This window comes from Coptis chinensis, chromosome 3 (genome assembly GCF_015680905.1).
Source record: "Coptis chinensis isolate HL-2020 chromosome 3, ASM1568090v1, whole genome shotgun sequence".
NCBI lineage: Eukaryota > Viridiplantae > Streptophyta > Magnoliopsida > Ranunculales > Ranunculaceae > Coptis > Coptis chinensis.
This window is the reverse complement of record NC_141458.1, coordinates 41,236,960-41,309,048: the sequence shown is the minus strand read 5'-3', so window position 1 is coordinate 41,309,048 and position 72,089 is coordinate 41,236,960. Positions and strand designations below refer to the sequence as shown.

The window sequence follows — 72,089 nt, the reverse complement described above, 5'->3', positions numbered from 1 at the left end:
AAATTGTGAGGACCTACTTAAGGACGATATTCCAAAAGTTCTAGAAATGGACTTGCCATTGCATTTTATAACATAGTTCATAGCATGCATATATATTTTTAGATGATTTGATTATTATGCGTGTATTAGCTTAGGTTTCAAAAGTATTGTTCTTGTTATATTGTTATTGAGAAGTATAGATATATGAGATTAATTAGGAAATTTTATTTTTTCTATTAGTCGTTTGTGAGTACCTTCTCTGGAAAACTCTCACGAGGCTATAACTTGTCTATTAGGAAATTCCTAGTGGTTTAAGGCCTTATTGCATATGGTCAATGCAATCGCACTCTACAAAATGAGATTAGTTAGGACCACATTTTTGGCCACTTATCTATTTTTATTTCTCATCTTTGCTTGAGGACAAGTAAAATGTTGTTTGGGGGTGGTGTGATAAGCACCCAAAAGTGTAGTTTAAACCCCTTAATAGTACTCTATTTAGGCCAATTATGTTTATAATAAAAAAAAGTTAGTACTGTTATCATATTTTTGTATATTACAAGACTTGAAGTTGATTAGGTGACTAAAAGCACCACTTTTGCATGAAAAATGAGTCAAGATGATTGCCGAGGAAGTTCTACGTTTAAAGCCCAAAAATCATAGAGAAAAGCATTTTTCAAGCCCAGTCAAAGTCAATCCGGGTAGAAAAAACAGAAAAGTAAACATAATTCAACAGGTCGTATCTTTGGACTTAGACCTTAGAATTTAGCCTACTTTATGTCAAAACGACCGACTCGGAATAAGCTTTCCAATGGACCTAGCCTTGCTTCAATCAGAGCTGTAAACGTAGATGAAAAAGGCATTGAAATAATTTCCAACAAAATTGGCCCTTTTAGACTTAACCTAATGGACTTTAGGCTCACTTTAGAGGCCCAAAGTCCCCCTTTTTAGCCCATGCATGAAAATGTAACCCTAACCCTCTCCTATATAAAGAGGGTTAAAGGCTAAACAATCCTCTCCTTCCCCTTCTTATTTAATAATTAGTTTAGTTTAGTTTTAATTAGTTTTATTTCTTTAGGGTTAGAATAATTTAGTTTGTAGCCACCATTAGAAACCTTTCAATAAAAGCTTGTTTATTCAATTCTTCTTTACTTTATAATGTCTCTTTATTATTGCTTTAGTATAATAATTCGAATGACACTAGGCTAAATCTACATTAGAGGTGGTTTATGAAGTCAAGTGAGGATGATTCACCAATAGTATTTATTGTTTTGCATAAAAGAATTTGAAGTTATTCATTATGAGTAACTAGAGATAGAGCTCATAATGGAGAACTAGAGTATAGAGCCACCACCAAAGAGATTTATGGTGGAGCTACACTCTCATGGTAGTGAAACCTCGATCCGAGAGGACTTGGTCTTCACTAGGGATGAATACAAGCGATTCGACAATAACTAATAGTCAATCGAATCGCATGGCAGATTAAACCCCTTCTAATACCTTTATTCATCATTTAAATTCAATGTTTTCACCTCATATCTACTATTTTGACTCTCATTAGTGAAGCATATTTGCAATATAAATTCGTATCTAAGTAGTGTACAACTAGAGTTTGGTGAACACGACTACTCTCACCTATCTCACATGATTTAGAGAGTATTTATCTACTATTTTTCCACCATAATTTACTGTTCACGCATCTCATAAATCTATTGTTCATTAATATATTAAAAATCCATTCTCATTAATAAGTGGCCAAAAATGTGTAGTCTTAAGCTAGTTCTCGTTTCGCAGAGTGCGGTTGCATTGACTGTATGCAACAAGGCCTTAAACCACTAGGAATTCCCTAGTGGAGGAGTTATAGCCTCGTGGGAGTTTTTCAGAGAAGCTACTCACAAACTTCATCTATACTACAACGACTCAGTAACAAAAGTTTGTTCCCTAAATTAATCTCAGGTATATATACATCTCATTAGCGGGGAACGAGGATGAATCCCTTTGGAACTCAAGTTAATATGTATATAATAATTAAAACATCTACATATGAATAAGCATAAAATGAACTTTACATTAAAATGTACAAGCAAGGCCATTTTTGGATCCTTTGGAGAGCGTCCCTAAGTAGGTTCTCACAGGTATGTGTCAAACACACAAATTCACTCATAATTTTTCCACTCAGGTTTCGCTAACTCCAGTGTGCAGTGGCACACGTTTCCTCACATCTCAATGACAGTCAGAGAAGCCAAGGTCGATCAATCACATATACTACTTATTATCACACCATCCTACTCCTAAATGAGCTAGATATATTTATTTGGTATTATGGGGCTTAGGTGGTGATGTAGAAGAAAATGGAACAAAAAATCAAAAATGACAAGTATGAGATAATAAGGTCTTCAAGATATTTACACTAGATAAATCCTTGTTTTCTTTTCCTGCTTCTACATGAGTTTCCATACTTTGCTCTTAAGCTTTTGGAGTTCTAATTATTATTATTTTTTTCAAAAGCTTAAGAAAGAATAATTCTATCTTTCTTTTCTTTTTCTTCCCCGAGGCAAGTAACTGATTTAGGACAAGTCTTTCTATTTATTTTTCTACATTTCATCATATTTCTCATACTCATTATTTAGGTAGATTTATTTTATTTGGAGTTAATAGATGGGTAATGAATTTTTGGTGAAAGTGAAAGGTTTGGTGAATGGTTCAGTGGGGTACTAGCGGTAAAATTTGTAACAAGTATGAATTTTTTGCTATGTCGATCCAAAGACGACCTAAATTCTCGCCTAGGGTTTGGATGGTGATCAAGTAAGTAGACGCGTGATTTTCTCTATTCGGAAAAACTACTCCTCTGTGTCATTACTCACATATCACACATATCGAGGCTTTTTGGTTAGATTCTCACAGAATTGATAATTTAAGTAGACTAACCGTGAGTTCCAAAACTTACTGCTATGTACAATCGATGATACTCAGTGCATGAATACTTATGAAAAGATGTAAAAACTATTGTGTATGTATTATCTTAAGTCTCTTAAGAACAAATCCTAATTCGAATTCTAATGCAAGATTTCTAGATAATTTTCATCATAGAAAAGGAAACAAAACTTTGTCACTATGTACATTCACTAAAAGGAAACTAGAAACTACATACAACGTACAAGTTGCCTAATTTTTGCTACATATCTAAAGCACCCCCAAACCGAATGATGCTTAGTCTTCGAAGTATCAATAGATAAAGAAAGAAATTACCTGAGAACTATGAGCAAAATTAGGGATGGATCGCTATAACAAAATTTATTCTAACATAATGTATTATACAAAAATAAACAAAGAAAAATAATAACACACTAAACACAACTATATACAGTTAGATGTATATACACAGTGGCCTACTCAAATTTACCATCCAGTAGGTCTTGATGTTCTCGCATCATCTCGAGTGAAATGCATTTCCTTAGCATCGCACCAATAGATAATGGTTTTCCAAATGGTGCTCCATTGTTGTTCCCCCGACTCGGTCAAATGTGTCAACATATCACCGTCGTCAGGGTAGCAACAAATGTACCTCAGGTACCATGAAGAACGATCATGCCATTGCTGAAACCTTAATGAACAAATAATTTTGTTCGCAGGGCACATAGAATCTACTTTAACCCAGTCGTGAAAAGTAACCAAAAACTATGGGAAATGTATCCTCATAATTCGGCAAGCGGTTATAGGTAAAAGTAGATACTGATGCCGAATAGTGCGAACTCTTTTTAGATTGGTGATAACACAGTTAATGATATCAAACAATGTATGACCTTGAGCAAGCGCATTGAAAACTACACAGGTAGCATCATTGGCAGTCGAAAAATGCCAATTAATCTCCCATGATGTTGAGAAGGATAAACAACATCGCATTCCACACGTTCATGGTCATACTTGCTAAGGGAATGGTGGTGTCTAGCCATCTGCCAGGTGTAGCTCCTTCTTCTTTAATTGCAAGACCATCACCGTATGTTATACAAAAAATAGGCCATGAAAAAGAACCGGTAGAGTTCTGGCTGATATATGGCCATGTTGTCGCCGACTCGTGATAGGGAAGATCCAAAGTTAGGGCAAGTGTTGACTCCGAAAAGATATGTTGTGTGCCACCAACTTGGATTATGAACCCGTTTAAGAAGAAGCCTAAGGCATGATTAAATTCTTGGGTGTCTCCCATAATGGCATAAAAGTATGCAACCAAACTTGGAGAATAAGTCTGGTCAGGTCAAAGAACTAGGGAAGACCACCCGATGTTGGGATGTAGTTATGGAAATGAAGGCCATAAGCATTGGAATCTATCATAACCTTGAAGGATTGCTCAGGGATGATTCTTGGTGTAGCCATGCTTGATGAAGATAGTTCAAGATGAGCAAAGAGAGTGGTAAGGCAGGGAGTCCTAACAGACTATCAATCAGTGCGAGGAAACATTAAGCCTAAGTTTGATATTATCTTAAACCTTATCTTTAAACAAGTTGATATTATCCTAACTTTTTGAATTAACCATAATTAATAATAATAAAAGCAAAATATGATATTATCCAAAAATTAAAACCTAACATTTATCTAATAATGATAATAAACTAAGCTGTTTTTTTTTTTCTTTTGTTTCTTTCTATTTTTTTAAATATATATTTTAGATTTTGAAGAACACTAAATATTGAAAATCTAACTAGTTTCAAAACACTAACAGTTGAATAAAAATGGGCTAAGGAGAGAGATCTACTAAACAAGGACTACTATCTGAGACAAGGGTTTTCCAAGTGGTGCAACTCGAGGGGGCAGGTCGCGGGTCAAACTAGGTGGGCACGAGTCGAGCAAGGGCGGTCGCCCATCTTGTTCTGATTACTTTTGATCAGCTTCCTTCTGTGGCTTCACGAAGTTGTCTTTAACCCAGAGTGATACTTGAAATCATGAAAAACTGGATCAATAAGATTCAAACAGTAAATAAAACTTGAAAATAAGAAATACAAGTTGAAAAGTATGAAGAAAAGAGAAAGTTACTCCCCTTTTGATTCACTATTCTTCTCATTTCATCAGATCCTTGACGGCGGCACCATTTGATGTATTATTAGTGGTTGGGTATTAGGTTTTGAAGTTGTTCATTTTAGATCTTTGAAAAATAGAAGTATATATGATTGAGAAAAACTAAATATTTTCTTAACTTTTCATTTGTTCTTACTAAGCTTTTAGTGTATGAAGATGTAGACAACAACTAGTTATTAAGGTTTTGAAGATTAAAACATGAATAATTGAGTTGTGTATGCAAAACATGTAGATCTTGATATGATAAGGTAGTTTGGTTAGCATGTTATACTCATTTGATTTATTCAAATGAGTATAACTAACTTTGGTGTGTTGAATGAATGAATAAGATGTTTTGAAGAACTATTTTGGTGAAAGACAAGATTAAACACTTTGAATGGAAGAAAACTAACTTGATTTAATAAATCTTGAAGCTTTAAAACAATGAAAATAGAAAACAATAATAATAAAACTAAATAAAAACAATTATCTATTTTACCCTACTCCTAATTAATTTGCACTGCTCCTAGAGCATATGGCTTGGTGGGAAATCTCTACACTTATATATGTGTAGATATATACAAGTTTGCCCCTCTTATATCTTATCCATCAAGCAACCTAATCTAGAACCTTCTTGTGTGTTCTAGATTTGAGCGGATAGGACCAAACGTTTTGGGCCCAAGCCCATGTCTTTGGGAATTTTAGCCTTTGGTCTTTTGAAGCTTTAGGTGCTTAGCCATTGTCTTGCAAAGGGTTGAGCCATTGGTCTTTGAAGCCTTGGTGTTTCTTGAACTTTTGAGTTTTTGGACCCTTGAGTTGACTTTGACCATTGACTTTGACCTTGACCGTTGACTTTTTGGCACTTTTTCTCAGTTGTTCCATGAGGTTCCTTTTAGGCTTCTTTTGGCTCTTAAACACATCTTTTGAGATATTTGGTTCAGAATAGGCTTGTATACTAAAAAAGCAATAAGAACATTAGTTTTCTACATTATTGATCATATAATTTAACTAAATTGAAGCATTATAAGAGGATAAAAATGCATAATTGAGGTCTGATCACTTTTCAATCATGCAATTCTCGCAGAAGTCAAAGTCCGTCGACTCTAACGGGAGTTTACTAATGGAGTAAAAGATTTGCATTCATTTCTCACTCCTGTGACCAAGTTTCCGGTGCCAAACATTTGGATCCGGCCTCTTTGCCATTTTCCACAACAATTGACCTACACCCATGTGCGGTCATATAGACAGTATCATCATTGTGGCCTTTAGCGACTATTAGAGAACCTTTAGAGACCTTCCAAGTATCACTCGTGAAGATTGTAACAAATCCCTCACTAGCCAATTGCCCCACCGAGATTAACTTCTTCCTCAAATCTGGAACATGTCGAGCGTCCCTCAATAACCATGTCCTATCTTTAAACTTGAGATGGACATCACCTTTGCTAACAATGGCACAATATTGGTCATCACCAAGAAAAACCTTTCCAAGGTCATATTCGGTGTAGTTCTTAAAGAACTTTCAATTTAAAGTCATGTGGAATGATGCGCCAGAATCTAAAACCCAAGACTCCTTATTGTTCTCCATTGAACATATCAAAGCTTCATCTTCCACTTCAACTACATTAGCTTCTTGATTCTTCTTGTAGTTGTCATTTCTTGGTATTTGGCATCAATTACTATAGTAGCCACGCAAACCACAATTGTAACATACAATGATACTATCATCTCTAGGCTCATCTTTAGGTGCATAAGATTTCGATTTCTCCCATCTATTTCTCGGTCTACCACGACCCTTGTGCAAGTGCATCCCTTCGCTCTCGGTACTCAAAGCCAAACCCGATGTCGAGGCTCCATCCAAACTCTTTCAAATTTCCTCCGCTAGTATCCTACTAACCACATCATTGGATTTTAACTTATTCATTCCCGCCGAGCCACTAATAGCCGCAATCGTAGCCTTCCAACTTGGAGGCATTTGTCCTATTATTGCTAATGCTCTCACTTTATCAATAAATATAATCTCAACCGACTCCAATTGGTTTTTCATTTGGTTGAGTTCATTTAAGTGGTTCTTGAAGGATTCATTCTCCAACATTCTCATGAAGAAGAGTTTGGTAATCAAATAGACTTTGTTTGCAGCCGATGGTTGCTCATACATGCACGTGAGTGCCTTCAAGAGAGACACCACCGTCTTCTCATTCTTAATATTAAAGGCCACTAACTTTGAGAGACTAAATCGAATTGTGGCCAATGCTTTTCTATCTAGCAAATCCCAAATCATTTTGCTTGTAACTCGTTGGCTTCTCTGTCATCAAAAGTTCATACAAATCATTTTAGTAGAGGTAGTCCTCAACTTGCATCTTCCAATAGCCAAAGTTTATACCATCAAACTTCTCTATCTTGTAGATTTATCTATCGTTCGTCATGACTTCCACTTGAACCAAACAACAGTGGAGAATCTCTATAAGGAATTTCTACAAACATCTAGCTTGCAACATAACTTTCGTTCAACACTAAATGTGTAGTCTTTTCCTCAAACACCTTATATTCTATGATTCAAATAACATTTTTTTGAAACCACTTGTTAGGAGAATTCACTAGGAAGTATCATCTCAACCTAGTTACTCTCTATCCCAAATGACTTCTCTTGGAGATCACACCAAGGAAGTCACCCACCTAAGACTTTGGTAGTTATCACAACAAACTCAATAGAGCAATAAATATTACTACTTAATCTACAAGCAATCAATAGCAAGCAATAAGTAAGAAAGTAAATGCAAAGAGACACAAGATTTAAGGTGGTTCTGTAAATGTTGCATACGTCAATACAAGAGTCAAATTTCCTTTATAATAAAGATTGGAGAGTTTACAAGAGTTAACTAGAATCAAGAACAAACAACCTCACTCAAACCCTAACTCAAGTTTACTCATGAAAATGAATCTCTCAAAGTTTACTCAACCTTAGCCCTAATTTCTTTATATAAGTAGGGAGAAAAGTTCGTGAAAAAAATGAGCTTGGGTCAAAATTTCAACAAACTATCAAAATTTCAATACATTTCATCAAGGCAGTCTTGATCAGTAACCAAGTACCGAATGTGCTTCTCAAATTCTATATCTCTCTACCGTTCAGAATCAAGTTTAAGGTTTGTAAATGTCTATTTTTATCTCAAAGGATTAACAGGACATTACACCAAAGGTTTATGACTTTGCTTTAATTTAGATGAAGAAAATGGGATGGTTTTGGTGAATGATAATGGCTACTCTTCATGAGTAAGAAGATGCCTATGTATCCAGCACCTTGGAATTAGATTGGAATCAAGTGTGCTGGAATCAAGCCAACGTAGTTCTGGGGGTGGCTTTTATAGGTGTTAAGAGAAAGTAGTTAGTAGGACACGTGTGGTGGTATGGACATGTGTGCTACTTGAATGAGCCACACATCCTCACAAGCTACACGTACGTGTATTATGTTGTTTGAGTTATCATAGAAAGAGTGTGGTTGAGGATGTAATGATGATGAGACTGTGGTTAAGGGTATGATGATGGTAATGACTTAAGTGTTGCAGTGGGTAAAGGCTTGATGCTAATGATAGCAATAATGATGATGGAAGGTGATGACGTCACGAGATGAAGTCGAGTGACGAATCATTGATGTTGAAGTAATCTTGACGAGTGAGCGAGTGTTAGTATTCTTGGAGTCGAGTCAAGCTGACAGAGTCATCGTGTGTGGATTGTGTGCACATCACGTGCGTGGTAGGATGTCCCTTACATAGCCCTCTCTCGTTAGTACATTGTCGAAAAAAGGCGTGCTGACGAGAAATCCAGAAAACGAAATCACATGATGGGATGGTTACGTGGAGCAGTGGTGAATGACTGGAACAATAATTGTTGCGGTTGATAAGCACTCAAAAGTGTAGTTTAAACCCTTTAATAGTATTCTACTTAGGCTAATTATGTTTATAATAAATAAGAATTAGTATTGTTTATTTGTTTTTGTGTATTTCATGTCTTGAAGCTGATTAGGTGACTAAAGACACCATTTTTGCATGGAAAATGAGTCAAGATGATTGCTATAAGAGTTCTATATTTAAAGCCCAAGAATCAAAAATAAAAATCTTTTCAAGTCCAATCAAAGCTGGGAAATCAAAGTCAATTGGGGTAGAAAAATGATAAAAAGCCATCAAAACTTTAAAAGGGTATACCTTTGAAATTGGGCCTACATTATGTCGAAACTACCGTCTCGGAATAAGCTTTCGAATGGATCCAGCCTTGCCCCAATCAGAGTTGTAAAAGTGTACAAAAAGGTTACTGAAGTAATTTACAACAGCTGTGACATCTTTAGACTTAACCTAATGGACTTTGGGCTTACATTAGAGGCCCAAAGTCCCCCTTCCAGGCCTAAGCACGAAAATGTAACCTTAATTCTCTCATATATAAAGAGGATTAAGGCGAAACATTCACATCCCCTTAATCCCTAATTAGTTTAGTGATAATTTAGTTATCTCTCTTTCTCTCCAGCTCATTTATTAGTTTAGTTTAGGGTTAAAATTAGTTTATAATTGTAGCCTCCATTAGAACCTATCAATAAAAAGTTTGAGTTATTTTAATTCTCTTCTTATTATTATGTCTTCTATTATTAATTTAGTTAATTTCAATTCAGATGACACAAGACTAAACCTCCATTAGAGGGGGTTTATGAAGTCACATGAGGATGATTACTCATTAGTATAGTTATTGTTTTAAATAGCGTTTCAAGTTTGATTCTTATAATTGTTTAGAGATAAAAGTCATAAGAGTTGAACTAGAGTTTAGAGCCACCATCAAAGAGATTTGTGGTGGACTTAAACTCTCATGCTAGTGAAACCATGATCAAAGATGACTTGGTATTCACTAGGGATCAACAAACAATTTGATAACTAACCTAATGGTCAATCGAATTGCGTGGTGGAACTTCCCCTCTCTAATATCTTTATCATTCATCAAATCACTGTTTAGTAATCTTAAATCTACTATTTTCTGAATATTACTTTCTCAATAGTGAATTAGTTTAGTTTAATCTAGATAAGCATTCAAATACGTATAAGCAAGAGTTGATCGAACACGACTACTCCTTTGTATCTTGTGATATTTGAGAGAATCAATCTTCTATTTTCCTATCTTTATCTACTGTTTAAACATCATAATTCTACTGTCTTTCAATCTAATTTAAATCAACTTAGCAGTGGTTATGATTTTTTTTTTTTTAAAAGACGGTTGTGGAGCTCAAGGTGGATACGTGGTGGTAAACGCGCTGGGTGAGCTTCGCATGGGCGGTATTAATGTTTGACCATTGGATGGATTCACTCAGGGTTGTTGATATGGATATTTTATATTGAAACTTGGAGCTCAAAACGGTTATGCGGAAGGTCGTGGTTGTGGACCGTAAATGAGGGAAATGATGGTTTTACATCTAACGGTTGTGGTTCGTTTGGTAGGAGTATATAACTTGAAGATGTTAGCAGAAAAAGGTTTTATTTCATAATTGCAAAGAGTTTTGGAGTGTTGTAAGAGGGATTACGCTATCAACTGTTATCTATCATCGGTAGTGAAGCTTGCAAGGAGTGGATTCTACATCTGTAAGAAAGATGCATTTTTTTTATCTCTATCATTGGCTTTTGTTTTGAATTCTGTATGTTTTGTTTTTTGGCTGGGGGAAGGTTTGTTTTAGGTTTGTATTAGAACAAAAGTCTTTTTGGTTATGAGGTATGGTTGGATGTTTGGTTGTGATTTAAATAGTAATAGTGATAGCTCTGATGACACTTATGTAGGAAAGGAAGAGCTTGTTAGTGAAGAGAGAAGTGTTTATTCGGAGGAGGTAGTATTTGCGGTGAACTTTGGTGGTAGAGGTCTTGTTTGTAAAGAGATTCTTGACATGGACGAATCATCATTGAATCGGGAGGAAGGTAGTGGTAGTAGTAATCATGGGGTGGGTGATAAGGCAAATGAAGGTAAGGGCCGATCGAGTGGAAATAGTGGGCCAGTAGGCAATCTTGTGGCTAGGAGGGTGCACCACGGTTTGGAAAGTGTTGAATCACTTGAGAAAGTGTTTAGGGAGATCTTAGGGGTGAAAAAGTTGAAATTTAAAGTGATTGCTGACTTGTGGATGGACATGCATGTGGTGAGGACTCCTAAATATGAGTTGTCACTGCAAACCATTATTATAAGTACTGGTCAAGTGCTTGCCGGTTTGAGGATTCCCTTTTCAAAGTTGACTGTGAAATTTCTGAATCATTATAAGAAGAGTCTTTACCAATTGATCAGCTCCCAAATGTGTGTTTTATTACCCTTACATTACTGCATTATAGCCCTTCTTATGTTTAATTAAAAGGCAACTCGTAGTTTTTATTATCTTTTTCAGGTTACAGAGAAATTTAGACTACTTATCATAAAAGTTGCGGCTTATCACCAAAAGGAGCTTTAATTACGCTTATTATGAAGACTCGAAGCTGCTATGAAAAAGTGCTGAAAAAGTCAAAGTCAAAGGTCAAAGTCAATGACTCAAAACCAAAGAGCTGAAAGTCAAGTCCTCAACTCAAAAAACCAGAGATAGATGTCCTTAACTCAAAAGAAGGCTTTCTCCAAAACCTATCTTGATCAAGAACAAATAAAAAAGCAAAAGCATAAAGCAAAGGGAGAGGTGTCTCAAATGTAATGGAGAAGGGTAAATCAATTATTTGCATAAAGTAAGGGTATAGAAACTAAAAGTTAGGGAGAGAGAATGCACCTAGACTTATTCTAGTGTCATGTAGGATTTAATTTCTAGTTTTTTTTTCATTCAAGTCATTTACTTTATTGTTCTTCATTTTCAATCTTGTTATTTGTTTTTGTTATTCAATCAATCAATCATCGATCTTTCTTTGTTGTTATTGTTTCAATCTTTTCTTTTCATTTCATTTCTTCAAGTTTGTGTTCTTTCAATCATTAATAACTTAAGATTTTCAATGTTCTTCATAAACTAGTTTACCAATACAAGTCCTAAACTAAAGATTTTACCTTCATTCCTTCTAAAACTCCCAACCATTAAAACTCTAAACAATCTATGGTGAACCTCACTTCAAAACACTTTAAAGACTCAACATAATCTACAACTTCACCAATTTTGTGGAAATAGCTAGCTGGAAGTATCTTAGGGTGTTTGATATGTTGAATGAGAAACAAGGGTACGATATCGGTGTGAAGGATGTTTTGAAATACATGTTTGTGAAATTGACTTGGTCAAAGTGTAGGAATATCATGACGTGTGATTTGAGTTTTAGGACCCGTATGGATGATATTTTGAAGTTAAACAATTGGGAGTCATGGTGGAAACATCCTGTGCTAATTATAGGGTTATATTGTGAATCAGGTTGTGCTTTGAACTTTAGGCGGTGTAATAATGAAGGTAAGAAATGGTTTGTTTCTTGGTTGTATATTGTTGTTTGGGTTCGAAGTTGCTGATGTTTCTTGGTTTTGGTTTTGCAGAGGTTCTGAAGTATACGGTGTCGTTTGCCGAGCTGCGTGGGAAGATTCAAGGGTTTGCTGCTTTAGGGAGGGAACATAAGAAGTCGTTGTTGAGTTAGGTTTCTCATTACTTTGAAGAACGTGAATCGATTGTGGCTCATGAAAGGAGAGAGTTGCAAAAGGATCGAGCTACAACTCATCAAGGGGTGTCATCAGGCTTGTTGAGATATTCATCTAACGATATGGAAAAAGGAGATTTGAAGAAAAAAATGTGGTAATCGGGAGATGGTGGAAGGGGTGGCCGAACATTGAAGGGTGGCAAGGTGATTAGCCATCGGGCTACGATGTCGAAAATGGAGAAGGTGAGGGAGGACAGCTATGCAAGGAAGGTTATGTATTTGGACTGCCAAACTGAGTGTCGGGTTTGTCATGCCGATGAAGCATATAACCATGCTTCGATGGCGAAGGGTTTACTGGATATTGGATGCTGATCGGAAGTGAGTCGAGTCGATGACTATTAGAGAGTTGCTAGAACAAACTGTTGTGAATAGCTATTGTGTAAGTAAGTATTGAGTAAGTTGTTGTGTTTATTGTTTGGCTTGTGTTCATTGTAATGAGTTGGCATCTCTTTGTTTTGGCAAAATATATTTTTTATGAAGCAGTTGAAGGTTCTTATTTCAGTATCTGCAGCATCTGATACTGAGATGCAGTCGAAGCAGGTGGAGATTAGTGATCTGAGGAATCAAATTCAGGAGCTGGAGGCCACAAATATTACAGTTCATTCCGATCTTCATGCTGCTGAAATGGCGAAAGTGCAAGTGAAGAAGGAAGTAGATGAAGTGCGGTTCCTGCATGAAACCGACAAACTCTTGCATGAGGAGCTGAAGAAGATGCATAACCAGTGAGTGCTTGAATTGAAGCGTGTGGAGCAGGAGTTAGAGCTCGTCAGGGGTCACATGAACAAGTATGTTCAATTGGCTGAAAGACACACCTCGAGATAGAATCCCCTTACGGGTTATCTCGCAGTAGGGAAACTAGTACTGGCTCCTGGTGCTGAGATCGAGGAAATTTCACAGAGTAATGAGGATGATAGTTTGGATGATGATGAAGAATTAGAGCTCGATAAGGGTGGTGAAGTGTCATCTCATATTGTTGGTGGAGTCGCTTTATCAAGTGGGCAAGATGTGGTTTATTCTGAATTACATGATGAAAGTGCGTGATGAAGTTGTTGGTGGGGACGATGTTCATGTTGCTGATGAAGTTGTGACAAAAAGGTGGTTGATGAGGGTCGTGTGCCGGGTGCTGAGTCGTTTGCTACTGCTCCATAAACGATAACGATAATGAAGACATGTTGCTTTGTGTGGTTGTTTTCTCTAATTGGTTTGAAACAATAGACTATGCCTTGTGTTGCTCATTTTCCTTTTGTTGAAATATACTGATGTAGAAATACCGAGTCATTTTCCATTGGGGAGTCCTGGCGGGGCTCGTTGTAGGATTCGTTGTGGCTTGATCTTTTATTATCTATTTGAATGTGATTGTCTTTGCTTCGTATGATCTGTGTATCACTATGTTATGGAAATGTGTAGCATATTCCTTTGCACTGGGACTTGTGTTTTTGCTTGATTTGAATTGATCGTAGCTAAACTTTTTTGGAAAAAGTAGTTGTCTCTTGAAACTTGTAGGTTTTTAAGGCGCAGATCACGCATGATTTGACTTGCCATATAATGGTGACAGATGGTGGGCATGCGGTGGTAGGATGCGCACAGAGCGTCGAACCGTAGATGGTATGTAGAGATATGTAGATCAAGACAGCTGGACTTGACATATGTGGCTTTGATTCTACACGTATTTTGTGGAAATCTTGACTGTAGAGGTACTTGTTGATCAAATGGTCTAGAGGCGGTGAACTTGCCTATATTTTAAATTGGCACTTGAGTCTTAGTCATTTGCGCGCTTTATTGTTTTTTCCATTTCTTGCTATTATTTTTGCTTCTAGTTCTTCTTTCAGATTATCTCATTGCCATTTGTAGGTTGTTGGTGAAGAGGAAGTAAAAGCTTTGAGAAGAATTGTTTGTAGTAAGCTTATTAGACAAAAATGAGGAGAAAGAAAAAATGGTGGCATGGCTATAGTGGTGGAAAGTTGTTTCAGGTGGTGGGCTATAGTTTAAGTTCTTTGGAAGTGGTAGTCTATTATTGGAGAAGATGTCTGTCATGAGGCAGTTCCTTGGTGGGAAGACTGAGTTGTTAGTCTGTATGGAATGTGGACTAGTGGAGGTCGTTTTTCCAAACCAATGTCAAAAGTTGATGTATAGATTGGGCTATGTGGGGAAATGGTGCACCATGGATGTGAATGTTATGGTTGCACCGACTGGGGAAGTCGTGCTTGTGGGGGGCCATGCGGATGTCATGTTGTATGGTTCTCCAGAGCGAGCTTGGTTATCATGACACATGAGGAGGCGTGGATCCAACGGGAAGAGATATCATTCCAGACTCGATCACGAGGAGGTGTTTTTTAGCAAAGCATCCTTGGATCGAGTGTCTTAGATGTCTAATTGTTTGTTATCGGGTGTTGTTCCTTGTGCGGGAATCGGTCTTGCGCCCATAGTAAATAGACCTTCTGGCGTGGAGGATCTCGTGTTCGTTGAGTGTGATGGTTGCTTCGATGGGGATGATGTCCACTGCACCAGCTTATCGAGTTGGGTGTGGGTTGTGTGGTTGTCCCCATCAGCTCTGGTATTTCCTTTCAAGGTAGATCAAGTGGACCTGTTGGTAGCGGCTTAGTAGCTGGTGGTGGTGAAGCTCTGAGCTATGCTGCTTTCCAGGTCACTCAACTGCTTTGGAAGTTGTGCGGTGCTGCATGCAGTCATCAATAGGATGAAGAAGGGGCAATCTTTTGCATTGAGCTTTCTCTTATTCTAACGCACATTCATCACCAAATGCTATTAGATTCTTCTTTGGAGGCAATGGTGTTGTGCGGATGGCTGGAGAGAGAGGATATCAATCTCTGGTACACCTTGGTAAACTTCATGCAGCCGAGCGCAGGAGTTGTCTTTGCTAGTGAAGCTTTCAAACATTTTTCTATTAAGTTTGAGAGCGGAGCCAGCTGATTGTAATCTTGAGAGATAAAAGATTGTATGATTGTAATCTATAATACGAGAATGTATCATTTTCAGAAAATATAATAAGAATTTTTTGTCTTTTTCCTCGTATGATGTTGCTTGCATATGTATTGTTGTCGTAGCCCTCAGTAGGACTTGTAAAATAATGTTTGACCTATATGAATGTCGAGTGCTTGACTCGAGTCGATTTAGAGATTGCAGTCGTTATGGCATAGATGTGACCAGGTATAACAGGAGTACGCATACGAATAGATGGTCATTTTGATGAAGTGTATGTTCGTATATGTTCTAACATATGTGGATAGAATGGCTGATACATGTGAGAAATAGAGAATGTAGCCCTCGGTGTAACAACGTGTATGTGGGAGCTGAGTCACATTTGTAGATAGAGTGAGATGATCGATCGGCATATATAAATGTGTTGTGGTCATTGTAAAGACTGTGGTATGGCCTTTAGACTTTGTCGAAGGGTGGAAAGATATAAGTATATAAATTGTTGTCGGTTTGAAGAGGTTTTCGTTAGACTTATTGTATATATCGAGTTACAACGAATGTAGATATAATGTGATATGTAGAACTTGTTTGTTGAGTGGTCAACTCTTAGTATAATATGAGTATACGTGGTAGTGGGTTCGATCCCCACAGACGGTGCCAAATGTAAATGTCTATTTTTATCTCGGAGGATTACCAGGACATTTACACCAAAGGTTTATGGTTTAGCTCTAATTTAGATGAAGAAAAGGGGATGGTTTTGGTGAATGATAATGATTGTTCTTCATGAGTAAAAAGATGCCTACGTATCTAGCACCTTGGAGTGAGACTGGAATCAAGTATGGTGTAATCAAGTGTGCTGGAATCAAGCCAACGTAGTAATGGGGGTGGCTTTTATAGGTGTTGTGAGAAAGTAGTTGGTAGGACACATGTGGTAGTATGGATAGGTGTGCTACTTGGATGAGCGTCCTCACAAGCTTCACATGTGTGGTAGCTCTAGGTATTGTGTTGTTTGAGCTGTCATAGAAAGAGTGCATGTGGTTGAGGATGTAATAATGATGAGAGTGTGGTTAAGGGTATGATGATGGTAATTACTTGAGTGTTGCAGTGGGTAAAGGCCTGATGCTAATGATAGCAATGATGAGGATGGCAGGTGATGACGTCACGAGATGAAGTCAAGTGACAAGTCTTTTGTCACACCCCAAATTTCCAGACAATATTTAAAACAATTATATTCGCCATTCTCTCATTTTTCCACTCTATGTAAAACTCTCTCTATCTCCCTGTTTTAAAACTCTCCGTATAAACACCATATTTTCCAAAAACCCATTTAAATAGGGAATGGGTCGGGTTTATCCTCTTTACCTTATCTATTTCTAATCTTTATCCTTTTATTTTATTTTATCTCTTTTTATTATTTTTATTATTTATTGTACTAGGAATATATTAAATAAAAACACGGGGTGTAATAATATACACACCTTAAAGGAATCTCGTCCCGAGATTTTAGGAAAGAGAGTAGATTAATCAAACAAACATATGCCAAGCAATAATTCTTCTAAGTAAATTGATCATATCTCAACGAATGAAATTTATGTGATAATCTAAAACAGGCCAGTAAGATTAATTACACTTTATTTACAGCTTGCACCAAAAGGTCATGATAAACAAATATCATAAATTAGATATAAGTGTATACCTAAGTATACACACCTTAAAAGGAATACACATATACAATAATGTATAACCTTACATGTGGACATACGTAAATTAAAACCATGTCATGAGAAACACCACTTTATACGAAAATGGAGAAGACCGAAATCCAAAATGGGAACAAATCAACTTGAAAACAACAAGAAATCTGAACACCACAAAAACACTCATACTACCCATTACCACAATCCGAAGATCACCTAGACCTTCTCATTCTAGGCTAACCTAAGCTCTGATACCAAACTGTCACACCCCAAATTTTCAGACAATATTTAAAACAATTATATTCGCCATTCTCTCATTTTTCCACTTTGTGTAAAACTCTCTCTCTCTCTCCCTATTTTAAAACTCTCCATGTAAACTCCTGTGTAAACACCATTTTTTCCAAAAACAAATTCACATAGGGAATCCCCTTTACCTTATCTATTTCTAATCTTTATCCTTTTATTTTATTTTATCTCTTATTATTATTTTTATTATTTTTATTATTTATTGTACTAAGAAAATATTAAATAAAAACACGGGGTGTTATATCTTTGATGTTGAAGTAATCTTGACGAGTGAACGAGTGCTTGTACTCTTGGAGTCGAGTCGAGCTGACGGAGTCGTGTATGGACTGCATACATAGCACGTGCTTGGTAGGAAAGTCGGAATCTAGATACCGAAAGTGTGTAGAAGACTCAATACTTGGATGTTGACCAAAGTGAGAGATCCAATAACTCATTGCCAATCATGCTTCTCCAACTTGGTACTTCACTGCCGTCCAAACTTGAGCCTCGGTATAGTTGTACCGTCCACTATTAGAGGGTCACTCTCCCAAATTAAACTCGATGGTTCCACAAACCTAACACCAACATGGTTTGGCACAAATATAATGATAATGCTTTAATTTCTGTTTTTTTCTGGCAAGGACGTGGAGATCATCCTACCAAGTCACTGCTTCATTTCAAAATATCTAATCTCTTGATTCTGAGTTGAAATTTTATGCAAAACTAATGGACCAGTAAAGCCTGAAAATGCAATAATAAACTTCATAGGGCATGCTTCGATCAAGCTGGTCTTTGTTATATGATGCTCTTCACAACTAACATCCATATCATCCTTCCAAATGACGAATTCGGTTCCGAGTATAGTAACATTCGGTGCGACTGCGAGTTCTTGAGTCTGTAAATTCTGTACAAACATTGAATGTGTAGGGTCAGTTACGCATTCTTCAGCTTTCCTGGTGCATTGGACGAGTTGTGAATTGCGATAGATACTGAGGTCGACTGGCTGCTGAGGTCGTTGCTGAGATGATCCTGCTGGATGCCACATGTTGTCTTGTAATTGACAGTGATTGTTATATCCTTGCAGGTGTGTGTTTGACACTTTTGTGCTTCAAAGTATTTAGTATGGAAAGGGAGAGTTAGAGTTCGCCACAAAATCCTCAATTCAGATTCGTGTCCATGATCTTGATATGTGAAAAAATCAGCTTGCCAACCTCATGATGCAAGTATGCAACTAATAACAACTAGCTATTTTGGCAGACTTTTATCAGACTCTCCATATATTTTGTCCATTTCATTTTTCAAGGTCGATGAAACGTCATTGTTCTCTGATATACATTTTCGTTATACATATATACCTTGGCAACTGGCAAACAGTGACCCGCAATTACTCAAGCACGATTTGAAGTTTATGAAGGTTGAACTAACTCGGGCCATATTTTTTGTTGTACCTGTTTGACATTTAAATTTAATCCTAAAAGTGTTTGTTGGGAACCTCAGGTCACCGATCATCTAGACTAATTAAATTTGGGCAGATGTTTTGTTTTTTAACCAAATAAGTTAGGGTTAGAAGTGTGATATGGGATTTCCGTTTTTAATAGTAGAATGGTTCCCGTTTTAATTAAAAATACTAGATTTTTCTTTTTCAATAGAAGAGGAATTTCCATTGTAATAGGATAATGATTCCCGTTTTAATTAGAAGTACTACAATTTCTCTTTTCATTAAGAGAAGAATTTCCGTTTTAATAGGAGTTGGTGATGTGGAATTTTAAGAGAGCTAGAAAAATACCCCTTGTGGGAGTTTTAATATTAATACTAGCTTGTAGGCCCGTACATACACACCGGCTCTTTTGAAAATATTTAGAATTTTTTTAGAAAATTAGGGCTACCATTTTAGTTGTTAGCCCGTTTTAATTTTCTAACAAATTGTTTTAAATGAAGTTTTAATTAAATTTTAAAAACCCATTTTTTCAATTGGGAGAGAGATCCTGTTTTAATAGGAGAATAATTCCCGTTTTAATTAGATATACTAGATTTTCTCTTTTCAATAGAGGAGGAATTTCCATTTTAATAGGAGAATGATTCTCACTTTAATTAGAAGTGTTAGAATTTGTTTAAATAGGAGATAAATTCCTGTTATGATAGGAGATGAATTCCCGTTGTAAAAAAAAAATCTTGTTTTTCCAATAGGAGAGAAATTCCCGTTTTAATAGGAGATGACGTGGAATTTTAATAGAGCTCGAAAAATACCCCTTGTGGGAGCTTTAATATTAAGATTAGCTTGTAGGCCCGTACATACGCACCGGCTCTTTTGAAAATATTTATATTTTTTTAGAAAATTGGGACTACCGTTTTAGTCACTATCCCGTTTTAATTTTCTAATAAATTGTTTTAAATTAAGTTTTAAAAACCCATTTTTTCAATTGGGAGAGAGATTCTATTTTAATAGGAGAATGATTCCCGCTTTAATTAAAAGTGTTAAAATTTGTTTTAATAGGAGAAGAATTCCCATTATAATAGAAGAGAAATTCTTGTTTTTCAAATAGGAGAAAAATTCTCGTTTTAATAGGAGATGACATGGAATTTTAATAGAGCTCGAAAAATACCCCTTGTGGGAGCTTTAATATTAAGACTAGCTTGTAGGCCCGTGTATACGCACCAGCTCTTTTGAAAACATTTAGATTTTTTTTAGAAAATTGGGACTACCGTTTTAGTCGTTAACCTGTTTTAATTTTCTAACAAATTATTTTAAATTAAGTTTTAATTAAATTTTAAAAACCCGTTTTTTCAATTGGGAGAGAGATCCTGTTTTAATAGGAGAATAATTCCCGTTTTAATTAGATATGCTAGATTTTCTCTTTTTAATAGGGGAGGAATTCCCATTTTAATAGGAGAATGATAACCACTTTAATTAGAAGTGTTAGAATTATAATAAAAAAAAAATCTAGTTTTTCAAATTTGAGAGAAATTCCCATTTTAATAGGAGATAACGTGGAATTTTAATAGAGTTCGAAAAATACCCCCTTGTGGAAGCTTTAATATTAAGACTAGAAAGTAAGCCCGTGCGTACGCACCGGCTCTTTTGAAAACATGTTCAACAATCATAATTATATACATATATAAATTTTCTAACAAATCGTGATTTCCGTTTTAGTCACTAACATATTGTAATTTCATAACAAATCGTTTTACTTAAGTTTTAAAAACCCGTTTTAATTTTCTAACAAATTGGCGCTATCTTTGGGTAGAATGCGATTCTACTTTAGTTGTCCAGGCTTTCTAGAACAACACAACACATTGGAGAGTCAAAGAAACCTGGCAATCTTTGAAAGATAAAGCGGCATGGATTAACCTCACTTCATCTTGGCGAGAGACCAATCTGGGAGCGGACAGCTGACAGGGAGCTGCGTTAACACAGGGGGACAGTATATGGTGGATTTCTCGACCTTCATTCATGATTCATCTGGAGAACCATCATACGACTTATTATCGTTTTGTTCACTAGATCTTCTTTTCTAGTGCAGGCTTGTATCTTTTTGTTTTCTTTTTCTGCTACATTTGCTATCATGTAATCCTTATTCTTTATAATTAATCAATTACCTTTAACAAAAAAATAAGTTTTATAAACCCATATTTTAACCCTGTTTTAATAGTTGACTTAATTTAGAAATATGATTTCCGTTTTAATAGGAGAATGATTTTCGTTTTAATTAGATATGCTATATTTTTCCTTTTCAATAGGGAAGGAATTTTCGTTTTAATAGGAAAAAGATTCCCATTTTAATTAGAAGTGTTAGAATTTCTTTTTTCTAATAGAGGAGGAATTTCTGTTTTAATAGGAAATTGATTCCCATTTTAATTAGAAGTGTCTAATAAATAGGAAAGGAATTTCCGTTTTAATATGAGATGACATGGAATTTTAATAGAGCTCGAAAAATGCCCCTTGTGGGAGCTTTAATATTAATACTATAAAGTAGGCTCGTGCATACACACCAGCTCTTTTGAAAATATGTTCAACAATCATAACTATATACATATAGAAATTTTCTAACAAATCGTGACTCCCGTTTTAGTCACTAACCTATTGTAATTTCATAACAAATCGTTTTAATTAAGTTTTAAAAACCCATTTTAATTTTCTAACAAATTATTTTAATTAAGTTTTAAAAACCCATTTTTTAATCCCGTTTTAATAGTTGACTTAATTTAGAAATATGATTTCCATTTTAATAGGAGAATGATTTTCATTTTAATTAGATATGCTATATTTTTCCTTTTCAATAGAAAAGGAATTCTTGTTTTAATAGGAAAAATATTCGGTTTTAATTAGAAGTGTTAGGATTTTTTTTTTTTTTTTTTTTTTTTTTTTCTTTCTAATAGAGGAGAAATTTATGTTTTAATAGGAAATTGATTCCCGTTTTAATTAGAAGTGTCTAATAAATAGGAAAGGAATTCCCATTTTAATAGGAGATGATGATGTGAAATTTTAATAGAGCTCGAAAAATACCCTTTGTGGGAGCTTTAATATTAAGTTATAGATATAGATTTAGTATATGTTATTTTTTAAACCATATAAGCTAGGGTTAGGCAAATCCTCGTCTGCATATATAATTAAATTTGGCAGATGTTGTGATATGATAAGTTAGGCCGAGTCCAATAGCTCCCTATCTAGACTAATTAAATTTGGAAGATGTTGTGATATGATAAGTTAGACAGTGTGAGATTCATGATATATCTTGGGAACAAGGAATTGGGCTAAAGATCCATTTTCAGGTTAAAGGGACGACCCGGTTTTAAAATCACCGATTAGCATAACACATGTTCCAAATGAAAATAAATAAAAAATTGAAGCGAAAATAACCCACAAGGACAATTCATATTGACCAAGCCATTTTTCTAATATTTTCATTCCAAGTATATCCCACTGATTGTGCATACAAATATTGACATGCAAACCTTAAAATAAAGAATAAACATAACATATACGTTATGTAAATGTGCACACTTCAATATGCATACACACGTATTGTGTTAGTTGCATACCCCACTAGTCTGTGCATACCCAAATAGGTAATAGGTATGCACACCTATTTTATACATGAAAACTGAATGTGCATTCCCTGTTAGGTGTGCATATTGTGATATGTATGCACTGCATACTTATTTTTGGTATTCAAATTTATGGTTGTACATACCGCAATAGGTACGCACACTAAATGTGCATACCTCATAAGGTAATGCTCACCGATTTGTAGGTATGCACACCGATTGCACTTACCTATTGTTAGGTATGGAATGAAAATGGATGTTGTGCATACTACAATAGGTATGCACACCGATTGTGCACACTACTTACGCTGGGTCGTTTTGGTTGGCCTAAGCCATTTTTTATTTCGCATTAGTGGTAAACTTGATGTATAAGTGGTCATGGCGGGTCATTTAAATCGGACTTTTTTCATCTTCACTTAGTCTCCAGTATTTGGAATCCTTTTTAGTTTTATAAAACCGTTCTATTAATGACTTAAAACATATAGTATTAAATTTAGTGTATTCACAAAATAGTCCAATGGCCCATACTTTGCTACCCATTTAGCTTAATTAATTGTTTGGCCATAAGGCTACCAGTCCCATGCCAAGTACATTAGCTGAAATAATTCAACCATTTTCAGGCCCAGCATTAAGTTTTTGTTAGGGCTATGTTTTGGTCTTGGAATTTGTTTCTTTGGAAAAAATAAATTTGTAAAAATTTATTTGCCTATAAATGCATATGGCATGATTTTACCAACAAAATAGGGATAATTTGAGATATCCCGTGTTTTCTCTCTCTCTCTCTCTCTTTTTGAAAATAACAAAGGAAATTACTTATTAATAACATTAATTCTAAAAAAAAAAAAAAAAACGTACCAACTTACATAGCAATATTGTCACCTTCCACTTTAAAGGCATATACGAAGTAGTACAAATTATTATTTATTCCCGAATATACAAATAAGAATTGAAGAGTAAATCAAATGCTCAACGAGCGTACTTTATAATAGTTTTAATATATGTAACCATGCCCAAGGGCGCCCATGATAGAATGGTTCTCTTCCCCGCCACTTTGAGCTAGCATCGATGATAATGCACAGTTTTATTTGTCAACTACAAATTCTTGTGGAGTCAATAATGTTGGAGTGTCTCAAATGTCGCAAGGAAATGCCACTTCTTAAGCATGGTTGGGACCTGGGACTCAACGAGAATCTCATATATATGAGGGATCCGTTTACCATGGTTTTTTATACCATAGTAGAACATTTCCAAGGATCCGTTTTTATACCACAAACCAAGAGTGATTTTCGTTTAGGGAAAATGGGGACACCAAGGGGGCGAATAGGAGTAACTTAAGACTAACTTGAATCACGATCTGCTGTACCACAAAATTACTATGAGTGGTAATTTTTGGTAGGTAAGAGTTTCTTATCGCTTTCTTCCCTCCTTTTCTTTCCTATTTAAGCAATTTCTTTTCTCCGTTTCCAAGCAATTGCTCTGCGCTCCTTCTCTTTTACTGGTTCGATGGCAAACTTACATCTACTAGCTAGTAATACTACATCTACTACTCCTACTTCTTGGAGTGATCTTTTCCATGGTTCTGGGGCGGTTTCTACACTCACAGCTCTTAAGAGTTCACTCTGATTCTCAATAATGGGATTGCCATGGTTCCTGATGAATTGGTTGATCAAGGGATCCAACAATAGGATGAGTACTTAGTGGGTTACTTTCTAGAGAAGAGAATGTCTTTTCCCTTTGTTAAAGATTTTCTTACTAAAACATGGAAGCTTAAAGCAAGCTTTGAGATAACTACTGATAAAGAGTTATTCGATATAAGTTTTACGAGCAATGAAGATAGACAAATGGTACTGGAAGCTGGGGCAATGTTTATTGCAGGAAGAATATTTGTTAAGAGCCTTATAGTGTTGAGATTGATTGTCAGAGAAGCAAACTCACAACGGTTCTAATATGGGTGAAACTGCATGACCTCCCAAAATAAATGTGGACATTGGATGGTTTATCCTATGTTGCCAGCTTAATTAATAGCAGGGCCAATGTTCATGGATGATGCAACGGCTAAAAGGAAGAGGATGTCTATTGCAAGGGTCTGTGTTGAGATCCCTGTGAACCATAAATATGAGCCCACAATTCAACTTAAGGTGAAAGGGAGAGAAGTAGTAGTGGGAGTGGAATATACATGGAAACCGTTATCATGTGAGAAGTGTAACAAGTTTAGGCACTCTACAAATAGATGTGGGGCTAGAACTGTGAGGAGATGGAATGTCCAGAATATAAAGAGGGGTGAAACCAGTAACTCCACAAACATAGATGTTAATGATGGTGAGTATGGGAATCAGCGAAACAACAATAGCTTGGGGGATAACTCACAAGATATAATGACCCAGCCATAAAACAAGGGGTTTTACTTAACCCCCCACGGATGTACCCTTTTTTTGAGATAACCCCCCATTTTGAGAATCATTACTGATTGCCCCCCATTTCAAAGTTAATTTTCCATATTGACAATTTTACCCCTTATGTCAAATTTGTAAAAAGCCCCCATTTTTAACATACGTCTTTGAAAAATTCGAAAATTCAAAAATAAATAAATAAATAAAAATATGAAAACTCAAAAAATCTGGAAAATTGATAAAAAAAATTGACAAAAATAACAAAAACTTGAAAACAAATTAAAAAATATTCAATAAAAGGAAAATTCAAAAAAAAAATTGAAATTTTCCAAAAATTGAAAAAAAAAAACAAATCGGGAAATTTTTTTGAAAAAAATTAAAATGAAATTGAAAAATGCATAAAAATTTGAAAAAATAATAAAATTCATTTGTTTTCCTATATTTTGAGCTGTTTTATTATTTTTTTCAAATTTTTATGCATTTTGTCGATGTTATTTTATTTTGCCAAATTTTTCCGATTTGATTTTTCAATTTTTGGAAAATTTCGGATTTTTTTTTTAATTTTCTTTTTATCGAATATTTTTTAATTTGTTTTCGAGTTTTTGTTATTTTTTCAATTTTCTGGATTTTTTGATTTTTCATATTTTTATTTATTTATTTATTTTGAATTTTTGAATTTTTCAAAGACGTATGTTAAAAATAGAGAGTTTTTACAAATTTGACATAAGGGCAAAATTGTCAATTTGGAAAATTAACTCTGAAATGGGGGGTAATCAGTAATGATTCTCAAAATGGGGGGTTATCTCAAAAGGGGGGTACATTCGTGAGGGGTTAAGTCAAAAAACCCCATAAAACAATGTGGTCCATGATAATGCATTAGTTCCCTATGTATATCAGGAAAGTGGAATTAATGGGATTGAACCAGAATCAACACTAGTACAGCCAGTTATTCCGTTCCCTACAAGTGTCCTTCCTACTACGCCAGCATCAAGTGAGGTGGGGTATACTACTCCGACAGCAATGCAGAGTAGTCACTATGTGGGAGTTGAAACTGAAGCATATGGAACCCAAGTTGGGAGTGGAAATAGATTTGCTATTTTACAAGGTGATGAGGAAGATGTTATGATCAACAAGGAGCTGATGGTTCAAATTGAAACACCAGTTATATGTGAACCACAATTTCATGGGGAACAGGTTTTATATGAAGCCACTGCGCTAGAGGAAGAGAACATAGAAAATGACCTCTCGGAAACTGAAAAGGACTTCTTTGATGATGAGCATGTCCAGCCTAACAACATTCCAGCACTTCTACCTCTGCAAGTTATAACTAGGTCTCAGAGTAAACATCAGCAACAACAACAACATAGTTCCAGAAATAAAGGAAAGGGTAAGAACAAAGGTTTTGGGAGGAAGGGAAAACATAAACATTAGATATGTCGAAGCTCACAGTATGGAATGTCTGAGGGCTTAATGACCTCAATAAAGCTAGATATTTGAATAAGTTTAGAAAGGAAAATAACTTATGCCTTTTTGCTATGGTGGAGAAGAAAGTTAAGATAGAAAAGTTCCAGCTCATCAGTAACATTTGTTGTCCATCGGGGTTTTTGTTAATAACTACAATAGCTGTGATAGTGACAGAGTATGGATATCTTGGGATCCTAGAGTTATAGCCCTACTAAAAATCAAGGAGACTGACCAACTTATATACTGTAAGATTGATCTTCTCCCTATTTTGAAATCATTCTTTTTTACTGTGGTATATGCAAGTAATAACAGTGCAGCTAGATCCTGGCTATGGAGTGATATATGTAATATTCACAATGGAATACAAGGTGTGTGGTGTGTTGCAGGGGATTTTAACAATGTTCTATACTCATTTGAACGAATTGGTGGAGAGGCAGTGTATCCAAGGGAAACCACCCTTTTCAGGGATTGTCTTGTTACATCTGAGCTGTATGATCTTAATGCAATTGGGGCCTTCTATACATGGACAAATTTTGCAAGGAAGTGGTCCAAAATTGATCGTTGCTTGGTCAATAGTTTCTAGAGTTCTTCGTTCTCATACTCTTATGTTGAATTGTTGCCGGCTGGTACTTCTGACCACTCTCCTATTGTTATCTCCATTATGAACAGAGTTGATGCTAGCCCCCCTTTCAGGTTCAGCAACTTTTAGATCCTCCATCCAGAATTCATGACAACTTTTCAGAACTGCTGGAATGTGCAAGTGTATGGCAGCCCCCATACATTCCGACTCAAAAACTCAGAATACTGAAAAGCAAGTTGAAAAGTTAGGCTAAATTATATTGCTCAAACATCTCTAAGAAGACTGAAGATGCAAGAAAAGAGCTCAAGTGCTTACAGAAATCCCATCAAAGTAATCCTATGGATATGTTGTTATGTAATAGGGAGAAAGAAGCAAGATTAACTCTTTCTCAGCTTATTATCATGGAAGGAGAGGATCTCAGGCATAAAACTAAATGTGACTGGATGAAATATAGGGATAAATGCAATGAGTTCTTCCATAAGATGTTTAAAGAGAGAAGGATAGAAATCTGATATGGGCTCTAAATGGTTGTACTGGTACTAGAAGGGAAGGCCATGAAGAAGTTTATGAAGCTTTTGTTCAATACTATAAAACATTATTGGGACAAACTTCCTCAGCTAACTGTGATCCTGAATTTTTTTAGAGTCTTCACTTTTCTAGAGTCCTGACTACATCTGAAGCAGAAATTATAATGCAAGATTTTACAGAGGCAGAAATCAAACAAGCTTTGTTTGAGATGGAGGATAATAAGGCTCCAGGGCTTGATGGATTCAATGCCTTTTTCTTTAAGAAGCATTGGCAATAGGTGAAAGATGAGTTTGTCTAAGCTATTCTCTCTGTCTTCTCCCTACAATCAATACAAAAAGGAGTTAACTCAACACACCTGTGCCTCATTCCAAAATGTGCAACAACCTCAAAGAGTGAAAGAGTTTAGACATATAGCATGCTACAATGTAATCTATAAGTGTGTTTCCAAAATGCTCACTAATATAATGAAACCTTTCATGCCATACCTCATCTCCATGCAGCAATCAACCTTCATTCTAGGCAGATCCATTCAGGATAATCTATTATTAGCTCATGAGCTAGTGAGAGGCTACACAAGGACTCATGGGACCAAGAGGTGTTCAATCAAGATTGACATTACCAAAGCATATGATATAGTAAGTTGACAAACTATTGAGATGGTAATGGCAAGATTCAGGTTCCTAGAGAAGTTCATTGAGTGGACTAAAATGTGTTATCCCTCACCATTCTTCTCTATACTAGTAAATGGCACACCTCAAGGATATTTTGCTGGAGGTAAAGGGCTTCGACAGGGAGATCCAATTTCTCTGTATTTATTTGTTCTAGTTATGGAGGTGCTTGGTGGCATGTTGAGAAGAAGTGTGGTAGTGGAGGAATTTTCTTACCACTCTAAATGCAAGAAATTGAGTATTACACATCTTAGCTTTGCAGATGACATCTTGTTGTTTTGTAAAGGGGATTCCACAACTGTCCAAGCAGTGAAGAATACCATTGAGGAGCTCTCAGGATGTACTAGTCTAAAGTTGAATAGCCAGAAGACTACACTACTTGCAGGAAGTATGAGCCAGCATGAAGCTAAGGAGTTAGCTGATATCATGGAAGTGGAACTAGTCCAGCCACCTGTAACATACTTGAGTCTTCCATTCACATCAACTAGAAGAGGTATCAAAGAATGCCTTCCTTTGATAGAGATGGTCACAAAAAGGATATCAAATTGGAAGAACAAGTCTCTGACTCATGCAGAAAGACTCCAATTGATCCAATCAGTTCTTTCCTCTCTTCATGTATATTGGGCTAGAAACTTCATCCACCCAATAGAACATTGAAAGAAATAGCAAAGATTTGCAATAGATTCCTCTGGGTAGGTCTAGACATGAATGCTAAAATGCACCATACAAGTCATGTTACTCTTAGACTTGGGAAAGATCAGGGTGGATTGGGTATTGTAGATCCAAAAACATGGAATAAGGTTGCCTACTGTGGCCTGGTATTCAAAATTGCAAGCTATGAAGATTTATTATGGGTTAAATGGTCAGTTGACCAGCATGTCAAAAGCCAGCACTTTTGGACTATGAAAATTCTAGTAGATGTTTCGTGGGTCTGGAGAAATGTCTTGAAACACAGGAAAACAACACAAAAGTTCATAAGGCACCATATAGCAAAGGGAGAGTAGACCTATATTTGGCATGATCCTTGGTGCCTTGACTCTTTGTTAATACAATGGGCAGAAGGAATACAACTCATTCATGTACCTGATAATGCCCTTGTAAGCGATCTCATTTCTGAAGGGAGATGGAACTAGATTATTATCAATCTTTCCGATAGTGAGCTGAAGAAGAAAATAGAAGGTACTGAGTTGAACCCTCTGCTTCCACAAGACCAAGTCATCTGGACTCCAATAGTATCAGGTAGATTCATTGTCCAATCAGCCTACTACGCTCTTAAGCATATCCGAAATAAGGTGAAGCGGTACAGGTTGATATGGGGCAAGATAGTTCTTGCAAAACATTCCTTTACAGGGTGATAGCTCTTTGCAAATTACTTACCTACCCAGGATAGATTGGTAAAGAGGAAGGGTCTATCTCAATTGACTTGTATTTTTTGCAACTCTTCAAGAGAGCACTCGAAACACTTATTTTTTTATTATCACTTTACCAAAGGGGTTTGGGCAAAAGTGAAAAGGTGGATGGGCTTGAACAGCTAGGTGTAAACATCAACATCAGAATGGTATAACCTGTTGAGGTTGTCGATCCTTTTCAATGGAATCTGAAATTATAAAGTTGATAGTTTATGCTACGGTATATGTCATATGGATAGAAAGGAACTTGAGGAGATTCCAACAAAAGCAACACAATGAGGATCAAGTTTATAGCAAAGTTAAGAAGGAGATGAAACTCTACTTGCAAAATGTGCTGAAGAAAATTCCTGGGTTGGTGGCAGCAAGAGTGTTGATTGACAAGATTAGTATTGAAGTATCATTCATGCACAAAGATCCCAGCTTGTGCTCTTGGCTCAGGCCTAAACCAAGTGAGCTCATGGTTAACACTGATGGCTCTATCATAGATGAACCGAATGGGTTTGGAGGGGCCATTTGGGATGAAACAGGAGCTATGAAGTTAGCTTTCACAGGAAGCTCAACAAAGAGGTCAGTTATGACACAGGAGCTCTTAGCCATTGAAGTGGGTATGCAGGGTGCACTAAGTATAAGAGCTAAGAAAGTAACCATTGTGTTTGATTCTATGTGTGCTGTTTGGGCTATCACTAGCACGAAGGAACCCCCTTGGTACTGCCTCAATATTGTGGCTGACATAAACTCGTTGAAGGATCAGTTTGAACTTGTTGAGTTCATACATATGTATAGGGAAACCAACCGAGTAGATGATTACTTGCCCAAACTATGTAATGCACTAGATGACTCTATTTTGTATTTCCTTCCTCTAGTTGATGTTGGCCTTACCAAGCTTGTAAAGGAGGATGCACAAGGAAAAATGTTTCTAAGACTATAATTAATACAGGTTGAAGTCTTCCTAACCTCTAGCTTCTTCAAAAAAAATAGTTTATACTACGCCCCTTTACAAAATGAGTTAATTAAAAGCTAATATTTTGTGGATATGATCTACTAACTATTGGGATGGTTATATGAACTCCACCTTATAGTGACTCCAAAGTTACTCCACTCCTAAAAGTGGGCTTACAAGATGAATTGAGAGCTAATTTTTCGTAGAGATATACATTGCATGATGGAGAACACCCCCACAAAAAATTAGCTCAATTGAATATGCTTAACCTTGTCAAAAGTTGTTATGAAATTAAAAAAAATCTGGGCTGTTAGATAATTTCATAACATTCTAAATGATTTTTTGACGAGGTTGGACATCTTCAAATGAAGTGATTTTTTGTGAGGATGATCTCTATTATGTGGAGAACATCTCCACCAAAAATTAACTTTTAATTCATTGTATTTAGTGGTGGAGTCATTTTGGAGTCACTATAAGGTGGAGTTCATATAACCATCCCCACTAACTATGGATAGATACTCCACAAAAATTTGGCTCATTTGGAAACCTCTAACCTATTTAAAAATTATTGACAACTTTGAATTTGTTTTAACAGCCCAGATTTTTCTATTTTGCAATCATTTTTTGACATTGTTAAACATCCTCAAATGAGCTGCAATTTTGTGAAGGTTATCTTCATGGTTTGTTGGACATATCCACAAAAATTAGGTTTTACTGTCTTGTGGGTGAAGTTGTAGAGCATGGTATAAACCATGGTATGAAAACCATATATATTGATAATTAGAAATTTGTAGGGGTGGAGGTGGGGGTCCATAAAAAATGTTAACTCGAACAATAATGTCACCAGTATCAAAATGAAAGCTAAAAAAGTTCAAAACATTCTTCACACCAAACATGTACACGTTGACATATTTATGTAAATTCCAAGGATTCGTCTTACTGCGAACACACGAACCTCAAAAGAAATTAGATGAAGTGAAGAATGTAATATGTATGTATTAGCTATTACGTGAGTAACTTTACTTATATTAATATTGTTGTATGGAATCTGTACCACTTGTGATAGACATATATACTCTCATTGTTTTTTGTCCTCATGTTTATTTGTTGTGCGTAATAATTGTGTATATATAAGAAAAGTTTAAGGAAGTGAATGAGAGTGAAAGATGGGTAATCGGTTGAAGGATAAGAAGCCAGTAATGGCTAGCTATGTTAGCACTGCAGTGCACTTATGCAAGTGTTGCGCTTTCCTATGGTCTTTGTTGTTGTTTATAGGCAAGTGATAGCTAGTTTGGTCATTGCACCTGTAGTTTAGGTTTTTTTTTTATTAAATAATATTTTATTTGATATCCAAAAGAAATCATACAAAGTTAGAAGGGGTCAAACGTGCCATAAATTGCGCCCCAAGCCCTTCCTAAATGGCAAAATTTTACAAATAATTAGGACAGGCGTGCAACAGGCGTACAGGCGTGCAACAAGCTACGCCGCAAGTCCTTTCTGAATAGCTCTATCCTTCTGAAAACAAACTCGTTAAAACCAACTGTCATAATGTTACTGTTCATAACTTTCTGAAGTCGATCTCTTGAGGAGCTCAACAGACTGTTGTCCCTAGAACCCAAAAGTGTCGAAACTGAATGAAATAAAACAATGTTGGTTAGCCCTATAAGCTTCTTCATGCTTATCCATATTCTTTGCCGCTGCTCTCTTAGCTGCTTCTCCCACCTCAAAGTCATCATTCCCCAACTCTACCAACGGAGAGGCTCCAATTACATCAACACGTGCATATTTTCCCTCAGACCAACTGTAAATTAAGACATCCGCAAGCCGAAGTGTCGATCTGCCCTCATTCGGATCAGTGAGAAAGTTAAAATGAGCTTCTTTCTTCACTTAGCTTGTACCACAACCCTCCAAAATACATCACAGAAAATATCTCTAACATGATCATGTCGGTATTTAAAACCGGAAAAATGTCTACAATGTACTACATGGTCTCCAATCTAGTCCGTTTTTTTTTTTTGTCGATCAGGATTCCATCATTTCATTACATTAAACTGAAAACAAAGAAATTACAGAGTTCAAGACCCAACAAGGGAGAGGTCCAAATGAAGCATACTTAAGAGCCCATTGGCCTAATACATTGGCCTCCTAATTGTCTTTCCTAGCAACCTAAAAATAAGATAACTTACAGTGAAAATTAACAGTACAAGACATAAACAAAAACTTGATCTTATGTAGAAAATCAATTCTATTCCAGTCACTTTGAAAAATTCAGAATAATTCGCGATTTTTTGCCTTGAAACGTATAATACGGATTTTGGTGAATTTTTCAAAAATTCGACTCAAAAAAAAAAAAAAAAATGAAAATTCGGTTGTGCTTTTGTTATTTTTTATGTATTTTATGTCCTCACTCTTACTTTAAGTCCCCAACTCTTACATTTTTAGTGATAAATTAATCCAAAAACTTTGTTTTTATACTTTTTTGGCAATATTTAAATTGTCATGTCACGATGTGTGTATTTTGAAATTTGAACGGTAATTTCAATCCAAGAACAAATAAATGAAGGTATATATGTGGACCATTCAATTGGTTTCAATATTTTTGTAGCTAAATTGTTTAGATATGTTTGTTATGTTGTAAAAAATGACAACTATTATTAATATTTACTAACATAATATCACGAATTTTTTACTTGCAGATTTTTGCAACCAAATGTTTAAAACGCATATTAATTAAACACCGCATAATTGTCGTACTGCGAATTTTTGACCGAATATTTGACCGTACTGTTTTTTTGAATCACCGAATAATTCTCGAATTATTCCCGTACCGAATTGTTACCGTTAGCAAGGCCTGACGATGATAAATTAAATGTGAAAATATCGAACCCAATCCAATTTGAATTAGATTTTTGAAGAGGTTATTTGGGAATTTGGATTAACCCATAAGATGACCTTGGGTCATGCAGACTATTCTTGTGTTCCATTATTTTGTAAAAGCTGGTCTTATTTTTAGGACTGCAAATCGTGTTGACAGAATGACGGTTGACGCACAGCTTTAAAGCATCTGATACTGTACGTCCCACCCTTATGATAGGATGACCAACACGGACAGAACTCAAAACTAACCAAATTTATGTGCCACGGTTGGGCCTGGAAGAACTAATTAGGTTCCAGCCATAGGAAGATGGACAAAGATGTATGACTGATGTTATAAGAAAGTTCTGAACAAAAAGTACTGGAGTTAATTAGGCCGAAACCTCCCTATTGTAGTTTTGAGTTGCTGCTTTTAAGCAAAAGTTATGGGCCATTGATTGGGCCTGAAAGATCTAATCACGTCCAGCAGGGAATATAACGTATGACTGATGTTAATATGTTATAGATCTAATCAAGTTCTAATATCATCCCTATCCACCAAGATTTCTAACATAGTACAGGAAATATATAGGCCCAAACCTCCTTATTGGAGTTGGTACTTTTTGTCCAAATTGCGCAGCAGGTAACTTGGCTGCTTATTCCGCAATCTAGTTCCCAAAGTAGGGTGAGAATTCACATAATAAACAGGCTTAATCTTAAATGCGTTGACAATTTTATACTGCCACCAATTTTTTGTAATAGCATAATAATAAGTTAATGACATCTCGATCAATTAATCTGATAAAACCAAATCTTGTTTCTGTTTCAATCATAATTAAACACCTTGTTTTACCTAATCAGACTAGAGAAAGTGGACTTAAGAAGCTTGAGAAGCATGGCTAAGATAGCAGGGACCATTTGTTGCGTAGGTGGAGCAGTTTCGATAGCATTGGTCAAGGGCCCAAAGTTACTGAACATGGAAGTTTTCACAGAATCCTCTTTTTCACCATTAGCTGGAGGTGATAATTGGGTATTAGGCTGTCTTCTGCTCTTTGGAAGCTGTTGTTGCCGGTCAGTTTGGCTCATCTTGCAGGTATAGAACTGCCGACCGAATGTTTTTATGGTTGATACTTCAAGTCATTTAACATGACATTCTTTTTCCTAAAATGTATATGTAGCAAACAACAACTAATTAAAGAGACAAAACTCAAGATTTGTAGTGGTTCGGAGCCATTGCAGCTTCCTCCGTGTCCACTGGAAAAGAAAGGGTATTTTATTACTTAATGCTCATTAGGGTTTTGTACAGGTATATATAGCCATCAGAGTTTCTAAACAGGTGGAGAATCTATTATAGAAATAGATTGAGCAGTATCCAAAAACCCTTCAGCGATTAGGGGCGCACACCCTTAGTTCATGTATACATAAGGGGCGCACGCCCCTTGTTATGTCTTTCTTCTCCTATACTCCCCCTTAAGTTGGTGCAAAGATATTCAATGAGCCCAACTTGGAGAGTATATCATGAAACTTTACTACTGGAAGTCCCTTGGTAAGAATGTCTGCAAGTTGTTGGTCACTGCGAACAAATGAGGTAGTAACAATGTCAGACTGCACCTTTTCTCGCACATAATGGCAGTCAACCTCAATATGCATAGTTCTTTTATGGAACACTGGATTAGCAGCGATATGCATTGCCGCCTGATTATCACAGTAGAGTGTAGTAGGCAAATGCGAACCAAAACATAAATCCTTAAGAAGAGCTCGAAGCCAAATAATTTCACTGGTGGTAGACGCCATAGTTCTATATTCCGCTTCAGCACTAGAACGAGCCACCACATTCTATTTCTTGCTCTTCCAAGTGACTAAATTACCTCCTACAAAGGTACAATAACCAGAGGTAGATCGTCGATCAACTAGACATCCTGCCCAATCAGCATCTGTATAGGCAGTGATGTATGTGTGCCCATTTTTTTCGCATCCAAATACCTCTTCGTGGCGACCCTTTCAAATATTGCAGTATCCTAGAAATTGCATTCATATATTGATTCCTCGGAGTGTGCATGAAATAACTAACCACTACAAGAAAATGGGGTTTTAGCCACGGACTACCCGAAACGTTGGCGACGGCCCAAAGCTGTTGAAGATTTCCCCACGGCTAACTAATGTTGGCAAACTAATACCAACCGTAGCACTATATCACAGTATTTTACTACCTTTGCCCACGGTAATAGTCGTTGATATTCCCACAGTTTGGACCGTCGGATCAGATCTTGATGGTGTGTAATAGTTGTGGATTTTAACCCACGGCAATACTTCGACGAGATAGGTCCAAAAGTGGTGGAAAATAGCACCAAAATTTTCTTCTAACGAAAACGAGATAACTAGTTTTAGAAAAGAAATTGAGTACCGCCTCTCTCTCTCTTCTCATCTCTTCCAATACCGCCTCTCTCCCCAATTCTCTCATCTTCTTATCTCAAAATCCGTCGACCACCGCCTCCGTCTCTCACAGTTTGTCACCATCAGCCCTCTCTCACCATCTCTCTCTTACTATATTCTTCACTCATCAAAGGTAATGTTTATTAATGTTTAAAGGTTTGTTTTTTTATTTGTAAAGGTTGTTTTTTTAGATGAAAATTAGTTCCTTTTAATGTTGTTTCAACATTAAAAAGAGAAAACTATTTTTCTAATAATTATTTTAATTTCTTCCAACTTTTGGTACATCTCTGAGAATCCCATGACTGTATATGTGCTATCGTACATCCTATGAGATTTTAATGCTTATGCAATGTTCTATTTTGATTGTATACAGACCGCATTGGCTTTTTTTCGTAATCCAGAGTACTGCATCTCTTGTTATTCATATGTAAGTACCGTTTATCTCCAAAGATATATGTGGATGTTGTTGTTATTCTCACTGGTTTAGTTCGGTTTAAGATTTGATTTTAGTGCTTGTTTTGTTTCCTTATTTTAACTTGTATGATTGATGGTTTGCTGATAATTGAAGATGGTACTCTTAGTTTTTTATGAAAATAAGGTTGAATGAAATTTGTTAAGTTTTGATCATGTTACTACTTTTGAGTGTTGGCCTTAACTGTTTGTTTCATGGATGTTTTTTCATAGAACAATTCTTTTTCGAATGGATCGTGCCATTTATCTTGTATATAATTGTTATCTGATCAATAATTTTTGAACTTGTGTGATTCTTGTTTATTTGTAGATACGTCATGGATGGTTTTTTCCCAAATGACAGAAGTAGTTGGGTCAATTTAGACTGCCATGACACCCGTTTTATAAATGGGGTAAAATATTTTATGGACTTTGTGGTAAAAAACTACCATAACAAACTCTTAATGACATGTCCTTATAGTGTGTGTAAAAATGGAGGGAAAGCAAAGACCTACGAACTCGTGAGGTCGACCCAACATATTTAAACTGGATATTTCATGGTGAAGAAAGACATGATCCGAATGTGGAGTCCCATGGGAACTCTAATCTGCATGAGATGAATATAAATGATGCATTTACTACTGTGGTTGAAGAATTTGGTGGTGAAGAGTTGGATTCATTTCTTGGAGGTCTTGGAGTTGATAATGGAGAGGCACCGAGCATTGATGATGCTGAATCGACATTGTTAGATAAGAACTTTGAACAGGCCATGAGTGCTTTGTACCCTGGTTGCAAGAATTTCACTGTCTTAAGGTTTGTCATAAAGCTGTTTAGAATCAAAGTTACACGTGGGTGGTCAGACATAAGTTTTACCGAGTTGCTTCAGTTACTTAAGGCAGCGTTACCGGTGGATAATAAAGTTCTGAAAGACACGTATTGATCTGAAAAATTAGTTAAGGAGTTGGGGTTAACTTATGAGAAGATCGATGCATGCCCAAATGATTGTATTTTATATTGGGGGAAGAAAAATGAATTGTTGCAAGAATGTCCTACTTGTAAGGTGTCTAGATATAAAATTGCAACAATTGAGGAGAGAAAAAACCGTGTAAGACTACCTGCGAAGCAATTGCGGTACTTTCCAATTGGGGATAGATTGAAGATAATGTATGGTGTCGGTTGGGTAGCCAAAGCTATGTGTTGGCATTCCACAAATAGATTGGGGGATGGTGAGTTGGGTCACCCAGTTGACTTAACATCTTGGAAATACATTGATAGGACATACCCAAGCTTTTCTTCTGAGCCACATAATGTTCGATTGGGCCTTGCCACTGATAGGTTCAACCCCTTTAGAATGCAAAGCACATCGTATAGTTCTTGGCCAGTGATGTTTGTCACATATAACCTCCCTCCTTGGCTATGTATGAAACCGCAATTCACTATGCTAGCATTGCTCATTGAGGGACGATGACAACCTGGTAATGATATAGATATTTATTTACTGCCGTTGGTCCATGAATTGCAATCCTTGTGGGATAAAGGAGTGCTAGTCAAAGATGCTAATAGGGGTGATGTCTTCAATATGCGTGTAGTTCTCTTATGGACAATTCACGACTTCCCAGCTTTTGGGAACATCTCTGGATGTAGGACTAAGGGGAGATATGCCATGATGTTCTCTTCATCGATGTCAGTCGTGGAATACTACCTTCTAAAACGTTTTCCAGTTCCCTATGGTACAGAAATTCTGTTATTTGCTTTTGTCATTTTTATATTTATTATATATGTATATCGTAGACCGACCGTAAGGCTCATCGAGGTAGCGCCGCAAGCACGTCGACGCCTCGCGGGCCGTAGGCACAGGCATACCCTAGTATTTACATAAAAGAGGAAATATAGTTAAGGTTAGTAACGAACTTATACTTTTAGAAATTTTCTAATCGGCCTTATGGCGAACTTCCTTATATTTATGGTTGTGTATATGTGTTTTGTCTTATCTGGTTAATCTCTTTACTGTCAGGTAATTGAGATATGTCTTATTCCGGTGATTACTCGGTTATTTCCTTTGGGTTGCCACTTCTTAGGAAATGCAGTCCTTGCCCGGAAGCAAACACTAATTCTGATATAGAGTGCCCGCGTCCTCCATGAATGTATGGGAATTGTTTCAATTTCAACAGATCAATCAGATAGTGTAACCATTCAATTGTAATCAATATGATCACGACATACAATAAGATGGTCTCTGCATAATTTGGATAGTACAATTAGTGATTTTTATTTACACAAATATAACTTTCTGCAGGTGGATGACAAGTACCAAAATTCCTCCAATTCTAAAGTTTAGGAGGGCCTTAGAAGTAGCAACTCACCTCTCATGCTGGTTCAACCACTCTCTCGGTAAGAATCTCCATCATCTCATCTTTTTACGTACATTAGTAGAACATGTGGCACTTTTTCTCTGGAGTTTCTATACATAGCTTATAGAAATTAGAAATATATGTTACGCACTTACACATGATGAATGCGACTTGATTGGATACAATTAAGCAATGTAGAGCAGCCCAAGTTCAACGAGTTATGCAGAGTAGATGTCAAGCCCAAGTTAGTGGAAACCATTGTCCATTGATTAATTTAATTTCTTTTAGATGGTATTTTTTAGAGCAAGTAAAAACAAAGTGAGATGCTAATTTAAGTTTTAATTGTAGCACATAGAAATGCTCTTGCTATGTGCTACGACTTTTTTCCATTCATCTAGGTTTCAACTTTTAGACTTATGGGATTTTGACTTTAATATCATTTCCTTGTGATTCATTTGTATGTAGGTATTTGTATGTAGGTGGATGCTCATGAAAAGGTTATTAAGGCTAGGGTTCTATGAAGCTAGGACTTCAAATCATTTTCGAAAGTATTCAAGTGCAAGGGAATGATAAAACGTAACGGAGAAACATGTGTGAGGTGAACTAAGGCATTATTACTTGTACGGGGTGATGAAATATATTGAAAAATATTTGGAAATTTATATTATATTGAGTTTGTGGTAATAAATGCTATATACTTTCTTTTTTTTACTTGTATGAATATTCATCTCTTTATCTATTTTTCGGCAAAGGAATTTTGATTGGGAATGTGGTTTCTTTGTAATATTGTTATTAAGATGGATGGATTATTAGTTGGATTGAAAGGCAAAAGTGGATTAAACTAGTATATATATATATATTATTTTTGTTTGTTTTTTAATTCTAAAACGTTTTAGCCAAGGCCAATGTCCATAGATAACGCAAAAAGATGTGTGTGGCAGAGGTACTTTTACCACAGATTATGCCACAACTTTTATCTCTCACAAAAATAATTGCAACGGATTATGCCACGATCATTATCTATGGCACTTGCCACGGCTTATGCCACGGTCAAGAGCTGTGGTCATTGCTACGGCTATTCCCACTGTCATTATCTATGGCACTTGCAACGGCGTTTGCCACGGTCATTCGCAGTGGCAAGTTCTTACGACTTGAGATGTTGCGTGGACCGTCGCATTTACCCACGGTCATTCGTTGTAGCTAACCTTTTCCCGATAGGTCAAAACCCCACGGACTTGCGACAGATGATAACCGTGGCTAAAACCTTTTACCCACGGTTTTGGTCCATGGCTAAAAGTCAGCTTTCTTGTAGTGAACCAAGCTCACTGCATAAGAAATATTTGGTCGGGTAATAGTTAAATAGATCAGTTTACCAACTAATCGCTAATACTTATCAATGTCAATGAAGAGATCACCGGTATTGTCTAACTTGACTCCACTGTCAGTAAGAGAATCAGATGGTTTTATCCCAAGCTTTCCTGTTTCACTTAAAAGGTCCAACACATACTTTCTTTGATTAAGAAATATGCCCTTTTTTTAATAGGCAATTCGATCCTTAGAAAGTACTTCATAATACCTAGATCCTTAGTGGCAAACTTCTTGTGTAGTAGATCCTTGAGCTTAGAGATTTCAGTATGATCATTACCTGTGATAACTATGTCATCAACATAAATGAGAACAATAACCAAACCAGACTTGCTAGATTTAACAAATAAGGAAAGATCAGCATCACTCCGCTTAAGACCGGTAATCACAAGAACAGAACTGAGCTTGGCATACCATGCTCTTGGAGATTGCTTGAGTCCATATATATCCTTTTTTAACTTGCATACCAATCCAACCTTAGCCTCCTTCGGATGTCTAGGTGGAATGCTCATATACACTTCTTCTTTAAGATCGCCATGTAATAATGCATTATTAAAATCTATCTGAAATAATTTCCAATCTTGATTTATATCTAGAGATACAAGAACTCTAAATGTGTTCATCTTAGCGACTGGTGCAAAAGTCTCCATGTAGTCTTGACCATATGTTTGAGTGAATCACTTTGCAACGAGTCGCGAGCTTTAGACCTCTCTAAAGAACCATCACTATTGAACTTGTTTCTGAACACCCAACGATAATCAACAGTTTTCTTTCCGTAAGGTAACATAATGAAGAGTAGTAAAGTGGTGGGTGTTAGGTTGTGTTGTTCATCTTGAATCTATGATAAGGAGAAGATGGGAATGAACCTACAACTTAAACTTCTTCTTTTCCTATTTACTCTAGTTTATTCTCAAGTGGGATTTGAATGAAAGTATGTTTAAAATCACTAGTTGCTCTAAGGATAAGATTAAAATATGAAAACTTGGGTAGTTTAGATCAAGACATGTATGTAGATGGGTTTATTGTTTAGTAAATAAGTGAACAAGTTGTATTCATTAATTAAATACAACTTGTTTGGGTTGGGTTGAAAGAAAACAAACAAGATTGAGAAATAGATGAAAGAAAACAAACAAACAAGATCAAGAAAACTTGAAATATATTGATATGAAGAACCTTGAATAAGAACTTGAAGAACACAAATGAAAACTAAATTAAGCAAATAAAAAGACTTGAAATTAAAATGGCTTAAATGTAAATTAGGTTACTCTACTCCTAACAAACCAAATGGTTTGGACCCTAAGACATTGGATATCTATTTATCTACATCTCTTTGGTTTATATAGGACACCAATTACATATTTGCCCCTTCTTCTAGAAACGCCTTGAGGATAAGATTAAGCTTTGTAGACTTTTGACTTAAGCCCATATAATTGAATTCTTGGATTTGGTTTTAAGTCCTTGAGTCCATAGCTTTTAGCTTTGAGTCCTTGAGAGTTAACTTGACAGTTAACTTTGACTTTTCGGCATTTTTGCTCATAAACTTGAATCTTCTCAAGCAGCGTCAATAGCAATCCTTTTTGAGCTAAAATGCACGTATTAGGAATATACGTCCTAAATGGCTTGTATCCTGCAAAAGGTAGCGAAAGGTATAAGTTGTCTGCTCATTAAGCATAAAAAGGGCATATTTGAAGCATTGTAAAGGTAATAAAATGTACATTTGGGGATTGATCAACTACCCTCAAACAACATTTTTCTTGTTCTCAAGCAAAGATGAGAGAGAGAAAACTAAGATCACAAATGTGTGATTTATTATACTAGTCTCGTTTTGCGGAGTGCAATTGCATTGACCATATGCAACAAGGCCTTAAACCACTAGGAATTTCCTAGTGGATGAGCTTAAGCCTCGTGAGAGTTTCCATAGAAGGTACTCACAAACTTCATCTATCTAATACAAAGAGTCTTGTTTCCTTGCTTATTCTCAAAGGTCTATACATCTCATTAGCAGGGGAATAAAGAAAAGCTCCTTTGAACTCAGAATAACATATATATAGTAATTTAATCATCTAAAGATAAACGTGCAAAACATGAGCAATGAAATGCAAAAGCAGAGTTGTTTCCGAAACTTTTGGAGAGCGTCCTTAAGGTGGGTTCTCACAGGGGTGTGTTGCAATCACAACTCTCTAATAGATTCACTCAATTTTCATTTTTTCAAGTGTAGATGGCACTTATATTCCTCACATACACGAATGACGTCCAAAGAAACTGGGGTCGATTGATCACAATATTCACTTACTATCACACCATCCTATTCCTAGTTGAGCTAGAAGTCTTTTATTAGGAATTACGGGGCTAAGGTAGTGGTTTAGAAATAAAAAAGAAGGGAAAACAAACTCCTATAAGTTGAGAAACTAGGTCTTCAGGATATTTGTAACTAGAGAAGAACCTCGTTTTGTTCTTTTGTTTCCAAATTTGTGATTCATTCTTTAGCCCTTTGGCTTTGTGACTCCATATGATTTTGATTTTTGGGAGTTCTAACTTTGCTTTTGTTTCTTTTGAAATCGACTCCCTTTGATTTTGAACTTTTGGGAGATTTCGATTTTTAAATCTTTTCTTTCTTTTCTTTTCGAAGCTTCTAACTACTATATTTTTGTACAAGACCTTCGCTTCTCTTTTTACTGTTCATCCAATTCTCAACTCGTCAGCTAGATACACTTTTTATTGGGTTTGTAGTAACGGTTCAGGGATTGATGGCGAAGAAATAAAAAGGTTTTTAGAAATTGGTGAAGGCTCAAAGGGGGAAGAAAAACTATCTTTTTGGGTTTTTAACGTTTATTTGGCTATATCGATCCAAAAATGGCCTAAATTCTCTCCTAGGATATGGCGTAGTGATCAAGCAAGTGGACGTGTTATCTCTATATCCGGGCATCCTTTGTGTCATCACTCAATAATCATTCATATGATGTTTTTAGCTAGATTCTCACAGGATATGGAACTTAACTGTTCTAACCTTAGTCTCGGAAACTAACTGCTATATACAATCAAATGCTGATGCATGTCGTTTATGAAAAGATGCAGAAACTATTATATGTATATTAGTCTGAGTTTGAAGAATAAATCTTTACTCTATTGTTATAATAAGATTTGTAAACCATTTGTTTATCATAGAAAAAGGAAAACAAGGCGTTTAGTACTAAACAGAAAAATATTTTTGGTCTTTTCAAAATTTGTTTACAGAAAGAAATAAATATAGAAATATACTTAATATATCTAATATAAAAAATTGCTATTTAATAAATGCCTAGTTTTTGCAAAATGTTACTATACCACCCCCAAACAAAAATATGATTTGTCCTCAAAGTATGAAGAAAAGGAATAAGATTACCATAGGAACATGAGCAAAAATGGCAGTAACATGTACTCTGTTCTTCGTGATGAGAATATACCACCCCCAAACAAGTTTGGAGCGTGGTTTGATAGATATAGAAGAAGATGTACTATGTTTATTATACTAGAGATTTATGTAATTATTCTCCCATGAAATACTTAACATGCATATAGAATTATACATAGAAGTTAAGAAATAAAAAGATGGGAAATGCAAGTATGTAAACAACTATCTATATGAAATGTGTGTGTGTGTGTATTTTTGGTTTGTTTTTTTCAATCTAAATGTATCTCTAACCATATAAAGAGTTTATACAAGAAAATAAAATTATACGTTTATCCAGTATCATTTTGGTTACTCTGGGACGTAAAATTTTAATTTTTATATCCTTAAGTTTTGAAAACTATGTAGAGATGTTATAAAGATAACTCGTACAAAAGCTGTGATTTTTAAAGCTAAGTTTGAAAAACAAACCATAACAGGTGATCTTAGGCAACTTTCGTGTGGGCTCTTTATTGAACCCAATCCAGTCAGACTATGGCTTCAGTTATGTGTGTTGTGGGATTTACTGTATAAGACTTAAGACGTCTCGTACAAATATCATGGTGATATGGGCGACCTTTAGTAACACATAACTAATCCTCAAACCGCTCTTAGAAGAATGGAGATTACGTACTTCTAAGGGTTGGACTATGTGGAATCCATTGCCCGTGTTTTTAGAAAATCATATAACGAGTGTTGTATCGAGAATCTTCTATTATAAGCATGGAGAAAAACAAACATTTATGAAAGGGTGAGAGAAGGGTTTTTCTTTTTAGCTTTTTAGGTTTTTGTTCCTAAATTACTTAAAACAATAACAGAAAAAGAGAAAATTACTAAGAAAAATCACTATGAGGAGAGTGATCCTCCTAATAAAATGAAAAGATTTTTGAATTTAGGCCGGTGACTCAAATTGTGAACCATCCCATGGTTTGGTCTCCCTAGATCTTCCACCTCTTGTTTTGCAAGTAGGCAAATCTAGTGCAGAGGAATAGCTCTATTTCTAGATAATCTAGTCTCTCCTCTCCTACTCTCTAGTTAGCCCTAGTTAAAGTTATTCTAACTAGATTGTAAGACGAAACTCGAAACAACTAGAAATCGCCCACAGAAGGAAAAAGTTTTTGAAATAAAAATGCTCAAGTTGCCAACCATCCCATGGTTTGGCATGCCTATATAAGATGAAGCATGCTAAACAACCATGAAAATTAACCATAAGTCACCTTCACGCAATCACCATCTCACCTCTACTTTGTTTTGCATCTCTTCTTTATAGAGGAAAGACTACTCAAGCGTCAATAGTAAAGATTGAATGAAAGAACTTATGTAAGACAGAAAACAGGAAAATAAAAATAAAGATAGGAATTGTAAATGACAGGAATAGAAAAGATATTCTAAAAAGAAGTGTAAAATAAAGAAAAAGAAAATTGTATACTTGCTCCATAAAGGTACACTACTCAAACTACGAGTAAAAGTGTTAACAAGGAATATACAAGTATACATGGACTCAAAGCTCTGGCACTTACAACCACACACTCCAAGTGGAGTGGTCTGGTTACTTTTATAATGTATTCCCATGGAATGCATCGAGAAAATATAACGTGAATCTTTTATAGTCAGATATTCAAGACTATATATAGGGTCGTTTTAAGTCAGATTCCCCAAGACTATGCATATGAGAAGGATGATATGATATTAACTATATACTAGTAGTCTAAACAGTTGGGGATCTTTACAGAAAAATATATGAAAGCATTTACCCCCAAACAGAATGAAATGATGCATTTGGAGTGTGAAATGCAGAATGATAAAAGAAAGCTTATGCAAACCATCATGGAACTTATACAGTAACCCGTCATGTTTAAAATGTCCAAGAGAGTGTGAGTGTGGTAGTAGTTGTTCTTCATAAGTCTTAAATGATGCGACATATGGTAAACTGGGTTTTTCAACCACTTGAATAAAGGGATCATCGTATGCTCTCAAGAACTCATATTTCACCTTAGATTTTATTTCCTCTTTTTCTAGCACTTCAATCAATGCGGGGCTTTTCTCAACTGGAATGATAGTCTCGAGAGTTTGTATGTTGGGCAAAGTTTCTTTATTGTGAAGGTTTAGAAAATTATGAAGGATTTCAAAGGCAATTGGCTTAAATGTGAGCTTGAGGTTTCTTTGAAATGGTTTAGTGGTGCAGTCCTCAAATTTTGGTGAATTTTTTATGAATGGAGGTTGGCTTTCAAGAGGTATTAACTCGGGGGAATGATGGTCGGGTGATGGTTCTTCATATGATCTCGAGGACTCAGGGAACTATTCATCTAGCTTTAGAATTTCCACAAATTTGTGGTTCATATCGGCTATTTAAAGATGTCACAAATTTGTTCCATCGATAAGTCTTTAACGGCCAAACTAAAGTTAGATCCATTTTCCACTATAGAATTTATATCCTCTTCTCCAGGCATTTCATTTTCTTTGTCCTCTTTATCTAGAACATCATAAATTTTCTCAATGTCATCGTCCAAGTTTGTCAAGTTACTCTCCAACACAGGTTCTAGAGTTTCTTTTGTTTAAGTGTTCTCGTGCGTATAGTTATCATTATAGAATCTGGAATTCATACGATAGTCAAGTGGATCATGATATGGTTTTAATTAGTCATAAATATCAGGATGGGCTTTAGCAATTGGCTCCATTATAGCAACACCTTGTTCCTCTTTTTGGTTGGGTTCTAGACTGGTGGGAAGAATATTAGTCTCATATGTGGTATCGATTGAAATGGATTGGAGATAACATAAGGTCTTTGCTATTTGTTATATTTGAATTATTTGCTCGACCATTGCTTGGTAAAGTTGGTCTGTGATAGATGGTGGAGTGGAATATAAATTTGATATGGATGGTGATGTGAATGGTAATGGGATTTGGGTGAAACCGCACTCTGACTGACCATATGGATACATGAATGATGGTTGACTATTTGTGGTGGAATTCTATGAATTGTCTGCATGATTAGAAAACTCTGGGGTGTATTGGGTACTATGGAAATTTGAAAATTGAGGTTCGTAATCGTAATAAAATTCCATAGGAGGCTCGAACTCGGTATATGATGTGCATTGAGACGCCCAATGATACGGACTACCACAACAAGAACATGGCTCTGGGTTTGCATTATAATTCCATGACGGTGGCAATGCATATTGATAAATCATGGATGCTCAAACAAGAATGATGCACAATCTGCAGAAATTCATTTGTGCCTTTGAAGTTTTTGAAAAGTTTGCATGCAATGTCTGTAGATTAGATACTATGCCCTGTTCAAATCGAATATTGGCCGCTAATCTAGGATTTTGGCTCTACATGCGTCAAGAGGGAAGATTGTCACTTCACCAGATGGTGTGCCACCAAGAATCTCACTCACGGTATTTCTGGGGGAGGGAGTGAGTAAGGTGGTTGGTCCACTAGAATATGGAATAGTAGTTCATTACTCTCTTTGTTCGTGCTAGATGTTTGTCCTGATGGACGTGACTAGATTGGCTCTCCTTGATTGATTTTATCTTTTTAGTTTGGTCTATGTAACAAACAGTTCATGCAACGTCCGTTCTAAAGTGGGGCTTAATCCCACTTTCTGTTCTTTTAGGGCTCGGGTTTAGCCTTAGCGTTAATGTAAAGATGAGACTGAAACGTAAATCACACAATCATCCAAGCATGCTTAGTAGCACACAAGTATCCTCTTACACTTTGTAGCGAGAAGGTTTAGAAATTACCACCCAAAGTGTGCGTACATGACTCTTGGGGTGAAGACGACGAGGTGGGGTTGACAAAATGTTTGGTGTCTTGCGTGTCAACCCACCATTCGAGCTTTTCCTTACGGTTAAGAGTTTAATCTATCTAAGACCCACAAGTCGGGTCAAAATATGACCAAGCCAATAAGATATAAATGGTTGCCTTTGTGGGCCTAAACCAAAGTTGCCTTCGTGGGCTTAAAACTATGAAAGCGGTAAATACTACACCATTTGGGTGATTTTGCAACATTTCACAATTTTCATTAGTAACACTTATGCAACCCTTATAAATTTTTTAACATTTGTGTTCCGTTGGAAATGATTGTAACCGTCACCTAATCAAAGACCATTAATACTGAGTAGTTGAGAATGCTCCCAATGAAACACGTCATCCCTTTTCTCTCTCCCAAAAAAATGATGGCTACCATTCTGCCAACATCTCTCAAATCTCTCAAGACGATCGCAAAGCGCAACTAAAATTTTGATTTTACTACCAAACTGTCTAATTCAGGCACCACAAAAAAGAAGCCCAAATCGCATCACTTCTTAAACAAGGCAGAGTTGTTATTTTATAAACTAAACCGGGTGTTAGCTTCTTATTGAATCTGAACATGGAACAACAACAAGGTGGTGGTGGTGGTGGTGGTGGTGGTGAACAAGATGTTGTGGCAGCACGTTGGTGCACGTTCGTAACAGACTACCGTAAAAAAACTATTGCATCACAAAGAACTTGAAGCCAAAACTCGAACAGGTTCCTTTTTTAGCCTCTCACTCAATTACACAAACCCTAGCTTTTTTATTTCTTGAATTAACAAATTGTTAGTTATTAGAGTAAGAAGAATTTTATGTTTGATGATAAGAATTACGGAGAATTTAAACACGTGAGTGTTTTAAGTTGGAAAGAACACTTTTTTAATTAACTTTGGAGAAAAATTGGATCCACGTCATTGATTTAAGACTGTGAATGTTGAATATGCAGGGAGGGAAGCTTTGAGAGCTGCAAAAAAGGAGTATGCTAAAACTGGAGATGATTTGAAGTCTCTTCAGAGTGCTGGCCAAATTATTGGAGAAGTTCTTCGACCTCTTGATAATGAGCGATATAAGTATTTCATGCGCTTGCACTTGGTTCCCATCAAAATTGATGAGCGACTGTTTAACTGATAAATTTTTTTTTTTCAGTGATTGTTAAAGCCAGTAGTGGCCCAAGATATGTTGTTAGCTGCTGGAGTAAAGTGGATAAAGAAAAATTGACTGCAGGACTATTAGATGAGAATGAGAATCTTAAAATTTCAAATTTCGGATTGTCCACTTTACTGGAACAACTTCGTTTATCAGATTGAAGTTCATTTGCCATCAGCTTCTTCACTAACGGGAAGAGATTTATCTATTCTTTGAGAATAAGTGGTTGGTTTTCTGTCATTGGGCAAGTTTTAGCCCTGTCGTCGGTGGTGACGATGGTGTTCTTGGGTTATAAATGTGAGGCCAAATGTGAGTTCAAAGCTATCTTCAACTTTGGTGACTCTAATTTTGATAATTGTAGAATTTGTTTTGATTACTTTCTTCATAGAGATATGGTTAGTGTTGCATGTGGTCATTTGTTTTGTAAGTTGTGCTGGAAGGGATACATTACTACTTCAATTAATGATGGCCCTGGATGTTTAACAATGAGATGCCCTGAGATTAAATGTGTTGTTGTTGTGGGTGACAATTTGGTGAATAAATTAGTTTCTGATGAAGAGCAGTGGAAGTACTTGCGTTTCCTGCTTCGATCATATGTTGAAGTTAAAAAAAGAATTAAGTGGTGCCCAACTCCGGATTGTGACAATGCAGTGGAGTTTGTGGGTGGGAGTTATGATGTTTCCTATAATTGCAAACACAACTTTTGCTGAACCGACCTATCGACCCCGCTGCTGCTACTATTGAAAAAGACGCCAAGGCTCTTCAATTCATTCAAGAAATTACCAAAAATGTTGATTTCGTTCAAGAGAAGGTGTTGGCCCAAATATTGACCCAAAATGCTCACACCGAGCTTCTCAGAAGATACAAATTGGGAGGAGCAACTGACGACCGCGATACCTTCAAGTCAAAGATCCCTATAATCACTTATGAGGATCTTCAGCCAGATATCCTATAAATTGCTAATGGTGATCGATCTCCTATCCTTTCCTCTCACCCTATCTTCGAGTTCCTCACCAGGTGAGTTTGTATGTAGTTCATTTTATTATAACGATCATCAATATATGGCTTAGAATTTGGAATGGTAATATGCACCCTATCTAAACGACGTTAGTACTGATCGATCAATCTTAAGAAAAAGGAAAAAAAAGACATAATATATATGAATGACAAATGCGCAGTACTGAATCACTCAATTAGTCAAGATTCAAGAACGTACACGGCCCTCAATGCAAACCTTTGCTCACTTTAATTGCTTCTTAAGTTAGGTTTCTAAGCTAAATATGTGCTTGGATCATGCCTTGAGGTTTTGGCTTCCTCAGTTTGTGAGATGTGTTAATGGTTGCAATGTCATTACCTAGAATAATTGAATGACGTGAATAGTTTTACTAATATAAACGTGCTTCCCGAGAGTCCTTATGACAAAAATATAACTATTAGTTATTAAACTATTAGTGCATATGAATTTTTATGAACTTATAATTATAGTTATATTGTTGAAGTTCTAATTAGAGATATTATCTTACGAGTGAAAGAAAGACAGCTTATTCATTGTTAGAGGTCTTCCTTTCTCTAGCCTAAGTTAGGCCATAACTCACTAATAAGTTCACCTGCAGAGATTCATAGTCGTGCTGCTGTTTTATTGATTTTTTTTTTTCTAACTTTGCATAGAGTCATTCTCTTTTAGTTCGTCTTTTTAGAAACCATCTTCTACTATTGCCTTCTCCACGAAACTCTCTCATAGCATATTGGATATGTGTCATTCCTTGATCTCTCGATATCACATCAAGTTGGGTGTTCTCTCGATACCATTTTTTTACTCTTTAACCTTCATGGAATTTATTGAATTGCTATTCAGGTCGTTTAAAGACCATATGAACTACTTAGCTAGATTGAATTTAAGTGTCACTTTCACTTTTTAGTTGTTAAAGTTGTAATTAAGTCATGGTTCATGAAACAAATATGATCATTCTCCATACATAATTTTTACTTAAACAAGAAGGTATGCAGGTTGGTTTTCTTTTAAACTTAGTTGATTAGATAAACGTTGTGACTGTTGGTCAGTTAGCACCACTTTTTACAAAGGGGTTTGTCACTAAATTAACGATAGAGAGGAGGGAAAGTAGTGTTAGTTAAACTAATTAGTTTACGTCCCCTAATGTCACAATTTTTTAACAATACTACTAATCATTACATTAAAATGATTATAGGCATTTGTTTAACTAACAAGTCAGTGTTGTTAAATGATTTTCTGGGAGCTTTACGTGTTGTGTTATTCTAGCAATTAAAAGATTATGCCATATTTCTCATGAGTAGTTTGGTAGACGTACTGCATAGATAAACCTATATACTGTCTCATAGGATTGGAGATTACATATCTACTTCAGTATTGAGATTGTTGTTGTGGCTACTGCGGCCATTCTTGGGTCACGCACACCATTCTCAAGCGGTTGGGATATGCACTTTGTGCATTCCACGGGTTGTGTTTGGAGTGTAAGTTCTCAACCACTAAGTGATTAGATCGCTCATTATTTTAACCAGGTGAGTTTGTTCATAATGCAACTAACTTATGCATGTTTTGAATTTTACACATGGTGAGAATAAACCATCATAATACAATAAGACCAGCTTGACAAGGAGTAACTTATTTGTTGTGGTTTGCAACCCCAATCATCATTATTAATCTGCCTCATAGGTGCTTGACTAAATGCTAAGGAAGAAAATAGTAATGAGTCCGAGACCCAAGTCTATGCTAATATGCCAACAGAGGAATTATTACATTATTTCTTACCCTTCTCTAGCTAATTTATTAGACTCTTGGTTTCTTTTTACTAGGAATTGGTTCCCCAAAAGTTTTGGTTTCTTTCAATAAGGTGGAGTTTGGATTTTTTTTTTTCTTTCTTCCTATGTAGTGATTTAAAGGGTAGAGTTTAAATTCATGATTTGGAATGAATTTCTTTTCATATGATGCATGTATTCATCTTTAAGATCATGTTATAGTTGTTCCTGCAAGCATTTTAGATACCATACTAATCAATATCATGTTAATGCTTTGTATTTGACTTTCTTTAACTTTTTGCAAATTAATCTTTTGTTGAAATGGAAGTCCAAATACATTAGGTTTCAGTGGTGCCTCAAAGGCGATTGATAATAAAGCATATGGATACTGATCAAGGTACTTCCTCACCGCCTTTAAACAATAAACTGTGTTATGAGTTGGTATGTTTGTTTGATTTACCCTAGCGTAACAATCATCTTCTCCGACTCATGAAATGCGAGGAGTAGCATGATCTAAAAGAATGGTTAGAAAAGAAAGTTTGGTGCTACGAAGATGATAACTAAATAATCAAGTTTGGTTGATATTGGTGTCTTTCATATTGTTGTATGTAGCTGGCCTATATAAAAGTAGCTCGCTTATTAGATATATAATCTAAGACTTTCTAAAGTGTAAACCTATCATATTTAGGATTAATATTAATTTTTTGCTCACTCAAATAGTTTACCAATTTGGTGTCGTCCTTTTATTCAAGACAGTTGATTTAACCCCGGTTACACGTCAAGTTCACTAAGCTGAGAAGCATTAGTACCTTCTTTTTTAACCGAGTTTTTTGTTGTCTCGGTATAGATTAACTCAAGCTAATTTGAATGTTACAAGCTAATACATTGGTTACAGATACCGAAATTTATAGTTTTAAAAAAAATTAGATAGAAGCAATGCCACAAAAAAAAATAATGGCTGAGTTTCAAAAAAAAAGAAAAGAAAGACAAAGTCATGCAGCCAAGATTTTGTTAAGGATTAATTCATCTACATTTCGTTACGAGATCCAAATTTTTTTTACTGTAAACTTGGGATTTTTATTAAACCATATCAAACCCTGTTTATCTATTATGTATTGGTTGGAGATACTTGTACCTATTTTGATAATTGTGAAAGCTATAGTTTCAAACTATCTTTTGGACTGGATTGTCTTTTTTCATTTTGAGGGATCTCTCTCGCTTTCTCTCGCTCTCTCTCCTAAGTACCTTAAGTTTAATGGATACTTGATTATAGCATGCATGTTAAGATATTATGTAGTTATCTACTGGTCGATTTTGGAATGGTTGGGCCCAAGGTCTTGGGTTCGGTTCCCACCTTCACCGGGGAAAAAGTGGAAGATAGGGATTTGAGAATGAAGTCCTAAATATAGAGAAGATAAAGAGTAAGTAGTGACTGGAGATACTGGGATCCTATTTGATGATTGTGGAAGCGATTTTAAGCCTTCTAGATTTCATCATCTTCTCACACTGAATAATGCAAGTTCAAGGTTTTCTGTTTTTCCTTTTTTTTTCTGGGTTCCGACATTGGCCAATAGTTTGAGCTACATATGGAAATCATCAAATGACACCTCGAAGTCTCTGAACTATTTAGTTATGTATTGGTAACCAAGGGTAGACATTTTTACAGTCTACAGTTGACACTCTTATTAGTCTTATATTTCCCATATTGTTTCTACATTTAATTTTGTCTGAGATATGCCAGTCTGGTCATTGGTGGTTATGCTATGTTTGTTGATGTTGTGTGCAACCTTCGCGTTTCAGGTTGAACATCAAAGTCATTGAAATCTACTAGCAATTTCAGCTGGTATTAAACAGAAGGAAAATGTTGACACCATTGTTCAGAAGGTATTTCTTTAATCAACGTGCTAGATATTTAAAGCAAAATATTTTTCATCTAATCTCAAAAATTTCAGTTCTTTTCAGAAAATTTCACTGTTATTCTATTCCACTATGATTGCAATGTGGACGGGTGGCAAGATCTTGAGTGGAGTAACAAGGCCATACATATCGTTGCTCATAACCAAACAAAATGGTAAAACTCCAACTCATCCATAGTACTCCTTGGGGAGATGAATATGAAAGGTTCAGGGCATTATGCAATTAGCGTTATGCCCAAACCACTTTGATTAATGGTCAACTTAACAGAACAATAAACCCTGATCTTGCATACTATGTTTCTTTGCCAGGTGGTTCGCAAAGCGGTTTCTTCACCCTGATGTAGTCTCCATCTATGATTACATATTTATATGGGATGAAGATCTGGGAGTCGAGAACTTTCACCCAGGGAGGTACATATTAAGAGTTTGGAATATTTTCAATGTGATATTGAAATGTTTTCTTATCCTAAAGTTTTCTATCATGGTTTAGTTCCTCAGATGAGTTGGGAATAATTAAGGGAGGGGTGTTTCCTGCTCCGTGTGGGGTCTATTCAGAAGCAAAAGTCACTCCTTTTTCAAAAACATTGAACTATTGCATGCAACTTTCTTGAATTTGATTGAAAATATCAAAATATTGTATTGAATCAACGTTATAGGGCCAACTTTTGGCTGTGGTAACTAACAGTCATGATGTAAATTATACAATTTTTTAGTACATTTTAGACGCGCTGGAGAAACTAATGCCTTCTTAGGGAAGGAACTAAATTGTGTCGAGGCGTAAGGGTTATTTAACTGTTCTGGCATTCGTCGAGACAGTTAAGTAACTGGATTAAACAATGAGATATCTATATTGTTATGATTTTCAAGTTATGACAGGATTTAAGTTTATGAAATGTTGAAAATACAGAGGAGACTCTGCTGAAATTTTTGTAAGATTATTCTGTCTTTGTTTAGTTTGGGTTTTGCTTAGTTGGTCCGATCACGTCCCAAGTTTCATAATGACTGTAGATGCCATGTGTCTTTGGTAATCAATCATTATAAAATTTGGGGCTTGACATAGTTGATGGCAGATGACATGCACCTTGGTATTGTCTTAATATGGTCAAATATATAAGTAGGAAGCTAGGAGTTACATGATTCATCATGGGTTAGGGGGTAACGAATCAAGCAGTAGCTGGACTTGCTAGCAATGTTTTTGAGTGTGGTTGATGATGCTATTTTGAACTTTGCCCCTCCACTAAATGTATAGTGGAAAAACTCTCTGGGGTATTTATGATATAAGTCATTGAATGCAGCTAACAAGGTGTTCCTCTCTACCTATATTTTGGCACATTTAACGTCCAAAGTTCCTATATGTGTTGGTGATAAGGTTCGTTGGCTACTGATGATGCATGAGGATGATAATATATCGAGCAGGTGTGTGCACTTGCTTAGCATTGTTCCTAGATTATTCACGTTTTTATGTTATATTATATTCTAACATGGTATAGGCAATCTCTTTAACTTATAGTTTTCTCACATGGATTTTTACGATTATATGTACATGTTGTGTGGTAGTGTTGAACTTGCTTCTTTATAAAAGAGATGTGAAGATTAATGTGCATTGTTGGTAGTGACTTAATGGTATATAGATCTACAATGAATTTTTTTAATTTCTTTGTTTTTCTATTAGGTCTATTTGAAGAAAATTTGAACGTGGGGGATTTTATCGTAGTTGTCTTTTTTCAAAGGCAATTGTTTTGGTTGGTTGGTTCGAAGTGGGAATCAGCCAAGGACTTGGCATGTTGGAGATACTCTGTAATTGATCGATTTCCCTTCAAAATGGAGAGAAGTTGAAACCTGATACGGGTGGTATTGGCCACTGATTGCTACAAGACATGACATTGAAGGAAACTTCAAGTTTCTTTGGCAGTACTGAAGCCAACAAGCCAACAACTGCGGAACACATTCAACTATAAAGAAAGAAATGGAATGAACACATTGCTTGGGAAAAATAAAATACATAGTAGAAAACATTCTTATATTAGTTAGTTTAAATTGGTACTCGCCTCTTGATATTGTTGTGTTAAGGTTGTAGTATTATTCTTTTATATTAATATGTGTATCTATCAGGGAACATTTGCATAGGTTTCTCTTAGTTTTGCCTGTAAAATGTTTTTGTTACATTTTGGTATACATCTCACATATTCTATTACTATCTTGAAAAACAACGCATTAAAATCAAACAAGAGGATGAAGAACCAAATGCCAAGAAATAATGTCTAGGAATTCAAGTAATTTATTCATTCAATAATGGTCATAAATAAAATATTGAAATAATAAATAACTGACGCTTAAAATTATTCTTATTGTAGGACAGATTGTGATTGACTCATCAATGGACTCCTGACATATATAATGAAGTGCGCCAAAAATTTTACGTTGCAGACATACAAAAAAAATGCTCAAGTTATATGTTGAAAGTTACTTTTATTAAATATTTTTGTTATTCCAAGGGATAATATACCTACATTAAACTCACTCTTCGGTCATTGTCTTTCATTTAAACTATTTGTGATGAAGCTTACTGTAACAAACACATTTTGTCAATTGTCTTTCCAATATGCAACATACGTTGGTAGTCAATTTCATTGGACTCTTTTAGTTGGTTGTTCAACGAACATATCATATTATATGTTGGCTATATTTCCATGGTGGTTATAGAAACATCCTTATAGTGGTGTTGTTTTACCTATATTCTTTGAATTGATTGTGTTCAGCCCATTGTCTCATATTCTGCTACAAGCTTTCTTTTAGTATGATTTACTGATTACTGAATAGCTTGCTTAACTTGGTTGTTGAAGCTTAACCTTTTAGCCAATGTTGCACATTGTTTGATGGTCATCTGATTTTGAGCTTAATGCTTTATACCTTGGTGAATCTGTGGACTCGGTAAATGTATCTATCGTTGAATCCTCTAGAATAGGCTCTGGGCAGAATGTCATGTTGCTAGAACCAGCAACATTTGAACAATAATTGATGGGATCAGTACAACTCCCAATCTTTAGGTTTAGAGAAAACCCGCGACGCAAACATTCGCCAGAAGGTGCTGCTAGGTCCCATACTCCTTCATCGGCAACCTGACAACTTATTGCAACAGGAACAATAGTAACCCAAAACTAGAAACTAAACCCCTTAAAAAAAATTAGAAAAACATAAACCCTTCAAACAAACTATACATATATTATAAGCAATGAATCATTAGCTATCAATATACATATATTATTTATTCAAGTAGACTTTAGACTTTTGAGTCATTAGCTATCTATGTAGTAAGTCCGGCCATAGGCCGGGCCAAATGGCTAGTTTGTGTATAGTAATAGAATTTATTTGTAACATTTATTTAGATATATTAAGGTGACACTTACAGAAACGTTACCAATGGTAAAATGAAAATGTTAAAAATTAAAACACTGCGGGTGTGTTTGTTATGATGGAAACACTATGGAAAGGAAAGGAAAGGAAAATAAGAGTGGTCCACCTTTTCCATAGTTTTTAAGGCATTTGTTTACCCATGGAAAGGAAATGGGCTTTTCCATATAGAAACAAAATCATAGAAATGGAAAAGGTTTTGTGTCCTTAGCTGACCCTGAAAATTTTGTGGAAAGGAAAAGAAATGAAATAGATAGATAGGAACTTACTACTAATACACCCATGACCCAACAATACAATTATTCCTTTCCATAGCTTTTGCAAACAAACATGATTATTTTTTTCCCCAGTTTACCAAACACATACCATTTAAAATTATTTCCTTTCCATTCCATTCCATAGTGGACCACCCATTTTATTTCCTTCCCTTATGAGTTAGAATTTAACAAACACACCCTGCGAAATTATACGAGGGACTATTTTCACTGTCGAGCTCATCTCACACAGAACGAAGAAAAAAAATGCAGAGGGAAAAAGAAAAACTTAAATTGTGGTTGCCGTTGGTCATTGGGGGTAAGTTGCCATCTAATTATGTTCTTCTATTTTGTTCTTCCTCCCATTTCTCCTTCCTTTCTCCTTTCAATTCATAACAATGTTTGATTTTTGTTTCGACTATTTAGGGTGTTTTGAGAAGTTGTTCGGCACTTAATTTAGCACAGGAGTTACTCGATCTACTCAAGAAGGTTGGCCTTTTGGCAAGGTAACACACTGTATTGGGTTCTAGGGTTTCAATTTTTCGAAATTTGGTTTTTAACTAGCTAAGGCTTTAATTTTTTAAAAGTTCTTAATTAATTTAACACACCTGTTCTTGAACGCCCATCCTCACCACCACTAATTTATACTTAATTGATACTTGAAGATGCAAAATATTGCTTCCAATCATAAATAATAAAGTGGGTATCAGGGTATGTGTTGTTTTAATTTATATTTTGTTTGTAGTCTTCATATTTTTCTTTGTTTGGTTAAGTCAGTGGGTTTTATAATGAGTTAAGTGAAGAATTGCTTGAATTGTTTTGCTAGTATAAATTGGGTATGGATAGAGTTCTTGCATTGTTTAATAAATTGATAAAATTTTCGTATGAAGAATTTTCATGGGGAGTATGTTGTTATGGGGTTGGCAAAGAAGTAACTTTTTTGGTTGTTTGGTTAAATATACGATTAGTATGTTGTTTATGGGTTGATAAAGAACACGGTGATGGACTAGTTCTTGATGTAGCTTCACTATGTGGGTGTGTTTGTTATGATGGAAACACTATGGAAAGGAAAGGAAAATAAGAGTGGTCCACCTTTTCCATAGTTTTTAAGGCGTTTGTTTATCTATGGAAAGGAAATGGGCTTTTCCATATGGAAACAAATGGAAAAGGTTTTGTGTCTTTAGCTAATCCCTGAAAATTTTGTGGAAAGGAAAGGAAAGGAAAGGAAATAGATAAATAGGGACTTACTACTAATACACTCCACTCAACAATACAATTATTCATTTCCATAGCTTTTGCAAACAAACATGATTATTCCTTTCCCCAGTTTTTACTTTCCTTTCCCCAATTTACCAAACACATACCATTTAAAATTATTTCCTTTCCATTCCATTCCATAGTGGACCACCCATTTTATTTCCTTTCCTTTCCATGAGTTAAAATTTAACAAACACACCCTGTGTGTTGGAAATGGAAGGTTGTATTGGAATGTGGAGGGAATGGTAGATAGACAAGACAAGAGACATTAACACTTCTTCGAAATTAGGCCTAGAGTTAGTTAGAAACTACTTGGTTTGGTTTTGGCGGGTTGTTTGATGTTTCATAGTGCTGATGATACTTAATTGAGTGATTCCTTCCAGCACAACCATCTCCACCTTCATTTTACTTGCCGAAAGAGCTTCCATATTTCTGCGTGTTGTGTTTAATACTGATTCGCTTCCTGTACCACTTTCATTAGAAGCACCAAGTCTGATTTTAGTGTCCCTTTGATTGGGAATAATAGAAATAATATGGCCAGCTGGTGTGTATGCATATCTCATGTTGTCTTCCTGCCACCTTTATCATTCAAACATTCACTTTCTATTAACTACACCTACTTATAAGTTGATCATATTTCTTTCATCTCATAGTACCTGTAGAAGGATGCATGCATACAATCCTAGACTGAACTCGTGGTCTATTTGTTGACATATCTTTTTTTTTTTTTTTTAACACAAACACAACAAAGCTTGTCTTTTACTGCAAATTCTAAAAGGACAACAATGAGCAACACAAGGACACACTTATTTAAAAATGTTTGTTTTCTTTTCTTCTTGTTTCTATGATGATGATGATGATGGATGAAAGTGATTTTTAGGTGCATGTATGCTAATTTTTCATAAAATTATAAGATTCTAAGGTATTCTCTGATGGGTTTTTTGGTAAGAAAAGCATGACTACAAATTGTTCTTCTTGCTTAGTATTTGGTACATATAACAACCCTTTTAGGGTATACTACTGCTTGAAGATACATTGTCATGTCCTTGACACCTGCTCTGGGTACAACTTATGTCAGATTAGTGTTTTTTTCGTATTGCAGAACATCAAGAAACTAAGCAGCTTGGAAATGTAAAACTTGGCAAAGATCGATCAAACAATAGAGGCGTGCTTTTTGCCAGGATAGGTACTAATTCTTTTCTTATTTCTTTTCGTTCTTTTTTGTGTTTGCTCTTGAGCTTGGACATTGAACTTGGGGTGCTAAGGGTAATCTTCAGTGTTAATTCAGAGATGATGTTGACAAAGAAAATGTGACACTTTTTGTTACAACTGAAACTGAAATTGTCTAATTAAACTGTGTTAATTTATTCTATGAGTAGACTTTCATCTTGTTTAATTTATTTATAATTATTATGATTCAAGGTTTTAAGAAATGGGGCATCATTGTTACATGATTCTTTAAACTTAGTGGCTATTTTAATGACACGAAATGTTAAGTTATGTGTACAAGTGTGGCAGTGGAAGTTATAAGGAATTGTTTCAAAACTTTTTGGAGTAGGTATATTTCTTTTGCACACTATAGACGGGTATTGATTTTTGTAAGTCTCAATAATTGATAACACAAGAAGAGAACTCTAGATTTTTCTTATTACTTGGGGTTGGCCTGTACGATGTTTCTCGCATCCAGCCTGGAGAGAAGAGTTTCTGAAACCTGAGGTTAGCTAATACTTTTTTCTCAATTAGGGTGTCTATGCAAGTTTACTTGTAGAAACATTGTACTACAGTAGTCTCTAGACTGGAATGTAAGAGGGACATTCCATTTGTTAGCTAGAAGAGAGCATATCAGTCTTTGTGAGAATCTTTACAGGTGAACATCTTTCCACAAAGTATTCACACAGCTGTCATGTTGAAAATTGCTATTTATGAAGAACTTTTGCATCTCGATCATTCCCAAATTTATGTTTCACCCCTCACCAACACATTCACGCAAGCAGGACACACAGAGGTGACAAGTTTTGGGATGGAAACCCAGTTTTGGAACCTCACATTACAGGAAGAATGCAACTGCTTACCAGTATTTTCCTTGACAAAGTTAATTGATAGTGGATGTTACTTTTCTCATTTCAGAGGAATCTGCAGTTGAAGCTTCCAACAAGGAAACACCAAGGACAGATGCAGGCGAAAAGAAATGAAAGTCAGACAGTCCAGGACTTGTAAGTATGTTGGAATCTGCAGTTGAAGCTTCCAGTAAGGAAACACCGAGGGCAGATGCAGACGAAAAGAAACGAAAGTCAGACAGTCCAGGACTTGTAAGTATGCTTGACATGGTATACTTTACGTGCAAATTTGATATTCTATTGGGCCATTTACTTTTCTGTAACTCTAACATGCTATTAAGCAGTGAACGTTTCAAAAAATCGATTAAAAGTGCATGTTTGCAGTTGAGTAATACAAACTCTTTAACTCCAGTTATTGATGTCCCTTGTGGTTCCATTCAACAAATGTATCTAGAACTAATAAATAACCATATTTTTTTTGCCTAGTCACGTACAGTTGAGTCCTTGCTTGTTGCATTTGCCCACATCTTAATCAAGAGCTAGGAAGCACGGATACCGATACGCCACACGGATACGACACGACACGGATATGCGGACACGGTATTTTTCAAGGACACATTTGAATAATATATATATATATATAAAAATATTATATAATTGAGCATTTTTCACCAAATTCAAATTAAAATGGCAATTCTACTTCATAAAATGACCAATTCAAACACATTAAGCAGCAACTTACATGTATAACTTGAATTCACTTCATCTTTCTTCTCTTACATCTCTTCTTAATTTGAATTTTATTTCACTTGTTTTTTTTTTTTTTGAAGTTCCAAAAAAATTTCTTGTATGTGTGAGATTACTATCCCCCGCATATCCCCTACATGTCGGAAATTAAAAAATTAATTATAAAATCGGATACTCCAAATCACGTATCCGACACGTATTGGGATGTATCCGTGTTGGACATGGATACTTCACCCTTAGGGATGTATCGGTGCTTCATAGATCAAGAGGACCCGTATTAAAATTGATATGAGAGTTGCTTTAAGTTTGAGCTTAACATTAAAACCTGCGGGAATCTTTGCATGTGGAGCTAACCTAGATTCTTTTATTTTATTGGTCAAGTTTGGGGTTTTAATATTTAAATTGCACCTCTGAGGTGACCTACAACCACTTTTGTTTCAGGTTTCACCTGTTTAATGTTGGTTGCTGACCATAAGACTGAATCGTGCAATTCAGATCAGCTTGAAGACTTGCAAAACATTGAGATTTTTGCAACTGGGCGGAATAAAGCTCATCTGTTTCATGTACACTATACACTCTTGTTATTTCCCACAGGTAAAGCAGCCATTGCAAAGTACCATTTCCTTGTGTTGCGCTATGGAACTTGGTGTTGCAGGCCTTGTAGAAACAATGTAGTATTTGGAGAAAGAAGTTGGTGGTGGAGTCTTCAGAGGTTAGAACAGGTTTTCTTTGCTTTGATATAAGCATTGATTTGTTCACGATGTTGATAAGAACAACTTACTAAGTTATTGTATAATTGCTATGATACTTGTCGTGGGCAAATATCGTCACCCCGATATTCTAGCCCAAATATTGTGATATTTTGATAATTGGTATTATAGTTTGTATGTTGCAGGTTTAAGGCGGGAAAATGAGGGAGAAGAAAAGAATGGACACGCGGTAGTTAGTGATTGGAAAAGCCATTATCAGAACATTATATAAAGACTAGAAGGAGGAAGAAAGATTCATTCCGAATTCATTATAAAAAAACCCAACAAAACCATAGCAGAGAGAGAAAGAGAAAGAGAACTTGTAATCATTGTTATCAATTAATAAACAAACATTTCCTTTCGAACTTTGTTCTTAATCTTATTTAGGTTCTTGATTATTGTTCTTAGTGAAACTTCTTTGCAAACTACATTGGCGCCGTCTGTGTTTCAAGGATCAAGAAAGAACACTTTTTTCTTGTTTTCTTTGGAAATTCGAATCTACTATTAAGGAGGTTGAAGAAGTTTTGATAGGATTAGTAAATAGTGAATTGATTTAAAGAAATATTTGGTTTCTTGTCAAGATGCCTCCCAAACGAGCAACAGCAAGTAAAGCATTAATAGTTGATGAAGCAAGCACATTGCAAGCAGCATTTACAAATGCAGATCGAAGAATTAGACGGTCGGTTAGTAGATTGGTGGAAGAGGTGGAGGAGATACAAGAGGAAGAAGTATCTTTGAAAGATTTGTTGAGAAGGATGGCTGAATTAGAAAAACAAAATCAGATGTTAATAGAATTTTTCTTTTTTTCTTTTCGATTTCGAATCTACGTTCTTGATAAAAAGAGATGGATTGGTCAATTGAATTTTTTCTTGCTTTCTACCATGAAAGTTTCTTGAATCTGTTTTTCTTTGATAGCTTGTTGAAGAAGATTACTTAGCATGATGAATTAATGGAGTTAGAAACAGTAGTGATTGAATCTTGGTTAAGAAGAGGTGTACTGTGTTGGAGAATGAAGAGGAAAAACCGATTTACAGTTTAACATAGGAATACTGTGATGATGAATCTTGGTTAAGAAGCTTTTCAAATACTGGAAGTGAATATTTAAGATAAAGGCCGATACTGATATTCAATATAGAAAACCGATGCTGAGGTCAAGATTGAGATGCTTACTGACATCCACAGAACTATCAAGATAAGTTTTTTGTTTTTATTATTGATTTATTGTTATTTCTATTTATGAAAGAGAAATCGCTTCTCTAATAATTAAGTTTCAGATAATAGAACATTTAGAAATTCAATTCATTTCTTTTTCATTTTAATTTCTGATTCAAGATCAAAACCGATCACAATAGCAGCGAATAAGAAAAATAACTGCTGAAAATTCCCAGTAATGGACAGAGGATAGTTGCAATTAGAGGAAGCAGAGGCTCATTTGTAAAAGTTAACTTGGTACAGAAGGGTTACGGACATCGAATTCAGAAAGACAAAGTTCAGAGTCAATATCGACATGCAGAATAGAGGTGTTTCAAAATCAACCACTACGACTTCGTCAGCTTCGATACTCGAGACCGACCTCAACACCCAAATTCGATACCAATAGTTCGATACCGATACTGATACCCACAGCAACATAACCAATACCGATACCTAACAACAGAAATTCTGATACCAAAACCCCAGCAGCAAAGTTGGAGACCCATACCAAACTTCAACTTCGAGACTAGACCAGTATCAAAGTCGATACTCGAGACCAGAAACAAAGTTCGATACCCATACCGAATCAAGTATATAGCAACAACAAATTCGATACTGACTTCAACACTTCAACTTCAATACCGATACCCATAACCAAAATACCCGATATCAATACTGGGGGCGACTTCGATTCCTCCTTGATCTAAATCTCAAACTCCCAAAAACAACAACACCCAATTTCGATACTGAATCAACCCACAACAACCAAATGACAAGGACAAACCGAAATCGATACAGCAATCCAATCCAAAAGATAGGAAACAGTAGAAGCCGATATTTAATTACCGATACTGGGCATCGGATTCAAACAAACCACAAACAATTTTCGGTACCAATACCAATTTCGATACCAAAATGAAGAACCGAGGCTGAGTAAAAATTTAGATACCGATACTGGAGGCGACTTTTAGACTGTTATCCAGGTTCATATCTTCTGTAGAATTGAGGGAGTTGGCTATCAAGAGAAGAAGTGAAACTAAAGTGTTATATCTAGATTTAATTGGGGAACATAAGAGATGGGCAACGTTTTCAGAAGGTGGAAATTGAAGTTCAGTTGAAACAAGGAATAGTCTGGTGTCGAGTTTGACTTTGGGCCCAAAAAGACTTCGATACTTGGATATTCCGATAGTGGGTATCGAAAATGGATCACTTGGAGGTGCAATAGAAAAAAATTTCTTTTATCAAAAAAATTCATTTATCAAACCTGATTTTCAAATTCAAAAGAGTGTAATTGTCAAAATCCTACTTTTGGATTCAAAAATTCATGAAATCAAATTCTATTTCGAATTCAAAAATCTCATTTATCAAATCTTATTTCTAATTCAAAAAATTTAACTGTCAAAATCTTATGTTGGATTCATAAATTTATTTTATCAAAATCAAATCCTATTTTGAATTCAAAAAAATTCATTTATCAAATCTTATTTCGAATTCAAAAACTTTAATTGTCAAAATCCTCATCATGTATTTTGTCTCACAAATTATACATTCAATAAAAATATTGTTATTTCCAAAAGCGATATCTGTGCAAATACCACAGATACTTGTATTTCTAGAATTATATATTGATAGCAGGAAAATCAAAAACCCTGGTGATATGTAGATCCTCATCTTGATACCAGGTCAAACCTAAACCCTGGTGATATATAGATCCTCATCTCGATACCAGATCAAACCTAAATCCTGGTGATCTATAGATTCTCATCTCGATACCAGGTCAAAATTAAATCCTGGTGATCTGTAGATCCTCATCTCGATACCAGGTCAAAAAATCCAGTTCTTGGCGAAAATGCGAGTTCGGGTCAAAATTAAATTTTGGTGATCTGTAGATCCTCATCTCGATACCAGGTCAAAAAATTCAGTTCTTGGCAGAAATGTGAGTTCGGGTTAAAATTAAATCCTGGTGATCTGTAGATCCTCATCTCGATACCAAGTCAAAAAATCCAGTTCTTGGCAGAAATGCAAGTTCGGGTCAAAATTAAATCTTGGTGATCTGTAGATCCTCATCTTGATACCAGGTCAAAAAATCCAGTTCTTGGCAGAAATGCGAGTTCAGGTCAAAAAATCCAGTTCTTGGCAAAATGTCAAATTCAGGTCAATCAAAATACAATTCTTAGCAGCAATGCGAGTTCAGTTCAAAATTTTATCACTCATGACGTCTATGTCTAGCCTCGAGGTCAAAAAATTTCACTCAAGATGTCTAGCCTCGAGGTCAAAAATTTTATCACTCATGACGTCTATGTCTAGCCTCGAGGTCAAAAAATTTCACTCACGATGTCTAGCCTCAAGGTCAAAAAAAAATTCATGATGTCTATGTTTAAACTTAATGTCAAAAAATTTCACACTCGATGTCTATGTCTAAACTCGATGTTCAAAAAAAAAAAGTTTATTGCTTCTCGAAATCTAAAATTTGAAAATTTCGAGAGGGGCGATGTGGTGCCCAAATATCGTACATACCGATATTTGACATTATTTCAATAAAGTTCTAATATAATATCGGCATGAGGGCCGATATATTCATTATAAATTTCAGGTACAAAGGAAAGAGACAATGATGGACACATGTCAAAAAACTATTGGATGGACATATGTGGAGCAACTATAAAAGGAGTGGAGACAAAAGAAAAAGAGGACCTGGATTCATTTTTCTCCTACTTTACTTTTTCTATTTCTCACATATAAACAGAGAGAGAAAAAGTGAACAATGTAAACCCCATTAATGGAATAAGAAGTGTAATTTTGTCACAGTAAAGGGAATGATGAAAGGGAAAAGCCAAGACACTAGGGGCGTCTTGGAAGGTTCTAACTAGCAGTTACAGTAAGTTTTGCCTGTCGACACCGAGGTGCAAATACATGAGCAGGCAAAGTTCACTCAAGAGTTGAAGCAAAATGAGGAGCCTATCTGGGAAAGACAGACCATAGAAACGGTGGAGAAAATTAACATTAGTATAGGAGAAAGTGAGCGTCATACGTTCATTGGTACAGAGATGGAGGAAAGCATAAGAAATGAGTTGATGGAATTTTCGAAAGAAAATGAGGATGTTTTCGCATGGTCGATGTCGGACCTCACTGGTATCAATCCAGATGTTTGTTCACACAAGTTGAATATGGAAGAAAATGCAATTCCTGTGCCCCAAAAGCATCAAAAAGTGAGACTGATGTATGAAGAAGCGATGCAAGTCGAGATACAAAAGATGTTAAAAAATGGCATAATTAGAGAGGTGGAGCATTCTCAATGGGTAGCAAACATCGTGGTAGTACCGAAGAAAGATGGTAGAGTACGAATTTGTGTCGATTTTACTGATGTAAATAAAAAGTGTCCAAAGGATCATTATCCCATGCCTAGGATTGATGAGTTGGTTGATCGAACTGCTGGTTTTGAGTTGATCAGTTTTTGTGACGTGTATTCAGGTTATTTTCAGATTCTAATGGCTATTGTGGACCAACTAAAAACGGCGTTTGTCGTAAATGGATGGATATACTATTTTATCAGAATGTCATTTGGGTTGAAGAATGCAAGTGCCACTTATCAAAGACTGGTAGAGAAGATGTTTAAAAAACTCATCAAACGAGTTGTCGAAGTCTATATAGATGATATGGTCATCAAGTCCATGAAAGTTGTAGATCATTTAAAGGACCTTGACACCGTGTTCAAAATTTTGCGAGAGTTTAATATGAAGCTTAATCCCGAAAAGTGTACCTTCGGGGTCAGTTCGGGCAAGTTTTTAGGGTACATCGTTACGAAGCGGGGTATGCTAATCCTGATCAAATACGAGCACTTTAGCAAATGTCATCTCCTACAACCAGAAAGCAGATACAAAAGTTGACGGGAAGAATAGCTGCGGTCAATAGGTTCATCTCCAGAACTTCGGATCGATGTAAGCCGCTTTTTAAGTTACTTAAAAATAATGTTAAATTCTATTGGAATGAGGAATGTGAAGAAGAATTTTCTAAATTAAATAAATATCTACAAGAAATGCCAACACTTACAAAGCCAGATGAGGGAGAAAGTTTGCTCTTTTATTTGGTTGTATCAAATTTTGCTATAAGCTCTATCCTTGTGAAGGTAGAAAATGGGTTGGAAAGGCCAGTATATTTTCAGAGCAAAACAATGCTAGAGGCAGAGACTCGATACTCCACTCTGGAGAAATATGCTTTGGAACTTTTATTTTCATCTCAGAGGTTGAAGCCATATTTTCAAGCACATTCTGTGATAGTGATGACGAATTTACCATTAAAGCAAACTCTAGCAAAAACTACTAAGTCAGGAAGGATGTCTAAATGGTCGGTGCTAATAAACGAATTCGGAGTGGAGTATCAAAACCGAGTATCAGAGAAAAGTCTGGTATTGGCTGACTTTCTGGCAGATTTTCCATCTGAGGATGCTAGCTGGGGCATGGAAGAAGAGGAGCTCTCAATGCTCCAAGAGCCTAAAGATGTTATCGATGCAGACGATCCATGGGCGGGTACTAATGGTTGGAGATTATTTGTTGATAGATCATCTGGAGGTAAGGGGTGTGGCATCGGGGTGGTGCTGGTTACTCCTGAAAATCAAAGGCTCGAAACGGCAAAAACATTGGGTTTCCATGCATCTAATAATGAGGCTGAGTATGAAGCTTTAATAGCTAGTCTCGAGATGGCTAGGTCTCTCAATATAAAAGAATTGTCAATCTTCAGTGATTCGATGCTCGTGGTCAGCCAGATCAATGGAGGATATTTGGCAAAATGTGAAAACATGGTGGATTATTTGAGTTTCATAAAATCTACGTTGAAGAATTTCAGTAAGATAAAGCTCCAACATCTCAATAGAAATGAGAACAGGCATGTTGATTCTCTGGCTTATGTTGCAGCGATGCTAGAAAACATAGAGGGTCGCACTCTACATATCGGAGTTCAACAAAGGCCACACATCGATATCGACGATTTAGAAGTTATGGAAATTGTCACACTGGGGGCGTTATGGATGAAAGCATATATCTCATACTTATCTGAGGGCAAAGTAGTGGAGGACAAAAATGAGGCCAGAAGGATCAAATCTGGTGCTCAAAGATATGTATTGATTGATAATGAGTTATATCGAAAGAATCCTAGAAGTCCACATTTGAAATGCATATCGTTTGAGGAAGCGCAGTTAATTATTGCCGAGTTTCACAAAGGTGAGTGTGGAAACCACTCAGCTGGTAGATTGTTGGCCAATAAAATTACGAGGCAAGGATATTTCTGGCCTCAAATGCGAAGGGACTGTCTTCGATATAAGAAAAAGTGTGTACAGTGCCAAATTCATGGGAAAGCTATACATGTTCCAGCTGAAGAATTACATTGTGTCTTAAACCCCTGGCTTTTTGCTTTATGGGGTATGGATATTGTCGGTTTGCTAACACCAGGAAGAGGCAAAAGAAGGTTCATTTTGGCGGTGACAGACTATTTTACAAAGTGGGTGGAAGCCATCGCTTTGCAGCACATCAAAAAGCAGGATGTCATAAACTTCCTTATTGAACGAGTCATATGTCAATATGAATTGCCCTATGCCATTATATCAGATAATGGCCCGCAGTTTGAGGGAGGAAAAGTGAAAGTTTTCTTGGAATCTTACAAGGTAAAGCATTTCACATTTCGCCATACTATGCTCAGGGTAACGGGCAAGCTGAGGCAACAAATAAAACCGTTATGGATAATATCAAGAAAAAATTAGAAGACAAGAAAGGTCTTTGGGTGGATGAGCTAAACAGTGTTTTATGGGCTTATAGAACGACACCTCAAACAGCCACAGGTGAATACCTTTTACTTTGGCCTATGGTATGAAAGCAGTAACTCCATCTGAGATGGTGGTATCGACATCCAAAACAAAAATGATAGTAAATGGTCCAAATGATGAAGGAATGGCTTCAAAGGTTCTAAACCTCGAGGAGACAAGGGATCAAGCAAGGGTAAAGCTCGATACCTATCATAGGCAGCTCAGAAAAGCTTTTAACAAGAAAGTAAGAAAAAGGCATTTTCAGGATGGTGATTTGGTCTTGAAAGTGGTCACTCAAGTTACTAAAGAAAAAGGGGCTGGCAAACTAGCAGCAAGCTGGGATGGGCCTTACATCATTCACAAGGTCGGAATCAATGGAGCTTACTACTTGAAAACGGCTGAAGGTGTAATATTACCAAAGCCTCAAAATGTAAGCAATTTGAATGCATTTTATCAATAAATAATATTTCAAGTAGCATGGTGTATTTTTTCTTAATCAGGGTTATACTTTCAATAAAGATATGGTCATTCTCAAAATCAATATTTATACATATATAGCAGATTGCCGTATCTCTAGAATTATATGATTGATAACAGGTCAATCAAAAATCCTGGTGATCTGTAGATCCTCATCTCGATACCAGTCAAACAAAATCCTGGTGATCTGTAGATCCTCATCTCGATACCAGGTCAAACAAAAATCATATTCTTGGCAGAAATGTGAATTTAGGTCAATAAAATCCAGTTCTTGGTGGAAATGTCGAGTTCGGGTAAAAAAATCTTGTTCTTGGCAGAAATTCGAGTTCAGGTCAATAAAATCCAGTTCTTGGCAGCAATGTCGAGTTCGGGTAAAAAAAATCATGTTCTTGGTTAAATGCGAAGTTCAGTCAATAAAATGTTCTTGGCAAAGAATGTCGAAGTTCGGTAAAAAAAATCATGTTCTTGGCAAAGAATGCGAAGTTTAGGTCAATAAAATCCGGTTCTTGGCAAAGAATGTCAAGTTGGTCAAAAAATCTTGTTCGGGCAAAGAATGCGAAGTTCAATTTCAATAAATTCCATCTCGAAAGCAACAAGATTTAACTCAGATCAAGATTGTGGTGACAGAAAATATGGAATATGTGGTATTGAGTGGTCGATGCCAGATTACAGAATACAGAGAAAAGTAAGGTATGTTTTTATAAGTAATATTTTAATACAATGTCGATGTCAGTGTCGAATGTCGATGTTGATTTTTAGTTATGGGTACAATGTCGAAGGTCGAAGTCTATATTAATAATTAAGGAGGCCAGTGAACGAGATAGTACAATAATATTTCATTAAAAGGGGAAAAAGTGTAGGCTAAACAGCCTATTACAAGGTGAAATAAAAGTTTAAAATATAGATAACAAGATTAATCATCATCTTCATCGGTATCATCATATTCTTCTTCATCTTCATCTTCATCATCATCATCATCTCCACCATCATCCTCATCATCACAGGTGCTGGAAGACCCATCGCCATCTTTAACATAGTCATAACAGTAGGGATCTCTTAACCATTCATCATCTTCTTCATCATCTTTTTCTTCTTCTTCATCTTATTTTTCTTTTTTTGTCTCTTTTTCTATTTTTTCCTCATCATCAGAGTAATCTGTAGTAGGATAGTCAGACTAGTGAGGAGGCCAATCGGGTAGAACCAAAAATGGTTAAGGTAATAAGGAAAAGGGAGATGGGAGACATGTTTTCTTGTTTAGTTAAACTAATAAGGATTAATCAGGAGGGAAGTTGTAAGAGATGATTCAAAATCAAGTTCTTTAAAGGGTTTTTAGAAGGAAAAAAAGTTTATACAAACGAGCGAATTTAATAGTGATTAGCAAGAAAACGAGGAGTATTAATGGTAGGTGAGCATGAAAACGAGGAATTTTTATGAAAAAGTAACTCTTCGTTGTTTGTGCGCGGGACGGTTTAAAGTTTGAATGATAATTAAATAAGCCTTAATGACATGGTTTATTGTTTGTCAAAATGTAGGAGTTGGGCCAGTTGAGTAGGATTATTGTTTGTCAAAATGTAAATATTTATTTTCTTTTATCTAAAAGCATGGCACAGAGTGCAAAGGTAAGCAAAAAAGGCTGGTGATCTGTAGATTCTCATCTCGATACCAGGTCAGAAAAGTATGACTAAAAAACAAAGGGATAAATGGAGGTATATCGATATCAAAATATATATTAAGTATCGATACTGCTTTTAGTTGGGGTGGTATCGAAAATCGATTTTAAAATTCAAAATATATATTAAGTATCGATACTGCTTTTAAGTTGGAGTGGTATCGAAACTCGATTTTTTAAAATATATATTAAGTATCGATACTGCTTTTAGTTGGAGTGGTATCGAAACTTAATTTTTCAAAAAATATATTAAGTATCGATACTGCTTTTAGTTGGAGTGGTATCGAAACTCGATTTTTCAAAATATATATTAAGTATCGATACTACTTTTAGTTGGAGTGGTATCAAAACTCGATTTTTCAAAATATATATTAAATATCGATACTGCTTTAGTTGGAGTGGTATCAAAATTCGTTTTTTAAGTTTTCAAAATATATGTTAAGTATTGATATTATTTTGGTTAGGAGGAATATCGAAAGTTATATTTTTTTCCTTTTTCATGGATGATAAATATTAGTTGTATTGCATACAAAATGAGTTTATAATAAGCAAAAATATCTATTTCCATAATTCAAAAGGAGTTTAAAGAGATCTAGAGAGATAGTTAGATCATTGTATCAATATTACAATCAAGGGATATTAGAGAAATAAGACTAGTTTTGGGTGAGCTTGGCATCGAGGCACTTACTTTCAAGAAGAGTGTTAAGGGCATCCCGCACTTTAATTTCATCCAAACAGCTGGGTGTACTGATGAGCGAGTCTGGATTGAAAGGTGGGGTACTCGTTGTTGTATCAACAGCTTCAACAATAGGGGTAGCAGAGTCCATAACATCTTTTTCAAGATCAGAGGCACCATTGTCAGAAGGGTCTCGCTATCATCATCAGAGTCAAGGTTGTATTCGGTGATAACTTTAGTAGGAAGATATGGTCTGAAACTCCTCATCGTGGTAACACAGTATTTCATATGAGTATCAGCGGTAGCCAAATCAAGTTTAGCCTTCTGGACTTCTGCCTCAAGACTAGCTGTTTTTGCTTCGAGATCAGTTGCTTTTGCTTTGAGGGTAGATGTTTTGATTTTTTCTTGCTCGAGGCTTGTTGCTTGGTCATCATAAACCTTCTTAAATTTCTTGACCAACTCAGTATTCTCCTCAACAAATTTCTTCATCTTGGCATTGGCAGAATTGAGTTGGGAGAAAGTGGACGCATGTTTTTTTCTTTTCTTCTTCCAAAGACTGTTGTATTTTCTCCTTCTCTTGTCATCTTGAAGAAGACGTAAGGTCCTCATATCATCCTCAAATTGGCCAACAGCAACAACTTTAACCTGAAAGGAAGATAGGATTCATGAATAT

General features: G+C 35.8%; 2 protein-coding genes and 3 long non-coding RNA genes across 6 annotated transcripts; all 5 read left to right on the top strand.

Annotated features, from left to right (window-relative positions):
* Nucleotides 1–29,859: 29,859 nt before the first annotated feature.
* On the top strand, nt 29,860–30,606 carry LOC147509642 (uncharacterized). Its single transcript, XM_086597869.1, has one exon. The coding sequence runs from the start codon at nt 29,860–29,862 to the stop codon at nt 30,604–30,606; it is 747 nt and encodes a 248-aa protein (XP_086453995.1).
* Nucleotides 30,607–38,627: 8,021 nt separating this feature from the next.
* Nucleotides 38,628–39,523, top strand: LOC147509641 (uncharacterized). Its single transcript, XR_015216596.1, has 2 exons — nt 38,628–38,745; nt 39,171–39,523. It is a non-coding gene; the product is annotated as an uncharacterized LOC147509641 (long non-coding RNA).
* A 13,479-nt stretch (nt 39,524–53,002) lies between these two features.
* Nucleotides 53,003–53,571, top strand: LOC147509640 (uncharacterized). The gene is made up of 3 exons (XR_015216595.1): nt 53,003–53,099; nt 53,168–53,286; nt 53,441–53,571. It is a non-coding gene; the product is annotated as an uncharacterized LOC147509640 (long non-coding RNA).
* Nucleotides 53,572–57,045: 3,474 nt separating this feature from the next.
* Nucleotides 57,046–59,442, top strand: LOC147509639 (uncharacterized). 2 transcript variants are annotated; one of them, XR_015218547.1, is made up of 3 exons: nt 57,046–57,115; nt 57,223–57,302; nt 59,156–59,442. It is a non-coding gene; the product is annotated as an uncharacterized LOC147509639 (long non-coding RNA). The 2 variants fall into 2 exon arrangements; XR_015218546.1 differs by having other exon boundaries at nt 57,223–59,442.
* A 7,394-nt stretch (nt 59,443–66,836) lies between these two features.
* LOC147509638 (uncharacterized) lies at nt 66,837–68,552 on the top strand. The gene has a single exon (XM_086597868.1). The coding sequence runs from the start codon at nt 66,837–66,839 to the stop codon at nt 68,550–68,552; it is 1,716 nt and encodes a 571-aa protein (XP_086453994.1).
* The last annotated feature ends 3,537 nt before the right edge of the window (nt 68,553–72,089 follow it).

Coding starts and splice junctions, on each gene's coding strand:
- LOC147509642 (XM_086597869.1), top strand. CDS start 29,860: ATGGAATCTGAAATTATAAAGTTGATAGTTTATGCTACGGTATATGTC.
- LOC147509638 (XM_086597868.1), top strand. CDS start 66,837: ATGCCAACACTTACAAAGCCAGATGAGGGAGAAAGTTTGCTCTTTTAT.